We start from the raw sequence: 72089 nt of genomic DNA, 5'->3' as shown, positions 1-72089 counted from the left end.
TTTGAAATGGCTAGAAAAAGGTGTACTAACTGGTTTTGCATTGAGCATGTTAAACCTTTTCAACACCTTTTGCATGTACTCATTCTGAGACAATGTTAATTTACGATTTTTCCTGTCTCTAGTTATTCTCATACCAAGGATTTGTTTTGCAGCTCCCAAATCCTTCATTGCAAATGAATTTGCCAATTTTCTTTTGAGCACATTTATTTCCTACATGTTAGATCCTGCAACAAGCATGTCATCTACATACAATAACAATATAATATAGCTGCCATCATTTTTCTTTTTCAAATAAACACAATGATCAGAGTGACATCTAGTATAACCTTGTTCAGACATAAACTTGTCAAATTTTAGATACCACTGCCTTGGAGCCTGTTTTAAGCCATACAAGCTCTTCTTCAACCTGCACACTAGTTTCTCCTTCCCTTTCACCTCATATCCTTGTGGCTGCTGCATATATATCTCTTCCTCCAAATCCCCATGGAGAAAGGATGTCTTTACATCTAACTGCTCAAGATGCAAATCTTCAGCTGCTACAAGACTTAAAATAGTTCTGATTGAAGTCATTTTAACAACAGGAGAAAATATTTCATCAAAATCAATACTTTTCTTTTGTGCAAACCCCTTCACCACAAGTCTAGCTTTATACCTCTGTTTTCCTCCATCTTCTTCCTTCAACCTGTAAACCCATTTATTCTTCAATGTAGTTTTTCCTGCAGGTAACCTGACTAAGTCCCAAGTCTGGTTATGCATTAAGGAGTCCATCTCTTCTTCCATGGCTACCTCCCACTTCTTCCTGCATTCAACTTGCATTGCTTCTTCATAACATTCGGGTTCACCAGAATCAGTCAGAAATAAATAATATAATGAAGGAGAGTATCGTTCAGGGGGTCTACTTATCCTGGTAGATCTTCTAACACCACTTTCAGGTGTTTGGGGTGCCTGTTGTTGTTGTGGTGGTTGCTGCTGTTGTGGTTGTTCATTATTATTATTTTCAGGCACCTTTACTTTTTTAGTGATTTCATCAAGAACTGCATATTCCTTGTTTTCTTTTTCTTGTTTCTTTTCCTGCAACTGATTCTTATACAAGACCTTTTCATTGAATATTACATCTCTGCTCCTAATGATTTTGTGATTTTCGTAATCATATAAGCGATAACCAAAATCATTAACACCATATCCAATAAAGGTACATTTCTTTGACTTTGCCTGAAGCTTTGTTCTATTTTCTTTATCAATATGGACAAAGGCCTCACAACCAAAAGGCTTTAAACAAGAGTAGTTTACCTTTTTACCTGTCCATGCTTCCTCTGGAACACCACCATCCAAGGAACTTGAAGGCCCTCTGTTTATTAGATAAACAACAGTATCTATAGCATCTGCCCAAAACTGTAAAGGCAATCCTGCATGCAATCTCATGCACCTTGCACGCTCCATGATTGTTCTGTTCATCCTTTCTGACACGCCATTTTCTTGTGGTGTTCTTGGAACTGTCTTCTCTCTGCGAATTCCATGTTCTGAACAGTACCTATCAAACTCTTTGCTGCAATATTCACCTCCATTGTCTGATCTAAGACACTTCACTTTCTTTCCTGTCTCAATCTCAACCAAAGCTTTCCATTTCTTGAAAGTATCAAATACATCAGATTTATTCTTAATACAATAAATCCAAGTTTTTCTAGTTGCATCATCAATAAAAGTAACATAATAACGAAAGCCACCAAGAGATGATACCTGAGCAGGTCCCCATACATCTGTATGCACAAGCTCTAACTTTTCACTCTTCTTTTCTTTCCCAACTCTGAGAAATCTGACTCTCTTCTGTTTTCCATAAATGCAATTCTCACAGAAATCCAAGTCAATATTCTTCAAACCCGGCAACAAATTCCTTGAGTGAAGAATCTTCATCCCCTTTTCACTCATGTGTCCGAGCCTATGATGCCATAATGCTGCATCTGCTCCTTTGGAAGTTAAAGCATTAACAGAGTTAGAAATACCATTGCATAAATACAATGTACCAACCTTTTCACCTTTTGCTATTACCAGGGCTCCTTTGGTGACCTTCCAAGCTTTATCTGTGAAAGTTGTCACACAACCTTCACCGCCTAACTGCCCTGTTGAAATCAGATTTTTCTTTAGATCTGGAACATGCCTTACCTCCTTTAATAGCCATTGGTTTCCATTCTGCTGTTTTACAAGAACCTTACCCATTCCAACGATTTTACAGGGTTTATCATCACCCAGACGAACTTGTCCAAAATCTCCTTGAACATAGTCATGAAAGTATTTCTTATCAGGTGTGGCATGGAATGAAGCCCCTGAATCTACCACCCAGGAATCAGTAATATTTTCGAAAGAAAGAATCAAAGCATCTTGTAACACCTCACCTGTCACATTTGCTTCATGATTGTTTTCTTGCTGTGCATCTCCTTCTTTTCCCTTCCGAGATCTACAGTCTTTCTTTAGGTGTCCTTTCTTTCCACATTTCCAACACACTATCCCCGATTTGGACTTGGATTTGCCTTTCCTTGATTTACTGCGATATCCTGAGCTCTTTCCTCTTTCCATTTTTCTTCCTCTAGACTCTGCACTCAAAGCATTTCCCGATGTCTCACCGGAGCTTTTCCGTCGCATTTCCTCGCTAAGGATAGCACCGACAACATCATCAAACTTTAAAGTACTAGATCCAGAAACGGAGTTACTAATGGCCATTACCAAACCATTCCAACTTTCTGGTAATGAGCACAAGAATAACAGAGCTCTAACTTCATCATCAAAGTTTATCCCTACAGAACTTAACTGACTTGTAACTGTATTAAAATCATTTAAATGGTTTGCAATAGATCCACCTTTCGACATATTCATATTAAATAACCATTTCATAAGAAATACCTTGTTTGAGGCCGAGGGTTTTTCATATAGTTTCGACAACGTCTGCATCAAACCCTCTGTCGTGGTTTCCTTCGAAATGTTGAAGGTTACTGACGCAACAAGGCACAGCCGTATTGTTCCGAGTGTCTTTCTATCGAGAAGGTTCCATTCTTCGTCTTTCATACCCATCGGCATCTTTGTTTTTTCACCCAATGGTAGGTATAGATCTTTCTGATACAGATAATCTTCCATCTGCCTCTTCCACAGCGAGAAGTTTTGGCCGTTAAATTTCTCGACCCTAAACTTACTATCTTCCGCCATTGCTCCCACTCGAACCAGGAACCCTTCTTTCCTGCGAGTTTATCAGCCAAATAGACCTTCGGCTCTGATACCAGTTGTTAGAAAATTATATATTACGGAGCAATGGGACACATAAAATATTGCAGAAATATAAACACAGAAAACGCACAAAACAAGAGAGACACAGATATATGTGGTTCACCCAGTTTGGGCTACGTCCACCCCGAACAGCCAGTCCTTCCTTTCTATTATCCAGCAAAATGAAGAGACACAACCTACAGCAAATCCGCTGTAATATCCTCTGTTTTCTCTCACAGTCTCACCTCTCTGTTTCTCGCTCACTGAATACACATCTATTACACAGCCTCAAATACAATGCCCTCATACAAAGAGAGGGGTTGCCTTCTAGGAAAAAAAAAAACCCTAAACTAAACATAAGATCTACCGTCAGATCATCCGCCTAATGAACAGCTCAGATTGACTAGAAATTACTATACTTTTACAAGGCAATTTTACATCTGTTTTTAGCTTCGGGGGTGCTGCCCCCGAGCCCCCGCCGGGGGACCGCTGGCCCCCGGACCCCCCAGCCGGGGGGGATCGGCCCCCCCGGACCCCCGCGGGGGGGACAAGTCCCCCCCGCACCCCCCTGCGTGGAGGGGTGTACAAACTTCCTGGGGTATACATCCGGCTGAAACAAAGACCTCTGAAATAATCATGCTCCACACACAACAAATGAGGATGCATTTAAAGATTATGTGATCTAGGTTTTTCCCAGAATGAGGCTTATTATGTGAATAGTGAACGATTTTATGAGAACAAGTCTTGGTTAGAGAGATTTGATTGGTTTTCGGAATTGTGTTTTACAACAATGCACGAACAAATTTTTTTTAGTAAGTCAAAAGGTAGAATATTTGTGAACAAAACTAATGAATGATCCAAAGAAATAGTGTGATGTAACTTTTATTTCAATTTGAGTTTATAAATATGTTTTGAATCCACATGCACACTCCCATGTTAAATGTTGTTAAACTTGGAGGGTTTTTTTTTTACCTTTATTAGAGATTGAGATTCCTACCATTGGCTCCCCCCCCCCCACCACATCTAGTCCTCCCCTCTCACCCACCTCTCTCGATTTCGGGTTTCAATGGACCCTACCCTTTTCATTTGGATGATATGTTAAATAGGGGAGCGTTGATCCCTCATCATTTGGGTTTATTGAACCTTTCCGCCCTCTACAAACCATTCTCCTGGCCCACTCCTCCCTTTTTCTCTTTCCCTATGCTTCAAATGACCAAGTCATCTATGTTGCTTATCCCACCTCTAGTATCAGATAAGGGTTTGATCCTGTCCCATTAAATCCCTCTCCCAACTCACCCCTTCCCCCCCGCCCTACCATTCCACAAGTGCCTAGCATGTTGACTCTACTCAAATGATGGAACCCTCTATTCGACCCCAACAAATAAATAATGAAAAAAATCCTTGTATGGATTCACATGCAAGGTATACCAATGATCTTATGGACAAAAATTGCTCTCTTTTCCATAAGCTCGAACCTAGGTGATCTGATGGATGCAAATTTGACCTTCTTGTAGACCAATCAATCATAATGAACTGAACTCAAGTGTCTCCCGCTCGAATTAACTGAGTTAATTAAGTGATAAGTTCAATGTCACCTCAATTAACTACCTCCAATTATTCTGCTGAAATAGAAATTGGAATTTTAATCTAGTTTGACTAAGGTAAAGTCAAAACCAGATTTTCTTGTTGCATTTTTAGCATAAAGAGAAACTATGTAAACTTTGAAACGGGAACTATAAACTTAAAACAGGAACTCTGGCCAAAAAACCCGAAAACACATAAAAAACAATGCTAAAAATGAAAAGTGTGTATACTGGAACGATGATTTTATTTTTTAGGGGTCAATTTTGAACATGTTTTAAAAATGGCAGTGACTACGAAATTTTCGTGCAAAATATAGCTTCAAAATGAAAGTGATGATACTGGAACAATGATTTTTTTTTAGGGTCAATTTTCAAACTTTTTAAAAAATGCTAGTAAAACCAAATTTTTATGTGCCAAACAAAGTTGTTTATGAGGAAAAAACACATTAATGTTTTTGGTAGAATATCATTTTTCTTTCCTAAGTATAAATTCAACATGTTTTCAACCATAACATGCTAGATACAAAAGAAATTGAAATTTTTTCAACTATAAAATTAAAAAACCATGACATTATGAACAAATTACATCACTAAATGAATTCAAAAGTCATTATTTGTATATTGAATAAAACATACATTATATCTCTAATTTAATATTGCATTGTAGATATTTTAAACAATAAAAATTACCATAATTAAGACATATAATCCAACAACATAAAAATGCCTCACAACTTCTCATTTAACACCATATGGAAATCATCAATTTTATTTCAAGATACGATGCATACATTAGTTATATAAACTGTCTTAAACAATTATTCAAAATCACTCATATTTTCTTGCACACCATCAAAATTCACATCTTCAGATGAGTGATTGGATGCTGACGAAGATGTTCCATATTCTTCTCTTTCATCAACTAGTGCCCCATCTGAGTCCACATGCATGCCCAACATTTCAGGTTTCAAAATTCTTCTAGATCTACGACTGGTTTCAACAGACTCCCATCTCAACACTGTTCCTTCTGGTAACAACCTTTTCAGAATCTCTATCGTCTTGAAGCGAAGAGTTCCTCTCTTTGTTAAATTGAAGTCATAAACAAGTATGTCAACATCCTCCAATTTTAATATGTCTGTGTAGAGGCGATTTATATTTGTACCCTTTCATTTTCTCTTTACGCCATTTTTTTTGTCAACTACCATCTCTGGCTTATACACACCATTGAATGGGTGTGTATTTGTGGCATACCAATGTACTTCAACACTTGTAACATCCTCATTTTCTGTAAAGACCTTTATAACCTTAGCAACCCAGAATGGATAGCCATTGGGATCTCCATCTGCTAGCATTGCAATCATGCAACCCTCCTTAATATCCTGTACTGAACCCCTGTAAAGGTCTTCCATGGCTTCACGTTGTGCACGAGATCTTTTGGAACCAATATACATCTCTATTTCCTATGCTTGTGAAGAACTAATAATACCTTGAGATTGTTACTGTTCAACAATGTTTATTTCCTCACGTTCATTCAACACATTTTGTGGCCAAATAAATGGATTTTTCAAAGGTATATCTTCATTTGTTGTTGTTGAAATGATATCACTTTGATTATTGAAAAATGACTCCCGCCAAACTGAATCAGCAATGTCAAAGTACTCATATGTATATCTAATACATTTTTTAATTTCTTCCAGGCAATCAAAATAATTTATATCTCTATTTTGTCTGCGTTCATTCTGAACTTCACCAACTGATTGTAATAACAAAATTTTTGATGCAAATATTGGATGATTTGTAATGAACTTCAAAAATTGCAAACCTGATGATGGTGCCCATTCTGCAGTAGTTGAATACTTCTTGGCCCATATTAGTGTTTTCCCATCAATTTTTTTGATACGAAATTGATGTTGGAAGCTAATGTCATTAAGTTGTTCAATGCATTTCCCCTCACCATATGATCCCAGAATAAACCTTCGCATGTCAACAGTTTCTTCCAACACATCAAAAGTAGGCTCTGGCATGTATGATGTCTTAAGACATTCAATTGGTGATGGCAAGCTCCCAGCTTGCTTCCTCCTCAATATCACTGAAAAATGACAGAACATCTGATCAATATGGTCATGAGTGTGCCCAACAAGAAGGAAACCAACCTTTACCTTTTGAAAAATTCTCAATTCAACAAGCATGTTTAGATATCCAAAAACAACCTGATTTTTGTTTTCACGGCAAGTGTTGTCCAATTGTAGATACAGAACTTGAGGAAGATTACCAGACCAATGAGAAATCACATCATGAATTATGGTTATGGTCAGATTTGCATCGTTATGAATATTTGGAGCTGTGAAGTACACCCTTGGCAACATTTTCCCATTGAAGACCATACAACCGACCAAGTGAAACTGAATAAAATTTTTCTCCTGTAAATTTTTGGGTGTGCGAACAAAATGCGGGAAAAGTGTTTTCTTCTGGTCCATACCATCAATTATCAAACCCAAATATTTATTTGGATTATCATAACACTTCTTTTGATGCTTGTACAACTTCTTCCTTTCGTTTGTTTTTTGTTCGCGATGCTCCTAAAATTCTTTGACAATTAAATCTACACAACATAAAAGAAATTCATTAAGAAATATGTTTTTATAGTTGATGACTTACAATTTTAAAATTTAAAGTTATGAATGCTTACCTCTTTCTGACCCTTCACATTTGTCCCTTTTTTATTTAAGAGAAGCACATGTATTGCAAATCCCCATCCTTGTCTTCTTAGGAATACAGACATTGTTGAATTCTTTCTTCCATACTTTCACAAAATATTGATATGTAATAAACCTGCCATGTCCCTCAGTAGCTTTTGCATATTCTTTGTATAAGTTGTAGATTTCTCGTCTTGAAAAATTATCTGGAATATGTATTGTCTCTCTATTTGGCATACACTCTCCGTGCCTTGAAAAGAAATTTTTCATCCATGACATTGCAGTATTTGATAATGGCCCAAACTGTCTTTTATCTGAAGTTCTGTATTTTGAAAGCTTTTCTACAGATAAATAAAGTCCTAATATGATAATCATAACCTGACAATGTAAATTGCATGCACCGAACTAAATATAATTTTGCATGCTTTTATTCATTGACAAATATCTCTTCCTGCTTTCTAATGCAAATTTGAAATCCATATGTTTCAAGCAATATTTTTGGCAACATTCACTTGAAATGAGAGCGCTGATAGAACTTCTTCTCGTCAGATATTCTGATCTACCCCTTGTATAACTAGAACAACTTGCACTGATACGAAAAGGTCTGCTCCTACTCCTCGATACAATATTTCTTAGCAACATCTCCATCATTGGATCATCATTTGTATAAGGATTTTCATTATCATTAAGAGGAATGTTATCCACACTATGATCAGCTCTGCTTTTCAAATATTGACTTGGAGGATATTCTTCATCTTCCCCTTCTCCAATGCTACAGTCATAGTCCTTAGAATTCGGATTGAATGGAAAATTTGACTCGATGTTTAATGGATATTATTCCTCATGTGCATTGTTAGTGCTACTCTCATAGTCCATAGAATTAGGACTACGTCGAAAATGTGACTGTTTACTTATTGAAGATGCTACGTCCTGTCCTTTGTCACTGATACCTTTATACTCATTAGAATTAGGACTAAGTGCATCATCCTGTCCTTCATCACTACTGCTCTCATAGTCCTTAGAATTAGGACTAAGAGGACATTGTGACACTCCATTCTTTTGAAATTCATCATCACGCTCTTCATGACTGTTGCTCTCATAGTCCTTAGAATTAGGACTAAGTGGACACCGTGACACTCCAATCTTTTGAAATTCATCCCGCTCTTCATCACTGCTGCTCTCATAGTCCTTAGAATTAGGACTAACTGGACACCGTGACACTCCATACTTTTGAAATTCATCATCATGCTCTTCATCACTACTGCTCTCATAGTCCTTAGAATTAGGACTAAGTGGACACTTTGACACTCCATTCTTTTGAAATTCATTATCACGCTCTTCATCACTGCTGCTCTCATAGTCCTTAAAATTAGGACTAAGTGGACACCGTGACACTCCATTCTTTTGAAATTCGCCATCATGCTCTTCAAAACTGCTTCTCTCATAGTCCTCAGAATTAGGACTAAGTGGACACCGTGACACTCCATTCTTTTGAACTTCACCATCATGCTCTTCAAAATTGCTGCTCTCATAGTCCTCAGAATTGGGACTAAGTGGACATCGTGACACTCCATTCTTTTGAACTTCACCATCATGCTCTTCATCATTGTTGCTTTCATAGTCCTTAGAATTAGGACTAAGTGGAATCTATGACTCTTTATTTATTTGAAATTCTCCATCCCCTCTTTCATCAGTGCTGCTCTCATAGTCCTTAGAATCAGGACTAAGTGGAAGAATTGACTTTCTATTCACAGTGGAAGAATTCCCGCTATATTCATCAATATGAAGAGTTGTTACGCGATGAAGATGTTGATGGTGTATAAATCGAAACTTCACTATCAGAACAATCCATCCCTTTCAAGTAGAAGATGTTGAATGATACAAATGGAGAGTCTCCTAAAGATATTATATAGCTTAAAGTATGAAATTTTCCCTACAAAAATTTTCCCTCCAAAAAGATTCGCGAAAATATTTCCCTCCAAAAAGTTTGTCAGATTTATTTACTTTCATTATTTTATTCTACAATTTATTGAAAAAAGTAAACTAATTTTTATTTTTTATTTTTTTTATTTTTTTATGAAATAAATCATTAAAATTAAAATTGTAAACTACAACTTCTACATTAATTATTTTAATAGTTAAAGTATATAATATTTACTAAACAATTGATTTTTTTTTAATATATTCTAAAATAAATTAATCCCACATTCAACCCGTTGTAAAACAATTCTACAATATTCGCTTTATAATATTTTAAAACAAATTATCCCACATTAACCATACGGTAAAACATCTCCGTAATTTCACTTATATATTAAATTTCATTATCACTATTACTCACATCACATCCACATTTTCTGAAGTTCATTGAAAGACTCGTGAATTTGTGGAGCAGCTACATTGCTATCAACAACATATTCAACGAAGAATTCTCGCAATTGAAAGGTAAGTTAAATTTTTTTCCTTGAAAATTTTCATATTAAATTACTTTAATGAAGAAGATTTTTATTTATTTATTTATTTATTTTTTTTAAATTAACAATTTTTCTGAGCCAAAATAACAATTACGTCCATCGTAAGAATGGTGGGCCCGATCAAACTCAATCGCCCAATAGCCGTGGGTGGGCCGCTATGGTGTCGCAGGGTAGGCGGGGAGGTCGGGCGAGCGGGTGGGGTGTGAGGGCGGGGGGCGGTAGGGGGTGTGGGGGCAGCCCGGCGGCTCGCCCGTCTGTCGCGGGGGTTGGGTGATTCTGAGAATTTCCCAACCCCCGCGGTGGGCGGGCGAGCTGCCGGGCTGGGCGCCGCAGCCCGACTCGCCCCCTATCACCTTCCCCCCTTCCCGACACCCTCACCCCCTTCACCCACACCCCGCGCCCCTGCCCCCTTAACCCCCCCTCCACATTCCGCCCCATATCGACCCCTCACGCACCCCCCTGACCCGCACGCTCTCCCCATCCCCTCACCCACTCTCCCCACCCCACCTTCCCCTCACCCACTCTCCCCACCCCACCTTCCCCTCACCCACTCCTCTCCCACTCCCCCTCTCCTCACGCCTCTCCACCCTCCCCTCCCTTTAACCCACTGCCCCCTCCACCCACTCCCTCTCCCCTCCACCTCCCCTTCCCCTCATGCCTCACCCACTCCTCTCCCCCCTCCACCCTCCCCTCCCCCTCACCACCCTCTCCGTCCCTCCCCTTCCCCTCACGCCTCACCCACTCCCCTCCCCCACTCTCCGCGCCCCTCCCCTTACCCTCACGCCTCACCCACTCCCCTCCCCCTCGTCCCACCCTGTCCGCTCCCCCTCACCTCCTCCCCCTTACCACCCTCCCCTCTTCCCCCTACCCGCCACCCTCCCCCTCACGCCTCCCCTCTCCCCCTCCTCACCCGACCCTCTCCCCCCACTCCCCCTCCCCTTCCGCCCCCTACCTGCCCCCTCACCCACTCCCTCCCCTCCTCCCGCCCACGGGCCTCTCCCCCCACCCACGGGCCTCCCCCTACCCACCCCCGCCCACGGGCCTCCCCCTCCACCCCCCGCTCACCGCCCCCACCTACGCCCACGGCCTCTGCCTCTGCCCCCCGCCCGCGCCCTTCCTGCCCACCACTCACCACCCCCGCCTTGCCGACCACTCACCGCCCCCATCCACCGCTCTCCGCCTCCGCCCCTGCCCACGGCCTCCGCTTCCCATCCCCCACCCCCGCCCACGGCCTCCGCCTCCCATCCCCCACCCCTGCCCACGGCCTCCGCCCCTTCCCACATCCTCCGCCCCCGTCGACGGCCTCTGCCTCCGCCCCTCGTCCACGACTCGCCTCCCCAGCTGAGGCCGGCGCCACCCCGGTGGCCCGCCCCCCTCACCCGACTGGTGGCCGGGCGATTCCAAGAATCACCCAGCCACCAGTCGGGCAGGGAGGCGGGCCGTGGACGGGGGGCGAAGCCCGTGGGCGGGGGCGGAGGCGCTGGGTAGTGGGTGGGGCAGGGGCCGTGGGCGGGGTGGGGGCGGTGGGCGGTGGGTGGAGGGGGAGGCCTGTGGGTGGGGGGCAGTGGGAGGCCCGTGGGCGGAGCTGGGTGTGGGAGGCCCATGTGCTGGGGCGGGTGGGGGAGGCTCGTGGGTGGGGGCAGGGTGGGGGCTGTGGGCGGTGGGCGGAGGGGGAGGCCCGTGGGCAGGGGTGGGTGTGGGAGGCCCGTGGGTGGGGGGGGACGCCCGTGGGCGGGGGCGGGTGTGGGAGAGGAGGGTAGGGGAGAGAAGGGGGGGGTTGGCGGGGAGGTTAGGGTAGGGCGGGTAGGGGAGAGGGGGCAGGTTGGGAGGTAGGGAGAGGTGGCGGGTGGGGATGGGGGCGTTAGGGTAGGGCGAGTAGGGGAGGCCTGTGGGACGGTGGGGAAGGGGAGGGGGAGGTTAGGGGTAAGCGGGGGAGGGGGCAGGTGGGGACGTAGGGGAGAGGTGGCTGGTGGGGAAGGGGGCGTTAGGGTAGGGCGGGTAGGGGAGGCCCGTGGGCGGGTGGAGAAGGGGAAGGTAGGGGTAAGAGGGGGGGTGGGTGGGAAGGTAGGGGAGCGGTGGCAGGTGGGGAAGGGGGCATAGGTGAGCGGGGGGAGGGGAGGCATGAGAGGGGGTGGGGGTTAGTGGGGGGGGGTTAGGGGTATGGGGCTGGGGGGGATAGGGTAGCGGAGAGGGGGTGAGTGGGGAAGGAGGCATAGAGGAGGGGGAGGGTAGGGTGGTTGGGATAGGGACGGGAGAAGAGGGTGGGGAAGGGGGCGTGGGTGAGGGGGAGGAGAGGGGTAGGTGAGGGAGGGGAGTGTGGGTTAGGGGGAGGGGGAGGCGGAGGGGTTGGGGAAGGTGGAGAAGGGCGTGGGGAGGGCGAGTGAGGGGGAGGGTTGGTTAGGAGGGGGTGAGGGTGTGAGTGAAGACGATCGGCGTGGGGGTGGAAGGGGGCCGGGTGCGGGTGAGGATGGGGAGGTTGGGGGCCGGCCTCCCTCCGCACGCTCGCCTCCACCCACCGCCCACCCGCCCACACACGCGCACCCCTCTCGTCCACACCCACCCGGCCCGCCCGCCGACTCTTCCCACCCTCACTCGCCCTGCTGCCCACCCCACCCCGCCGTCCCTCACCCGACCTCCCGTCTGCCCACCGACCCGCCCGCTCGCCCGTTAGGGGTGGCTGGGCGATTCTGATTATACAAATAAGAAATTTATGATATATTTTTGTTGTTAATTTAAGTTAATATGTTTTTGTTATTTACTAATTTATGTATTTCTATTTTTTAGGAAAATGGCATCAAAGAAAATTTCTGTGAATCTTTCTGGACCAAAGAATCTTAAAGGTGCATCTTCAAGAAACATTGGTGAACAAACTCCACCTGAGCTCATGACTACAAATCTTTCAAGTGCCTCAAGTGATAAGAAGATGATTTCAGATTGGAAGAATTCAAAAGAGGTGAAATTTCCATCAAGAATCTAGTATGTGAAAGAAAAAGAAAGCACAAATGTGAATATATATCTATATATTGATATACCGAATGATAATGGAATTTTTGAGGTGATGGGAAGAGTCATAGATATGTGTTTGGTACCAGACACTGAAGTTGTTTACATACTTACAAAAGCTCCCAAGTCACATGAAAGGATTAAATACCGACTATCATATTCATTGTATGACATGAGAGAGGTATTTACAAAGTTGTGTAAACAAATCGTAAATGAGATGACACAAAACATCGTAAGTATTGTTATTTATATTTGTATTTTGCGTTCTTGAAAGTGTCTCGCTATGTTTTTTAACTTTGTTTTTATTGACATATGATATTTTGTTTGGCAGAATTTTGTTGAAAGTTGTTCAATTAGGTTGGGAGGCATTCATTTCATAGAGCATGATATCATGAAAGTTGTCATCAGTTTTTACTCACTGTCAGAAAAAGATATGGAAAACAAGCAAAATGTAGTAATTGATGATGCTACAAAACTACATCCAAAGAATCAGAAAAAAAAGCCTCTAGTGGATAAATCTAGCAAGGGTAAACAAGTTACTTTTGGGGACGATGAAGTTGAAACTGACAGTGAAGCATATGTTGCCATTACTGAAGATGACATTGGAACTAAGAAGAGCCGTAAAAGACTAAAAGTAAAAATTCCCAAGAATAAATCTGTTGAGAATGTTATGACGAAGAAAAGTAAAGTAGAAAATTTTGATGTAGTCATTACCAGCAGTCAAGAACCTAGTGAAACTTCAAAAGAAAGCAAAGAAATCATTACACCAGGAGCTGATTTAGATGATGGCATTATCAAAACAAAACAAAATGCCATTCGACAGAATTTGACAAAGAGAAACTTAATTGATGGTGGTCGTACATTTCAACTTAATGTCAGACAAACCTATAAGGCAAGTGAAGGACAATGTCAATATCAAGTCAGAAAGCCACATCATCTGCATGTTCACAACTTGAAGACATTGATGAGGTACAATCCATATGCTCATGTGGTTAGTTATGTGCTTCTTGTTGATCCACTTCAAGTTCCCAACAAAGAAGCATTTGATAAGTCAAAATGTTTTGAATACAATTATTATGTGCTTGGGGGGAACCATTCTGTAGAAGCTCAAAGACAATTGATGGAGGAATATCCTAATAACCCACGTTTTGAAACAATGAAATGTATCATTTATGTTAGTTTATCAGATACAGAAGCAAAGTTAGTGGCATGGAATCATAATTCAGATAATGAATATAGGATGTCTATGACTTTCATCCAAAGGGTTAGATTTATTCATAGTGAATTTCAAGAAAATTGTGGTGGGAATAGGATAAATGTTACTGCAGATTTCCGAAAGGAATGTTGTATGGAAATACGCTATCAAATTGAAGAGAAAACCAATTCAAAAGGTGGAAAAGGCAACAAAAATAGTGATTTATTCAGAGGTGTTGATAACATTTTCCAATTGGCATTTAGAACTGGAGATGTTTGGAAGTTGATTGATGAGATTTTTAGCATGTGGGAAGACATTGCCATTAAAAACCAGAGGGTCAAAAAGTCTAAGCCATTGATATGTAGCAACAATAAATCAGCTCCTGAAATGAAGCAGCTTCCAGACAATATGACTATCACACCTTGGAGGGCGATGCAAGGAGTGAAAGATGAAAAAATTGTCAAAACAATATTATCTCGTGTGAAGTCAGGGGAATTATCATTGGAGGAAATGTCTGAAGAATTTCAAAAGTAAGTTTGTTGAATTATTTTTATTTATTTCTAGATTATATTTATCTTTTAAATAAAACATGTTGTTCTTGGTAGTATTTGTTATACAAATCATTATATTAACTTTTTGTTACTTTATCTATGCAGTCACAAAGTTTACATGAAAATTCAAGAACAAATGGTTAGATTGTTGAATGAAGATAGTTGGGATTATGTTGTACACAACTATCCAGATTCATGTTCTACATCAACATTAAAAGATTTTTATCTTGCATTTGAAAAGGTATCTTGATTTATACATTCATTTTTATTCATCTGTGTACTATGTTTAATTTATAACTTACACATATATTTGTTTATTTTATAAAAGATGAGGAAGGATGATAATGGAGCACCAGATAGTTTCAAAACCTTTATTGAAAAAATAAAGATTGAAATACTGAGGAAGCAATGTGTTAAGAATGTTGAACTTGATCCAACTCTTAATCATTTCATTTGGAATGGGCTAGACACCATTCAATATCAAGTAATACAAGGCGACTGTGAAGACATTGCTAAAATCATACCTAAAACGGATTATGCCCTAGTCATTGCAGATATTCCCCATCGTTTCAATATTCTAAATATTGACTATGATAGTGACCCTTATACTTATCAAGCTCTTAGTAAAGTGGTTGCGGGATTTGTAGAAGTCACGTCGTCACTATTATGGAGATTTGTGACATTTCATTCAGACACACAATTGGCAATGATATTTTCAAGCTTCAAAGGGAAAACAAATTCAAGGATGCAACTTACATGGTAAGACATTTAAAATGTATATTTGATTAATGTTGAAAAATTCATTTATGTACAAGTTAATTGAACTTTTACTATTTCATGTTACAGGCAAAAGTCAAATCTTCTTAACAATGAAGATCAACAATTCATAAATGATTGTGAGTTCATTCATATTGATAGTTGGGAAAAAGATTATAGCCATATGTCTATAATTTTTAATCGGGTAGACGGAAAGAGTCATAGCCAAATACTAACTTATGATGCTATTGTGAGAAAACTAACATATGAAGACAAAGAAGCAAAATGAGAGATAGTTAACATTTATCAAAAACCACAATTATTGATTAACTATCTTATAGACATATGTTCAAATGAAGGAGATTGGGTTCTGGATTTATTTTATGGCTTAGGTAAGTTTTATTATATGGAATTGAATTTCAATATGTTAGTTTTCAATTAATATGTCATTGTACTAGTTTAATTCATTATTTCTTTTGTGCTTGATAATTATGTACAACACTAGCATGTTCCCTTCAAAAAGGAAGAAATTACATTGCAATTGAAAAAGATCCAGTACAATGCAATTTCATTCAGCAAAGAATTAATGCTCTTCAATTTCTTCCAGATGCAATGCAAGAAATTGGGTTGAAGAAAGGGGACTTTAGTGAATCACGTGTGGCAAAAAAGGCAAAGGAACCCCAACCACCATTACATGGAATGTTTGGAAAGACATACAATGGGAGATTCGCAGACATCAAGGATCCATTAGAAGAGGAAGATGAGCAAAAGGAAACAGAAAATATTGTGGAAGAAGACAATGATGAAACTCTAGAGGACGAAGAGTTTGGATTACGTGACATTAATGATTAAATTTAAGCTATGTTTGGAAATCAAGCTTTGCAATGTTTTGACTTTGACATTTTATGGGAAGAATAAACACTCAACTAGGGTTGTTATGCGTTCAATATTTGTAATATATGATTTTCGCATTGATTTTTAAGTTAATCATTATTTTTTGAAAAAAAAAAGTGATTATTATTTTTTTTTGACATGAAATTCATAAAAAAAAAAACTATTATTTAACCATTTTTAGTTAAAATTTTCGTATAAAAATTGTGATTTTGATATGTCAATTCTAGCAAAAAATTATCAAAACGTGTAGTTTTTTTGTTATATTTATGTTAAAAATGGTTATTTTTATGTCCATTGTTAAAAAATATTGTTTTTTAGAAACAATTATTTCATGTGGATTGAAAAATTAATTAAGGATGTATAAATATGTAGAATATCGAAAATTCAAAATATCGACCTTCTAATTTAAAAATGCAAAACAATAAAAACCTCACTAAAAAAAAAAAAAAAATTAAAATAAAAAACAAGAAAATATGAAGAAAACGACCACTTCAAAAATTATCAAATTTACAAAATAATTATTTACATTTTATACATTAGAAAATTTAAAGCCAAAAAACAGGTCTTTTAAAAAAAAGGTCTGATGCAGAATACCCACTTTTTCAAATCAGCATGAAAATCACTACCATTCTAAAACGTAATGTACATAAAAAAAATTAAAGTGCCAAAAACTATGCTCTAAAAAAACGTGTGTTCAGCATCACCCCTTTTCAAAATCAGGTCATTTTTTTGCTATCTCTACGAAACGGATAACAGTATCAGTTCACATTTCAAAGTTTACATTGATGAGATTCAAAATGGAAAAATGTAAATCAACAATGACATCTATTTCAATAGGAACAAAATTGAGAAAACAAGATGATGGACAAGTAGTGGATTTAACATTGTATAAGAGGCTTATAGGTAGCCTTATGTACCTCATTATAACTAGACCTGAATTTATGTATGTAGTTAGTATCATTTCCAAATTGATGGAGTCTCCCAAGGACCCTCACTCGAAAGTTGGAAAAATAATATTGAGGTATATTGTAGGTAAAATTGATTATGAATTACAGTACAAAAATTATGAACACACATAGAGATAGTGATTTTTCTAGTGATATTGTTAATAGGGAAAACACATTAGGATATGCTTTGCATTTGAGTAGAAATTTGATGTCATGGGGAGCTTGAAAAAATTCATTCTTTATATCTTCCATAGAAGCAGAATATAGAACAACTGCTACATTGTTATGCGATGTAGTATGGCTATGAATACCTTTGAAAGATCTTGCACATGTGAAGTGGAGAGCTTCTATTTTTTAGACCAATAGCATCTTGCACATGTGAAGTGGCCAACTTCTATTTTTTAGGGCAATAGCTTAGTGACTGCATTTTCAAAAAATCATGTGTTCTAGAGGAAAAACATGCACATTAACACTCATTATCACTTCATTTGTGATTTTTTCAATAATAATAACATAATTCTTCTATTTTATGAATCTGAAAACACAACTCATAAATATATTCATTACATTATATATTTTACCTAATAAATAAAATTATACAATAAAAAATAATAAACTTAATTAATTAATATTATGTTAGAATAACTATATCTCAGAAATATTACTTATTTCAATCTACAATCTACATGGTGTGGTACATAACACTCTCAACCACTTAAATATGTAACAAATTTGTTGGAGTTAATGCTTACATCCTATATTTGAGATGTTTGTTTGAGATGGTTGAGAAATTCTCTCAACCTCTCCTTCTAAGTTAGGAATAAGTTAGATCTGAGAAACTCTATATATTAGAGTAATCTTTGAATGTAATGTGTGTGTGTTGAGCGCATACACCTTTGTGTGCAATATATGAGTTCTTTCAGCCATCTTTAACATGGTATTAAACCTATGTAGTGTGGTGAGTGATTGCAAAAGATTATGCTTCAGATTTCGTAGCGAGAGATATCACAATCGAGAATTCATATGGTCCCGGTGGTATGACTCCGGATGATCAAGCTGTGGCGTTGAGAATTTCAGCATATTGTTGTGTGTTTACAGTTGCAGATTTCTAGCATATCAGGACACCGTGTTAGACGAAAGTGGGAAGCTTAGCTCTGTGTGTGTCTGTGTGTTTTTTTTTGTTTTTGTTTGTTTGTTTGTTTGTTTGTTTTTGTTTTTGTTTTTGTTTTTGTTTTTTTCCAGTGCTAGAGTGTGTGTTGACCGGAGCTGTGGAGTTGTATGACTTGTCGAGATGTCTGAACATTGATGTTTGCGATGGGAGCGCGACAGTAATGTGAGGTGTAGGTGTGAGTTGGACACACAAACCTTCTCTCTACGGTGTGCATGACGAAGGGGAGACTATGCTGAGCATGAAATGAGCATCGTTGTCATCATGAGTTTGATTTTCCACCATTCTTCATACCAGTAGTTCTCCAGTCAAGAATGCATCTGCTTATCATACAAAATTTGAAGCAAACTTACCTGTAAGTCGTGGAGCATAGATGAGTTTTTCAGAGGTCACTGTTCATAAATTATAAAAGAAAAATGCTCCTTCACTGCACATTTCAACACATTCCTATGTGAGACTGTTTTGTTCGAACTTCAAGGTCTATTCGAGGCATGCCACTTTCACAAAGCAACCGAAGAGTTTTTTTTAATTGCAGAAGGGTACATCAGTGCTGAAGTTTAAAAGGTATTTCGTTTTTTTTTTTTCATCATGGAGTTTATGGTTTTAGAAAAATTCAGTGGTGCAAATTTCCCTTCATGGAAAGTAAAAATTCAAATGCAATTAATGAAGAAAATGTGTGGGGTATAGTGAATGGTTCAAAAGTAGCACCTACAGATGCTAAACAGTTAATTGAATGGAAAAATAGAGATGACAAAGCTAATTCCATTATTGGACTTGCTCTTTCAAATTCACAATTACATCTTGTAGATCTCACTAAACCATCTAACGAAATATGGGAACATTTGACTCAGCTATTTGGTGTAAAAGCTACAAATGCAAAATTTTCCATAAAATTGCAATTATTTAGACTGAAAATGAATGAAGAGACATCTATGTCCACTCATGTAAACAATTTAATGTCTCTTATAAGACAATTATCTAAAGCAAGTGCCAAGGTGGAGGATGAAGATGCTAAAGAAATATTACTAAATAGTCTTCCTTCAAGTTATAGTAATGTTGTCTTCACTTTGAGTCAAATGTCTTCACAAAAATTGCATGAGACAATTGCAGCACTTCTCGCAGAAGAAAAGAGACTAAAACTGGAGGATACAAAAGAGAACTCTCCAATAGAAAACACATTGTTTACAAAGACAACGATGAAAAAGGAAAATGCAAACAAAAGTGAAATTGAATGCTACTATTATAGGAAAACTCGTCATACAGCGTGGAATTGCAAAAATCGTGCCAGCGATTTGTTAAAAGGGAAAGAATCAGCGAATATAGCCACAGATGAATATCCATTGAATTCTGATGATGAATTCTATGAAGAATTTGAACCTCTTAAACTTTTTTAGAACAACGCAATGAAAAGGCTCAACATGGATGGTTGTCTAGATAGTACGGTACTTGCGGATCTTCGGAAGAATCCATCATTCGTTGAAGGCGTTGGAGTGGTCTTCTAATGAGGTTATGCGACGGCTTGGGATGTTGTTCAGTAATTGACTTCGGGAGGGCCTTGATTCGGGAGTTCGGGAGTAGAACTTGGGAATCCAACTTGTCGACTACACTTTTACGAGGGTTATGAGGCAACTTGATGGAGTCTATACTGATAAGTTGTAAACCAGTTAAAGAATGACTTTGTATTTTGTTGTTTGTGGATGATTTGAATAAATTTATGTAATGTAGGAATTAAGATGGGATGTCGGAGTTAATGCTTACATCCTATATTTGAGATGGTTGATAAATTCTCTCAACCTCTCATTCTAAGTTAGGAATAAGTTAGATATGAGAAACTCTATATATTATAGTAATATTTGAATGTAATGTGTGTGTTGAACGGATACACGTTTGTGTGCAATATATGAGTGTTTTCGACCATCATCTTTAACAGAATTAACATAATCGCCAATTATTAAGTTTAATATTATGTAACATATTCAATGATTAAATTTAATATCATTTTACATAATCAATATCTAAGTAAAATATGAATAATTGGAATTATAAATGAGTGAATTGAATTATCAAAGTGTGACCTTTAAGCTACGTCCAAATTCGAGTTTTGAATGCCATGTTATCGTTTTTAAATTTTGTTATTCTTTAAAAATGTGAAAGTGAAATTTGTGAAAGTATATTTTTTTTTAAAATCGCCATGTTAAATAGAAACTTGTCCATATATGTGACTAAAATAAAATATCGAAATTGTGTAAATAAAATATTGTCATTAAAATTATGGAAAATTTTAGTAATTTTTTATTATTTATTTTTTTAACTAAATAATTCAGGCTCTCTACACCATTTAAATTTCAAATTTGATACCAACTAGACTCCAAAAAACGAACCGATAACACTCACGTATTTACACACACCGCAAACAAAAATATCTTACATCTCGATGTTAAAGGGAAGTAAATAGTTCCTGAACTTCATATATAATTGTGGAACCGGAAGTGCAGCGGCCATGGAAGTTTTTCGTTGATGGGAAAGTGCTATCGTGATCCGAGGAATGAGGGCTCATGTTGCTGTGGATTCTGTCAGCAGAAAAAACAAGCTTTATATTGAAAATATAAGAGGTTGTTGCATATTCGGGTTGTCACATATAATGTATCATATATCATAGACATCATGTATGTAGAAATCATGTATCACGCTCGGTAAACCCTTTATCAAGTTATGAGCAGAAACATTCAAAGAAATGAATTAAATGAATAATCAATATGTGCACCGAATATATTCAAGATGTGCACATAGTATATAGAACAAAACAATGCATATATCTATGTGAAAGTTTTGTCCATGCTTGATCTTATTCAAAGACCAGAAGAAAAATTTAGAAAGTGAGATAAAATGATTCTCCAGCTACAACACTCTCACAGTTGACTAGTACCATAATGAAATATCTTTACAAACATTAATGTATTTCAATTTCAGCATTACAATATACATTTCTCAAATAAATGAATACCTGCGAACTATATCGTATTTTAACCACACAATAAGAAAATGCTTAGTATAGCGTGCAATCTCTTCACCCAGATGTTAATAAATCTCCAAGCGGGTTGTCGGTTTCAGCGATGGTATCCAGACTTGGCTTCCATGGAGATTTCCAAGAGGAACCCTGGATTGAGGGAGGTAGCACTAGAGTTTCCTTCACTATGTTGACGTTATTGGCCAAAGAAATGAAGTGAGGTCTTCTTTCTTTTTAATTCAAAGCTTTACACACAAGGTGGATCCGTCGGTGGAGTGAGAAGAAAAAACAATCGTGGCTTTGGGGTGCACTACGTTGAAGGGCTAAGAGTAAGCGCCAGGCGTGCAAGTGTTGGGATTCCCATAGACGATTAAGTCAGGAACATATTTTTGAAATTTCTGCATAGGTTTTTTCCATACTGCATTCCCTCCGCATTTCAATTTTTTTAATTTGTTGCTCGATCTTACTGTGATTTCTCACGTTTCATTTCAATTTTTAAAATTTCTCAGTGACTGACCGAGTTTGAAATATAATGGGAAGCGACACTGTCATTCAATGCATGTTTCACCAATTTTCTATTCACATTAACAAAAGGGAGTTGTCTTTAGTGTGATTTTTTGAACTTTCCGGTGCCAAAATTTGGTAGAAAAAATTGAAGTTAAATCTTGATTTGTGTTATTTAAAATGGGTTTTTAACTGCATATTTGGATTCAGCACCCTGGAAAACCTAGAATGTTTTGATTATGCAGGGATTACCCATCAAACTTATGATTTCAATAAATTGCTGCCAGATTTTAGATAAATTTGACTAGAAAAACCCACCTGAAAAACTTCCAAAAAATCGCACTAAAAACAACTCCTAACGAAAATTGCAGAGTGTCGGATCAGTTTAAGTCAGAGAAAGTGAATGCTAATGAAATATGGTGGGAAGGTGGCACTAAATTTAATTAAAAAAAAACCATTCTCGACTTTGGCGTGTGAGAATCTCCATGGGTATCAGATATTGTTGCTATGTTATGGAACCAACAGTCCAACACAAAGCTCCACTATCATAAAAAAAAAACGAAGTCAAGTATTCTGCCACCAAAACTCTATATACAAGCCCAAACTTTAAGTGGCATTGAAAGTTGTTCCCAACCAAGGACTCCTCGTCTTTCTCTCCATCCTCCATGGGCTGGTAGCCATACGCTTCAAAATGCCTTCATATACAGATCCGAACCGAATCAGAGCTCTCTGCTAAAGTTATCAGTGACTTTCTGCTGAAGTTAATCTTGGCAGAAGCCTCAGAAGCGTCTTCAATTTTGAGCACATCTGAGCAATTCCGTTGCATGAACAACTCCTCCGCTTACTCTCTCAGTGCTCAGTGGTAGTAATTACATTAATTACATTTGCGAGTGAAAGTGTACCTGCGAGTGAAAGTGTACCTGCGTTAATTGCATTTGCACTAAAAGAGTCAGGGCAGTCTTGTCTCCAACCTATATTAATTGCATCAAGTACAACAAGTTGTTACCCTGCGGGAATAGGAAGGTGGTCAATTCGTCAGGAATTAGCCGGGGAATCGGGACTATACACATGGTGCATGTTATGGGCATGGTATGGTGGATCCGCTATTGGGTGCATTAAATGGTCGATAGCAGGCTAGTTAGCTCTTGCCTACAGTAGAGCACCTACGATCCACAGCCTCTAACGATCTCGGAGCGAGACATCCAATTCAATTGTAACTACAGACAGGGCAAGCTACAAAAAGGGAGATTTATTCATTGCTGCGTGGGGTTTCCTAAGGCAACAACAAGCTTTGCCACCACCATCAACAGTAGTAGCAACATCATCATAGATTCTGAAAATGACCTGCCCTGTAGCAGGGAATTCCCCCTCGCTCATGGGGTCCTGCAAGTCCCCCTTTATACGCGATTCTGACATTAGAGTATGGGCAAGTTCCCATTGGAATCGTAGTTTCCAAACGCCTAGTACCAGTAAGATCGAGGATAGTTTTGTGCGCAATGGGCTGAGTCCTGTGCTGACTAACAGAAGCAAGAATATGCTGTCGAGCGACAGCCGGAAGAGTCCGGTCATGAGGGCGGTCTCTCTCAGTGTCAATGTCCTGGAGGAGAATGGTTCGATTTCCTGCAAGTGCCCTTCCCCTTCACTAAAGAGGAAACGCCTGCAGAGGCTGGATATTCCACCCCAGTTGCTGGGCACAGGTTCGGTGTTCTCAGCAATAGAGCAGGCGACGAAGGTCAATGTGGAGGGTCTTCATTATGCAGTTTCAAGCAAAAAGGGTCGGCGATAATTGATGTAGGACAACCACAAGGCCATTCTCAATGTTCATGGTGATTCCAAATGGGCCTTCTTCGATGTCTTCGATGGTCATAGCGGTCAGAAAGCCTCAGATTTCGTTGCCGAAAATATTGGGCACAATATTGTGGATGCTATGCTGGCCATGAAAGATGAAACAGAGAACCTTCTCGAAGAAGCTGTTAGAGTTGGGTAACTTACAACAGATGCAGAGTTTTTGAAGCAGAATGTCAGTGGTGGTACTGCTTGTGCAACTGCTCTGATTATAGATGGTAACTTAGTGGTTTCCAATGTTGGAGATTATCGTGCAGTTATTAACAGAAACAGATCTTCTGAAGCCCCTACATGTGATCATTATGCTGGAAGGGAGGATGAGCGACAACAGATAGAGAGTTTGGGTGGAATTGTGGACCTCTGCCATGGGGTTTGGTGAGTTCAGGGGTCTCTAGCTGTATCTAGGGCCATAGGTGACTCACACATGAAACAATCGATAATTGTTGAACCAGAGACTAGAAAGATTGAAATAACTTCTGATTGCGAGTTTTTAATTTTGGCATCAGATGGGTTGTGGAATATGGTCAGTAATCAAGAAGCAGTGGATATTGCTAGGCCTTTCTGCGTTGAGAAACAATCTAATTTGACACCATTAGGAGGTGGCCCTATAGCTGCTTGCAAAAAGCTTGTAGAAGTAGCAATAATCAGAAAATCAGGAGATGATATTAGTGTGATGATAGTACAAATCAGACAATTTCGCAAGACATAACCAGAAAATCAGGGGATGTTATTAGTGTCATGATAGTACAACAACATTGTCAACTTTGAAACGGGAACTATAAACTCAAAACGGGAACTCTGGCCAAAAAACCCCAAAAAAACATCAAAAACAGTGCTAAAAACGAAAAGTGTGTATACTGGAACGATGATTTTATTTTTTAGGGGTCAATTTTGAACATGTTTTAAAAATGGCAGTGACTGCGAAATTTACTATGACATTTACGTGCAAAATATAGCTTCAAAACGAAAGTAATGATACTGGAACAATGATATATTTTTTTTAGGGTCAATTTTCAAACTTTTTAAAAAATGCTAGTAAAACCAAATTTTTATGTGCCAAACAAAGTTGTTTATGAGGAAAAAACACATTAATGTTTTTGGTAGAATATTATTTTTCTTTCCTAAGTATAAATTCAACATGTTTGCCGGGTGGGCGAGCAGGCTTGGGCGGTTCTTAGAATCACTCAACCCCCGCGGCAGGCGAGGGGCCACCGGCCCTCCCCCCTCACACCCACCTCACCCTGGCCCCCTCCCCCCTCACACCCACCTCACCCCCTCACACACATTGTCCCCCCTCACACCCACCTCCCCCACACATGCACCCAGCTGACATGCAACCACCCCCACCCGCACACCTCCCACACAAACACACACACCCCCTGCCCCGCTCTCGCCCACCCCATCACACACGCAACCCCGCCCACCCCCCCACCTCTCACTCGTCCCCACCCCCTCACACCCACCCTCCCCGCCCCCCCATCACACGCACCCTACCCCCCCTCTCGCTCACCCTCCCCACATCCACCCTCCCCTCCCTCCCCTCGCACCCCCCCTCACATGCACCCCCCCCTCACAGCCATCCTCCCCCCCCCCCCTCACATGCACCTGCCCCTCTCGCCCACCCCTCACACGCACCCGTACTCCCCACCCCTCACACGTACCCGTCCTCCCTTCTTTCCCACCCCCCCTCTCACCCACCCCCCACACACCCAACCACCACCTCACCCGCCCTCGCCCTCGTCCACCCCCTTTCCCCCTCACCCACCCTCTCCCTCGCCCACGCCTGCCCCAACCCCTCACTCGCCCTCGCACATGCACCTGCCCCGCCCCCTGACGCACCCTCGTCCGCCCCACTCCCTCACCTGCCCTCGCCCATGCCCACACCCGCCCCAACTCCTCACCTGCCCCCTCACCCGCGCATGCCCACGGCTGGGGCGCGCCACCCCAGCGGCCCGCCCAGCTGGTGGCTGGACGATTTTGGGAGATGAGCGGGCAAGCAGGCGGGCCGCTAGGGTCCCCTCACACACCCATCCCCCCTCACCCACCCCCTCACACACCCAACCACCACCTCACCTGCCCTCGCCCTCGCCAACCCCCTTGCCCCCTCACCCACCCTCTCCCTCGCCCACGCCTGCCCCAACCCCTCACTCGCCCTCACACATGCACCTACCCCGCCCCCTGACCCACCCTCGCCCGCCCCACCCCCTCACCTACCCTCGCCCATGCCCACACCCGCCCCAATTCCTCACCTGCCCCCTCACCCGCGCATGCCCACGGCTGGGGCGCGCCACCCCAGCGGCCCGCCCGCCCGCCCGGCTGGTGGCTGGACGATTTTGGGAGCTGAGTGAGCAGGCAGGCGGGCCACTAGGGTGGCGCCTGCCCTGGCCGCACCACCCCGAGTGTTGTTGGGAAAAGTATCCAATTCGGAATGCCCCTATCCCACTCTAAGGTGTGATAGTGACTTAGCAACAAACGAGGTAAACTAATTGAGTATTCTTCTTTATGAAATGTAAATGAGGAAGAAGGATCTAACTAACCTGTGTCTTCCGCTAGTTTATCGATCCAAATCACTCCTCTCTTTAGTAGCTCCCAGCTTCCTGCTCCTTCACGGGCCCAGCTTCACCGAATTCCTGCAAGATCACAAGAGAGAGAAACTACACGAAGATACAGATATACATTCATAAAAAGCTCAAGATCAGATTAAGCTAAACATGTAAGCATAACAAAACATCATTGGTACACAGCATGTAGAAGAAACTCAAATAGTTTATTGATATGATAATAAAGTCCAAGAGGAGATACAACCAAGTGAGTTCCAATCCAGCATCTACCTCCCAGCAAAGGAATCCCTTCCTCTCCTCCAACAAAGCATAAATCACCCAATGTACTAATCTCAATCTCAAACCAACAGCAATTCTCTGCAAAGTACAAAATTCCAGCCTCCTGAACCTCTGGGTGAGAGATCCATATATAGATGTAAGTAGAGAGGATGAGTCAGCTTATGTTTTGACTTGTGGCTTCTCTCTGTCAGTTCTTGCTTCCACTTGGAGGTTGAGAACCTCTTACTCATCACTAGTCGAATTCATTGAGGCAAGTGTCATTGGAGAAGATTCTGGAAGCTTCCAGGGTCTTTCCACCTCGTTGAATGAGCTTTCCATTTGTCATTTCCCGCTCAGCGCACCCTGGTAGTGCTTCCACCTGCGTTGCAGTGCACCTAGCCAGTGTAGACTCTGCATTTCAACGCAGGCAGCTAGTGGAGCCTCTGAATTGATCCTGAATTGACTATTTCTGAGTGGTTTTTGGTGGAGAACTTCTGGGAGAAGCTGTCATTGGTTGACATTGTTCCTTTAGGAGCTGTAACAACATCTTTAGGGACTTTGGATCCCTTGAATTATGGACATTTCATGATTATCGCTGTAAGGCACAAAAATGTCTATAACAGTTGCCCCCTAAAGTATGAGGCCGTTTATCGGGTGAAATGCTTTATTAGGAGGATCCGAAGTTCATTCAATGCTGGGAGGAGACCTGTAATAAGATACAATACAATACATTATTTTTCATATTGTTTTCATGATCTAGCTGAGGCGGGCATTCCCATGCTCAGCTTTATAAATTCATTTTTATGTACATAGGACAGACAATTGTCTGATGATAGACTGATGATCTTGCTGAAATCATCATCCTTTGGTAGGATGATTGTCTGTGCTGCAATGCTGTACATGTCAATGTCTTTATTTTTCCTGAATATATATCGCAGCCCGGATGGATGAAACTAGATCCGAGGTCTTCAAACTCGTTCGATCTTCACTCTAAGTACAAGTCGATCCATGTGAGAAATGTTCTGAAGTCGAACATGGAAAGACATCGCTTGATTACTGGTCAATGATGTAAACCGTTAACAAGCGCGAGAGGAATCACCGATAATGATAATGACCCTCAAGGTACTGCAGTACAATTCACGTGGTGTGAATAAAGGACTTGGCGTCGAACACCACGCAAAATATTTCGGTCGAAGGTCATTGATGTATACTTGTCGCCGGAAGTGAGAAACTTGCCATTGAGGCATGCAAGCTTCAAAGCACTGAAGGGGGTGTCCCTAGATCAACTTCTTGGATAATGAGCTGATGTCGACAAGAAGCAATCTGTCAAAGGAGGGCCTTAATGTATCCCACATCAGTGACACGGAACGGAGCAAATGATTTTGATGGAGGTGAAAACGATCTGATGATATATGGTTCAGGGTGGCGGTCATGAAAGAATGAAGGATAATGTATGGTAGTGGATGGGACACGGTTGACTTCTCTGGATGACTTCTCTTGAACATATCGGCGACACTTATGTGATGGATTGGTAGCATTTACCCCAAAGGTGGATGGTATGGCGAGACCATGGTGATGTGACCGGTGAATGAAACAACCCAACCCGACTCTGGCATGGAGTGAAAGTGTCATGTTTAAGAGCGACTTGCTACCAATAAAGTTCTTTGAGTTTCTTCCCAAAATTTTCCCCAGTCATTGCTGACCAGTACCTCTTTATTTTTGTCAAGCTTGAGGAGGATAACATATGCTTGTTCTATAATTTGCCCTTCGGGAAAACCCATCGCTATGTTTTAACGAGCCTAGCGATAGTGAAACTCGTTCTTGTCTAAAGACAAGTTTGTCGCTATTTAATGTTTTTAACGAGTCTAACGACAAAGATAACTCGGTCCTTTTCATTTTTAGAGAGTCTGAAAAGGTACGTAAAGTCAACTCCGAAAGTTCTTTTTCGTCATCTAATCCCTTAAGTCCTAAAAAGTATAAAACAATACAGAAGGGATGAGTTTTCGATAGTTTTAACGAGCCGAACAAAACAAGCGCTCGATCTTTTTGTGCAATAATCCCTCAGGTCCAAAAAAGATTAAAATCTAGAGGAGGGATAGCACTTCCGGTCGCTTTAACGAGCTGGAAGGCCAAAACTCGGCAATCTTTTCATATTTTACGAGTCAGATGAAAAGAGCTTAAAGAAGACTCGTCTTTTGAGGAACGAGTGATAAAACGGGTTAGCAACTGATTCCAGGTAAGGGTTGGAATTTTCCAATCACGGCAGTGTCACAAGGATGGCTAGTGAAATCACTCTTCGCAGCTGTTCCTCAAAATGGGTAAATAATCAATATGGAGGTGAATGATCGGCCAATGGAAAAGTGGAGGTGACGGTGCAAACACGACCAAGGCTTTAATGGCTGATAATGTTACATTCACGATGGTTATTTACCGGAGGGTAGTTCATTTTTTAACGAGCTTAAACGCGGAAAAAAACTGCTCAGTCTTATGTTTATTTTTTAACGAGCATGAACTATGTGCTAAAACTGCTCGATCTTATGTTTATTTTTTAACGAGCATGAACTATGTGCTAAAATTGCTCGATAATCCAGTCATATGATAAGAATGTCTCATGTAAGATGCCATTTTTTATGGAGCTTGCGCCTTACCAAAGCTATGCCCCGCATCCTTTCGTTATGCAAGTTCGGAAACGACTAATCCTACGAGTTTAAAGGGTTAGACCTACGGGTTTAAAGGGAGGACCTAAAAATTTAAAAAATAAATAGCCGCTCCTTGCTTGCACTCCAAAAGGTTTGCATGCCCCCAGGTATAAAGTATGGTTTCAAGGTTACCCCTCAATTTGCAGATAAAACATTTGTTCTACCAGGAAAGGCCTACCTCTTTCAGGTTACCCAAAGATTGTTCTATTAATCTTTCAAACAAAACATTTCTTCGGCGGTGTCTACCGAGATAGACAAAGGTGAGTGACAACGAGCGCCAAACACATAACTTTGACAAAAGAATCTTATTCTAGAATAACCCCTCTTCCAAGACGGACGGGGTACAGACTAGTCATATTCTCCCGCAGAAACCTACCCTATACCCAAAGTTTTCCTGCCGAAGCAGACCAGGACGCATGCCCCCTGGGTTCCAGTCATATCCCTCCGAATTACTCGCGCTCATCGGGAGGACGGATCGTGGGTTGAGACATTTCTTGCGTGAAGAGACCATTTAGGGATGGTATATGACTATTTGCGATGCGTGATCCGGGAAATGAAAGCTGGTCCACGAGCTTGACCACTCTTCCTTCGTGCGGAAAACACACTACTCTAAAGAGTGAGGAGACGATGGCTCCCATGAAATATATATAGTCTCGTCCAAGGAGTAGGTTATAATCCAAGGGTCCTTGAACGACCATCACGTTCATTTGAATGGTCTTTTCTTTCAATGTGATAGGCACATTGGGGAGGATCCCTAAAGGTCGACTGGTTCCTTTATCAAAGCCTGTCAGATTTCTCATTTCAGGCAAAAGCACTGGCGAACCAAGCGCTTTCCAAGCAGTGGAGGAAAGGATACTCACAGATGCCCCTTCATCAATGATGGTGCCAGCCATGACCATTCTGTATATTTGGATGATAATTCTGAATGGTATGCTTGCTGGCAAACGGGGTCTGCCTAGTTGGTTCCAGTCGAAGGAGACAACTAGGTTGCTTGATGGTGGGACCGAGTAAACGGCCGGGTATCGCTCTGACGAACTTCCTTCCTGCGATAAAGGAATGGGGGGAGTGCCCTCGTGCTCGTCGGAGTCTGTGTTGATGAAGAGAATTTGGATGGTGTCATCTTTATCCTCTTCAGTGACTGTATCATTCGAAGATAGATCCTCTGAAGGCAAGACCGGGTCAACTGCCGCCTCGACCTTTTGACTTTCGTCGGGTATGGATTCAGCTGGTTCATCTTCAATGACCGACGCTTCAGCTGACCACTTGAGCGGGCCAGCTGGATTTTCAACTAACGAAGGACTCGGCAAGAGTTTTTTATATCCAGGAGGAAGTCGTAACGGTGAAACCGGACGATCATCCAAAACTCTTTTCGCTTCGTCTAAGAAGGGACAACGGTGGATGGCATGGTTGCCTTCGCACAGTCTACAGGGAGATCTAGTTCTCCCTTTTTGTCCAAGGACTTCACTTTCGCTAGTTGACGGTATGCATTCAACATGGCTATCAGAGGTTGATGCCACCGGATTGTGCAAACGGGGAGACCAGTCCCTTAGTATCCGAGGGATGCAGGGACAATCTCTGTGGAAGTGGTCTCCCTTGCATATGACACATGGCGATTTAGGCCTAGTCAGTGCTGTGTGTGGATTTTTGTCAGACGACACTTATTTTCCCCTAGTCGCTTTTGGCTCCTTCTTCTTCTTCTCTTTCTTCTTCTTTTCCTTCTTCTCCTTAGGAACTTGGTTTTTTGTTTTACCAGTTCCGTCAAGCGAAGAGGAAGGAGGAGAGGAAGAATTAGAGGAAGTAGAAGGCTGGTGGGCAACTCTGGACTGGTCTAACTGTTGATTCGACTGTTCAGGAATAGTGGTGTTCTGAACGACATTGGTTGAGAAGAGCCAGACCGGCAAGCCAATTGTCAGTCCTGGAAGCGACAATGTGGCCATATGGGGCGCACCAACATCTCCCCAAGAGGAGAAGGGACTAGGATTTCCACCAAGGGGAATTCCTTGGTTGGTGGGTTCCATTTTCTCAACCTAAAGATCAACGCAGGAAAAAGGGGTGATTGTTCCGTTTAAAATAAATTTTAACGACGCTTAGACACAACTTGCTTTTTCAATTTTAAAGAGTCGAGAAAAAGCTAAAGATGACTCTAGTCTCCTTCGATGTTTTAACGAGCCCGAAGTGACAAATGCTCGGATGGACTTTTTCCGTTATAGAGTCTGAAAAAGGCCAAAAGGAACTGCTCTGGAGTTCTAGGTAGAGGGTGTGCTAAACTTTTCGCAAAATCGCAGAATACTTTTTAAGGTACGGGCGGTCAATCTTCTCGAATGCTGTGTTCAGTGCATTGCGATCAGTAGGGCGGCCGACATGGCTTCCTAAGGATAAAGGCTTTATTCCTATAGGGGTCTCCCAATATATACTCGACGGTACGTGGGAGCACAATCCGTACTGGCGCTATCGTCTCTCAGGAGGAATCACCCAACCATCAGCGAGATCGACAGTCACCAGGTTTTACGACGCCGGAACACGTCTCTAGCCTAGACCTCTATGTTGTGCGTTAAGTTACAAAGCGTTGTTAAGTTCATTCAATTTATTTTAGGTTGATCTTTCTTAGAAGTTTGCCTTTTTGGATCACCACGAGATGTATGATACAATTCCTAAATGCAGTCTAAAGATGATAAGCAAGTTTTTATATCTTTTCAACAATGAAAATCCTAGCTACAAGGGGAAAAGAAAGACACAATCTTTTCTCAAAGAGCATAGAGCACACTGTAAATGCACTTTTCCTAAATCAAAGCATGCAAACTATCAAAATGCAAATGCACATATGCATGTATTTGTTTTCGCTTTCTTAATATTGATGCCTAAAAAGAAAGCTGTTGTACAAATTTGAATTCGATTTCAAGTGAAAACATAAACAAGTTCCTTTTTCAAAATAAAAAAGACGATTACGACGCTTTATGATTTACTTGTTTCGACACTAGAAATGCATAAATTCAAATCAAACGACAAAAGTAAAAGCTCAATCAACTGTGAACAGCAAACAAACTCACTCCTAAGACCAAAACGACACTTATGACAGGTCTAGATCTAAGGGCGACAGTATGACTAGTTTACTTTTGTAATGGGAAACTGCAAATGATGTAACAAATACACAAAGAACAAATACAGTTTATTTATACAACTGAGGTGGAATTGAGGCAAAGAAAAGGGGTTTCAGATAGGTACACTGACTGATAACAGGGTGCAAAAAACAGAGATAAAACCGAGCAAAAGGAAGAAGGGAACCACAACTGCACAAGGCAAAGGCTGATCAGCGCACCCTCAGCACAGAGAAACTGAACTTCATCGCAGGTATCCTTCACGGGACTGCGTTGAAATGCAGAACCTCTTCACAGAGTCTGCGCTGAAGCAGAAACGAGAGTTGTTTCTGGGTTCTGGGTCACGGTTTGCAGTTAAATCTACAGTTTTTGGCCGGATCAAAGCTATCAATTAGGTACAATTAGGAGGATGATTTAAAGGAGGACTAAGATCTATCACAAAGGGCTGTTAGAGCACTTGTGGATCAGTTTGTTCAGATCATAAAAACAGGCCCAGTGAGTGGACTAGAGTGGCAGATCTCTACTTTGCATTTGAAAATGGCAAATGCATTTCGATTCGACACTCCTGAGTTTATGAGAAGAACAACAATAGAAACACAAATAAACTAACAAGATACTTTCCCCAGCGGAGTCGCCAATTTGTTGTTGGGAAAAGTATCCAATTCGGAATGCCCCTATCCCACTCTAAGGTGTGATAGTGCCTTAGCAACAAACGAGGTAAACTAATTGAGTATTCTTCTTTATGAAATGTAAATGAGGAAGAAGGATCTAACTAACCTGTGTCTTCCGCTAGTTTATCGATCCAAATCACTCCTCTCTTCAGTAGCTCCCAGCTTCCTGCTCCTTCACCGGCCCAGCTTCACCGAATTCCTGCAAGATCACAAGAGAGAGAAACTACACGAAGATACAGATATACATTCATAAAAAGCTCAAGATCAGATTAAGCTAAACATGTAAGCATAACAAAACATCATTGGTACACAGCATGTAGAAGAAACTCAAATAGTTTATTGATATGATAATAAAGTCCAAGAGGAGATACAACCAAGTGAGTTCCGATCCAGCATCTACCTCCCAGCAAAGGAATCCCTTCCTCTCCTCCAACAAAGCATAAATCACCCAATGTACTAATCTCTATCTCAAACCAACAGCAATTCTCTGCAAAGTACAAAATTCCAGCCTCCTGAACCTCTGGGTGAGAGATCCATATATAGATGTAAGCAGAGAGGATGAGTCAGCTTATGTTTTGACTTGTGGCTTCTCTCTGTCAGTTCTTGCTTCCACTTGGAGGTTGAGAACCTCTTACTCATCACTAGTCGAATTCATTGAGGCAAGTGTCATTGGAGAAGATTCTGGAAGCTTCCAGGGTCTTTCCACCTCGTTGAATGAGCTTGCCATTTGTCATTTCCCGCTCAGCGCACCTTGGTATTGCTTCCACCTGCGTTGCAGTGCACCTAGCCAGTGTAGACTCTGCATTTCAACGCAGGCAGCTAGTGGAGCCTCTGAATTGATCCTGAATTGACTATTTCTGAGTGGTTTTTGGTGGAGAACTTCTGGGAGAAGCTGTCATTGGTTGACCTTGTTCCTTTAGGAGCTGTAACAACATCTTTAGGGACTTTGGATCCCTTGAATTATGGACATTTCATGCTTATAGCTGTAAGGCACAAAAATGTCTATAACACCGAGGCCCGCACGCCTGCCCGCTCGCCCAGCTGGAGGTTGGGAGATTCTCGGAATCGTCTAGCCACCAGCGGGGCTGGGCAATTCCGGCCACTAGGGTGGCGCTGGCTTGTGCGGTGACATATCAGCGGCCTGCCTGCCCACCCGGCTGGTGGTTGGGCGACTCCTGGAATCGCCCAGCCACTAACCGTGCGGGCGAACGGGCTGCCAGGGTGGCACGGACTGCGCTGGAGCCACCCCGGCGGCCTGCTCCCCCGCTCGATAAGTGGCTGGGCGATTCCAGGAATTGCCCAACCACCAACCAGGCGGGCCACTAGGGTGGCGCCACCCTAGTGGCCAGAATTGCCCAACCCAGCTGGTGGCTGGGAAATTCTAGGAATTGCCCAGCCACCCGCCAGGCGGCCAGGCGGGCCACCAGGGTGGCGCGGCCAGGGCTGACGCCACCATGCCGGCCAGCCCACTCGCCCGGCTGGTGGCTGGGCGATTCACTAGCCGGGCGATTCCCGGAATCGCCCAGCCACCAGTCGGGCGGGCGGGCCGCCAGGTTGGCACGGCCTGGACTGGCGCCACCCCGGCGGCCAGCCAGGCAGGCAAGCTGACGACCGTAGTGGCGCGGCCTGGGCTGGCGTCACCCCGGTGGCCCGCCTGCTTGCCCGGTTGGTGGCCGAGTGGGCTAGGCGATTCTGGCCGTCGAGGTGGCGTCGGCCTGTGTTGTGCCACCCCGGCGGCCATCCCACCCACCCTGCCGCTGGCTGGGCGATTCCGGGAATCTCCCAACCACCAGCCGAGAGGGCGGGCAGGCCGCCGGGGTGGCACCAGCCCAGGCAGCGCCACCTCGGTGGCCTGCCCTCTCGCCCGGCTGGTGGGTGGGTGATTCCAGGAATTGCCCAACCACCAGCGGGCGGAGCGATTCCAGGAATTACCCAAATACTTGCCGGGCGAGCGAGCTGGCCGCCGTGGTGGCACCAGCCCTGGCCGCGCCACCTGGGCGACCTGCCCGCCTGCCTGACTGGTGGCTGGGTGATTCTTGGAATCGCCCAGCCACTAGCCGAGCTAGGCGATTCCGGTCGCCAGGATGGCGCCAGCCCTAGCGGCCCACCCGACCGCCCGGCTGGTGGCTGGGCGATTCCTGGAATCACCCAACCACCAACCGAGCGGGCAGGCGGGCCGCTTGGGTGGCGCCAGCCTAGGTCGCACCACTCCGGCAGCTCGCTCACTCACGCAGCTGGTGGCTGGGCGATTCCAGGAATCACCCGACCACCAGCCTAGTCGGCCGACAGGGTGGCGCTGCATAGGCCGGCGCCACCCTTGCGGCCGAAATTGCCCAGCCCGGCTAGTGGCTGGGCGATTCTGAGAATCGCCTAACCACCAGTTGGGTCGACGGGCGGGCCGTCGGGGTGGCGCGGCCAGTGCTGGTGCCACCACGGCAACTGGCTCGCTAGCCTGGCTGGTGGTTGGGCGATTCCCAGAATCGCCCAGCCACCAGCCGGTCGAGCGGGCGGGCTGTCGGGGTGGCACAACCTGGGCTAGTGCCAACCCGGCAGCCCGCCTGCCTGCCCAGCTGGTGGCTGCGTGATTCCCGGAATCGCCTAGTCACCAGTTGGGTGAGCAGGCAGGCCGTCGGGGTGGCGCAGCACAGGCCGGCGCCACCCCGACGGCTAGAATCGCCCAGCCCGATTGGTGGCTGGGCGATTTCGGGAATCACCCAGCCACCAGCCAAGCGGGCCGCCAAGGTGTCGCTAGCCCTGGCCGCCCACCCCGCCGGCCCACCCGCCCGCTCGCCCGGTGGCTGGGCGATTCCGGGAATTGCCTAGCCACCAGTCGGGTGGGTGGGCGAGCCACCAGGGTGGCGCGAGCCCCGGCGGCCCGCACGCCCGCCCCGCTGGTAGCTGGGCGATTCCCGGAATCACCCAGCCACCCGACGGGTTGGGCGATTCCAGCCGCGGATGCCGTGACACCTCGGCGATCCGCCCCACCCACTCGGCTGGTGGCTGGGCGATTCGCAAAATCGCCCAGCCACCAGTCGCACGGGCCGCCGGGGTGGCATGGACTGGGCTGGCACCTATGTTACCAAATTCGGCGAACAAAATCGTTGAAGTTCGAAATTCACCGAATTTCAAAGGAAAACGAATTTAATCGTTCGAGTTCGCCGAATTTTATGGCGAACTCGAATTTTTTGGCGAACTTAATCACGAACTCGAATTTAATCAACACTTGGTATTAAAGTTGACTGCTGTCATAAATGATAATGGTTCTTGGCATTGGTTAATGTTCAATTTAGTTGTTTTATGATTTCATAAGAAGAATACTATTATACTACATTACTGTCGTATGAAAATTCTAAACTGTTATGCCAACAATCCTTTTGAAAATGCTCAACTTTTTAACAAAACGAAACAATGTTTTGCATGTAAAATAGAGTTACCTTTATGGCAACTGTTTGGTTTTTTTTCTGCTTCTGATTTTGCTGCTATTCCCCATTTACCATAGGAGGCTTTGTCAGATGTGCTTTCCTCTTGGCACAAGTCATACTCTTTCTTCATTAGCAAATAAAAAGCTCTTCTCAGCTTTCTCACTTTCCCAATTAATTTCAAAAGGGTTTTGAAGGGTTTATAAGACGATGGTAAGGCTCTTAGTGTTAAAGTTACGGACTCCTTATCTTTTATGTGAACACCAACCACTTCAAATTCATTACTGACCAATCTAGTCATGGTTAATTATTGTACTTTAGTGTCCATTTTCTGTGGCATAAACTACATGCTTTAAATACATTATACAAGCCTCATCAACAATCTCAAAAATAATTTTCAGCTTATTCCATTTGATTTTGCATCATGTACATTTGTAAATTGTTTTATCATAAATTCAGTGATTGACAAAGCTAAAAATCAACAGAGCTCCTCTTTTTTGTTTTCAAATTTAGTGATGGCGAGAGAGATCTTGGTTTTTCATGAGTAGAAACCTTATTAAAATAGCCTCTCTATATTCAACCACTCTATGAGTGGTGGGATATTAAAGGCAATATTCCTGAAAAGTTTCGTTTTCACCAATTAAAGTGTACTAGGAGTCTAGAGATGCTGATGGGTTTTGTCTATCATTAGGAGCATAAGCCCATGCAGCAGATCCAGAAATTTTGAAATGTGAAATAGGATGTTTGCTGCCATACCATTTCTCATATGGAGTCATATTTGTGAGAGGACGAGTAGATGTTCTATTGATGACATGGATTGTGGAAACAACAATCTATTCCCAAAATGGAAGTTTCATTTTCTTGGAGTGAAGCAAGCCACCAACCATCTCCATGATAGCCCTATTCTTCCGTGCTGTTACTACATTTTACTGTGGAGTGTAAGGAATAGTTCTTTAGCAAGATATGCCTTGAGATATGAGAAATTATTGGAAAGCATTGCCAATATATTCACCTGTAGATTCTGAAGCATATAATTTGGAGGATAATTACAATAAAGATTAACATTAAAAGGCTTGAAAATGACCAAAATTGATCACACATAATTTATAAAATTTAATAAATTTTCTAGCCTCTGTTCTCTTGCTAAGCCAAAAATTTATTTGAATTTGACTTTAAATTGATTATATATATATATATATATATATATATATAAACATTTTTTTTTTCGAATTTCTATATGTCAAACTTTATCGACAAAATTTTGGTTACCGAACTTTATTCGAATTTCATGGTCGCCGAACTCGAACTCGAACACGAACCTGGTGACTTAGGCTGGCACCACCCCGGCGGCCCGTCCGCCCTCCTGCTTGGTCCCGGCTGGAATCGCCCAGCGACCAGGCGGGCGGGCTGCCGGGGTGGCGCGACCCAGGTTGCGCCACCCCGGCGACCAGCCCGCCCTCGCAGCTGTTGGCTGGGCAATTCCGGGAATCACCCAACTGGCGCTACCTCGGCGACCCGCCTGCCTGCCCAGCTGGTGGTCGGGCAATTCCCGGAATCACCCAGCCACCAGTCGGCCGGGTGGGCGTGGCCAGGGCTAGCACCACCCTGACGGTCGTCCCGCCCCCCCGGCTGGTGGTTGGGCGATTCCAGGAATCGCCCAGCCACCACCCGGACGGGCGGGCAGGCCACCGAGGTGGCGCGGCCTGGGCTGGCGCCACCTCGGTGGCCCGCTCGCCCACCCGACTAGTAGCTGGGTGATTCTTGGAATCGCTCAGCCACCAGATGGGCTGGGCAATTCAAGCCGTCGGGGTGGCATCGTCATGTGCTGCGCCACCCCTGCGGCCTGCCTGCCCGCCCGGCTGGTGGCTGGGCGATTCCGGGAATCGCCCAGCGACCAACCAAGAGGGTGGGCGGGCCGCTAGGGCGGTGCGGCCAAGGCTGATGCCACCCCGGCGGCCTGCACGCTCGCCCGGCTGGTGGCTGGGCGATTCCCAGAATCGCCTAGCCACTAGTCAGGCGGGTGGGCGGGCTGCCGGGGTGGCGCGTGTTGGCGGCCCGCCCGGCTGGTGGCTGGGCGATTCTGGGAATCACCCAGCCACCAGCTGGGTGAGCATGCGGGCCACCGAGGTGGCGCCAGCCCTAGCCGCTTCACCTTGGCGGCCCGCCCACCTACCCCGCTTGTGGCTAGGCGATTCCCAGAATCACCCAGCCATTAGCCGGGCGGGCGGGCGAGCCACCGGGGTGGTGTAGCATAGGCCGGCGCCACCCCAACGGCCGGAATCGCCCAGCCACCAGCTGGCGCCACCCCTGTGGCCCGCACGCCTACTCGGCTGGTGGCTGGAATCGCCCAGCCACCAACCGAGTGGGCGGGCGGGCCGCCATGGTGGCGTGGCTAGGGCTGGTGCCACCCAGGCGGCCTGCCCGCCTAGCCACACCACCGTGGCGACCCGCCCGCCCACCCGGCTAGTGGCTGGGCCGGCCGCCAGGCTGGTGCGACCCAGGCTGGCGCCACCATGGCAGTAAGCCCGGGAATCGCCCAGCCACCAGCCGGGTGGGCGGGCGAGCCGCCATGGTGGCGTGGCCAGGGTTGGTGCCACCCAGGCGGCCTGCCCGCCTAGCCACGCCACCGTGGCGACCCGCATGCCCACCCGGCTGGTGGCTGGGCGATTCCCAGAATCGCCCAGCCACCAGCTGGGCGGGCGGGCTTACTGCCGTGGTGGCGCCAGCCTGGGTCGCACCACCCCTGCTCACATGCAGGGGCAACAACAATGAAGGGAAATAATGGCGGGTAACTTAAATGGATAAAAAAGTCGTGGAAACATAGGGAAAAGAGAGATACAACGATTGGAGCTTCTTTCTTCAATGATTTGTTAGGTTTCACAATTTTTTGAAGTCCAAAGGAATTTTAGCTTTAAGAAAACAATCAGTTTGCAGGTTAAGTTTGATCATAAATTTTCGCTAGTTTCTATTTTATAAACCATCAGCTTGCAGTTCAATTTTGATCATAAATTTTGTCCAGTTTCTATTTTTATTTTTATGTTGATGATAGATTTTGTGATCCAATAACCCTAGAGTTGCAAACCTAATTCTATGATCTACATAGACCGTAAGCTCAAGGTAATTAATTAAATCGATTGTAAATTTTCAACTAAAAGCAATGAAAAACTCAAAGCGCTACGCTAAGTGTAAGTTTGAGTTTGAAGATTTTAATAAAGAAGTAAATGTTAAAAAGGTTGGAGAGACAAACCATTTCCAGAGATGTCCCTTGATGTAAATATACCAATTGACATTTTTCCAAAGAAAATATGAAAATGTATTTTAATATATAAGTGTACATGCTCATCATAACAAATTAATATGGTAACAAAATGAATTTTTTTTTCAAAAAGATAAGTTTGGGAAGTATTTAACAATGAGGTGAGATATAATAAATTAATATCTTAGATAAATGTTTTTCAGATTAATCACAACATTAATCTATTAATCACAACATTAATCTTGAGTAGAACGTGAGAAAGTCGTAATAAAAAATTCTAAAAAGTTAGAAAGGAATTATATAATATTTAAAATCTAGTTTTAGATTATTGTGCCCAGAGGCCATCTAGGGGAGGGTCGCCATTACATGTGCGCCCTCCCCGCCACGTCAGATAAACACGCGTAAAAGCACATGGAGCCGGTACGACACCTGTCCACCGTGGAGCTCCATGTGTTGGCTACCTTATCAACCCATAAATCTTTGTGTTCGCGCCATTTCACAGGTTCGTTTGGGGTTTTTGCTGCGATGTATGAGTTTCCCTGTGTGTTTCTGCTCGGGGCCGGTCGTTGGGCGAAGCCCCCCGCCGATTATGGCACGGGACGGCCCCGGAACCTGCGCACTTCGTCGTTTATAGCTGTGCTGTTTGAGGCGTTTGTTCGGTTGACAGGGTTTGTGGACCTGCGCGCTTCGCCTGGTATGCAGGTGCTGGTGCGAATGTTTGCTGGAGTTTCAGGGTTTGTGGTTGGCACAGCGCTTCTCCTTTTCTTGTGCTTTTCCGCCTGGAGTTCTTGGTCGTTCTGGAATGTCAGTTGTTTAGCATTTCTCTGTTGCTGGTCTTATTCGACGATTTTGTTGTTTGGGGAGGAGTCGGTCGCTGTTTTACTGAGCTCGAGGTCAAATGGTGTTTTGCTGTCAATTTGCTGTTTTGTGGTGGTGTTTTTGTGGTTTTCAGTTCCCTAATATATATTTTTCTTCTCGTTGCAGGTGTGCAGAACGTCGTTGCAGGTGTGGAGAAGGTCTGGCAAGCTCCAGGGAAGGTGGGGGAGGTCGGCGACCATGTACCCGGTAGGATTTTAATCCTACCAGCATTCTCTGTGTTTTTCAACACAACATCTCTATTTTTGGATATTTTGTAAACTTTTATGGCATTTTATGGCATTTTTTGGAGGATTTTTTTCCGAGGGTTTAGGGTTTATGGGATATTTTGAGCTGTTTGTTGTTGAAGGTTTAGGGTTTATGGGATATTTTGAGCTGTTTGTTGTTGAAGGTTTAGGGTTTATGGGATATTTTGAGCTGTTTGTTGTTGAAGGTTTAGGGTTTATCTGAAATTTCGTTGTTTTCGTTGTTTTCGCTGTTTGGTTGCGCTGAAAATAACAAATTCTTTAATGGCCATATGTATGGGGCAGTGTAAGTCTACCATTGCAGTTATTTAACTATGGAGGAAGAGAAGTCCTGTTCGTTTTTGGAATTTGTTGGAATTTGTTACTCCTAGTTATTAATTTTGGTGCTTTTTGCTATGTTTTGCAATATGGATATCCTGTATACACAGTCCTTTTTGTTTCCATGCTGACGTTGCTCTCAATTGACTGATTTGAGTATATTTATAGTTTAAGCAAATATGGGGTTTTTTTTTGTTGCGCTGAAAATAACAAATTCTTTAATGGCCTTATGTATGGGCTACCATTGCAGTTATTTAACTATGGAGGAAGAGAAGTCCTGTTCGTCTCTGGAATTTGTTACTCCTGCTTATTAATTTTGGTGTTTTTGCTATTTTCCTGAACCTGATGTATATGTTTTGCAATATGGATATCCTGTATACATAGTCCTTTTTGTTTCCATGTTGACGCTGCTCACAATTGACTAATTTGAGTATATTTACAGTTTAAGCAAATTTGGGGTTTTTTTTGGTTGCGCTGAAAATAACAAATTCTTTAATGGCCATATGTATGGGGCAGTATAAGTCTACCATTGCAGTTATTTAACTATGGAGGAAGAGAAGTCTTGTTCGTTTTTGGAATTTGTTACTCCTGGTTATTAATTTTGATGCTTTTTGCTATTTTCCTGAACCTGATGTATATGTTTTCGGACCTCTGACATTTTCCTTTCCTCGAGATGTCTCGGACAGTGGCTGTCATATGCCACCCTTTTGTATCTTATGATGTTTTTTATATTGTCAATATAATATGTGATGCTTTTTTCTCTGAAAAAAAAGTTCACACATTTTACAGTCGATTCCAAAACCGGTTACTGATGGTTACAGAGATAAGAGAATAAATATTTTTAGTAATGAATTATGTTCTCATACATAAAATGCATTTCAATAACTAACCCTTCTCGGGCTCCAACGATAAAACCTTACTGTATCAGTGACTTTTCATTTTAATTTAATTAAGGACGTGGATCATGTAAATGAGCAAATATGACTTATTCCTAGGTCCCGCTGATTCAGTTGTTCACTTCAAAGTTCTAATGTAAATTAGTATATGATATAATAGTTTACTCATTGTGTGAATATCTGAAGTAGTCTCTGTTTCCAGCCCGTCTTAGGGTTCACTGAATAGCTATTACAGAATACAATGGGTAGAAATTGCTTTGTAAGCATTATGGTTGAAGCATGAGCTATCAAGTTGAATGATGTTCCTTTTGATAACGGTCCACTTATTGGAGCCATAAGTGAGTTTAGAGCTTTGTACAGTGCTGCAAATTTGATGCCTTCAATGTTGAGATCGAAGGCATAAAAAATACAATGTATAAAATGCTCTTAGAGAAAAGATCATCCAAAGATTAATGGGTTGAGTGTCAAACCCATCTCTCCTAACATCTGATGTCAAAATTTATTGACCACATGAAAAGCCATTGAGCCATTGAGGTGCGAACTGTCTAGCCATTGAGCCATTGAGGTGTGAACTGTCCACTAAGTAGAAGAACCGAGACATATTAATATGGAACCACATATAGAAATCGAAAGAATGTTCAATACGGGATGATCAAGAGTATCTGTCTCAGGGTTTCCATCTGATTGTGAGGGAGTTGAGTGGACAAAGCTATACTTCTCCCTCCTTCACTTCCAGCGAACAAGGTCATCCCTCCAATTGCTCCCAAGAATGGGGCTTGCACATTCAGTGGCCTTACTGTTCATTTTAATTTAATTAAGGATGTGGATCATGTAAATGAGCAAATATGACTTATTCCTAGGTCCCTCTGATTCAGATGTTCACTTCAAAGTTCTAATGTAAATTAATATATGATATAATAGTTTACTCATTGTGTGAATATCTGAAGTAGTCTCTGTTTCCAACCCGTCTTGGGGTTCACTGACTAGCTATTACAGAATACAATGGATAGAAATTGCTTTGTAAGCATTATGGTTGAAGCATGAGCTATCAAGTTGAATGATGTTCCTTTAGATAACGGTCCACTTATTGGAGCCATAAGTGAGTTTAGAGCTTTGTACAGTGCTGCAAATTTGATGCCTTCAATGTTGAGATCGAAGGCATAAAAAATACAATGTATAAAATGCTCTTAGAGAAAAGATCATCCAAAGATTAATGGGTTGAGTGTCAAACCCATCTCTCCTAACATCTGATGTCAAAATTTATTGACCACATGAAAAGCCATTGAGCCATTGAGGTGCGAACTGTCTAGCCATTGAGCCATTGAGGTGTGAACTGTCCACTAAGTAGAAGAACCGAGACATATTAATATGGAACCACATATAGAAATCGAAAGAATGTTCAATACGGGATGATCAAGAGTATCTGTCTCAGGGTTTCCATCTGATTGTGAGGGAGTTGAGTGGACAAAGCTATACTTCTCCCTCCTTCACTTCCAGCGAACAAGGTCGTCCCTCCAATTGCTCCCAAGAATGGGGCTTGCACATTCAGTGGCCTTACTGTTCATTTTAATTTAATTAAGGATGTGGATCATGTAAATGAGCAAATATGACTTATTCCTAGGTCCCTCTGATTCAGATGTTCACTTCAAAGTTCTAATGTAAATTAGTATATGATATAATAGTTTACTCATTGTGTGAATATCTGAAGTAGTCTCTGTTTCCAGCCCGTCTTAGGGTTCACTGACTAGCTATTACAGAATACAATGGGTAGAAATTGCTTTGTAAGCATTATGGTTGAAGCATGAGCTATCAAGTTGAATGATGTTCCTTTTGATAACGGTCCACTTATTGGAGCCATAAGTGAGTTTAGAGCTTTGTACAGTGCTGCAAATTTGATGCCTTCAATGTTGAGATCGAAGGCATAAAAAATACAATGTATAAAATGCTCTTAGAGAAAAGATCATCCAAAGATTAATGGGTTGAGTGTCAAACCCATCTCTCCTAACATCTGATGTCAAAATTAATTGACCACATGAAAAGCCATTGAGCCATTGAGGTGCGAACTGTCTGGCCATTGAGCCATTGAGGTGTGAACTGTCCACTAAGTAGAAGAACCGAGACATATTAATATGGAACCACATATAGAAATCGAAAGAATGTTCAATACGGGATGATCAAGAGTATCTGTCTCAGGGTTTCCATCTGATTGTGAGGGAGTTGAGTGGACAAAGCTATACTTCTCCCTCCTTCACTTCCAGCGAACAAGGTCATCCCTCCAATTGCTCCCAAGAATGGGGCTTGCACATTCAGTGGCCTTACTGTTCATTTTAATTTAATTAAGGATGTGGATCATGTAAATGAGCAAATATGACTTATTCCTAGGTCCCTCTGATTCAGATGTTCACTTCAAAGTTCTAATGTAAATTAGTATATGATATAATAGTTTACTCATTGTGTGAATATCTGAAGTAGTCTCTGTTTCCAACCCGTCTTGGGGTTCACTGACTAGCTATTACAGAATACAATGGATAGAAATTGCTTTGTAAGCATTATGGTTGAAGCATGAGCTATCAAGTTGAATGATGTTCCTTTAGATAACGGTCCACTTATTTAGCCTTTTTCATGCTCAACTTGATAATGAGAGCAACTTGATAATGAGTGCTCTCAATTTCTCAAGTGTCCCCTCAATGAATAAAATTGTTAGTGGCTTTTTCACATTTAATAAAACTTATTATGAGGTACATTGCCTCCTCATTGATTTCTGTATTTAGCCTTTTTCATACTCAACTTGATATTGAGTGCTCTCAATCATAATAAGATTGTCTGGTCATTTGATTTCTATATTTAGCCTTTTTCATATGCAACTTGATAATGAGTGCTCTCAATTTCTCAAGTGTCCCCTCAATCAATAAAATTATTAGTGGCTTTTTCACATTTAATAAAACTTATTGTGAGGTAGATTGCCTCCTCATTGATCCCTGTATTTAGCCTTTTTCATACTCAACTTGATAATGAGTGCTCTCAATCATAATAAGATTGTCTGGTCATTTGATTTCTATATTTAGCCTTTTTCATATGCAACTTGAAATGTTATTATTGAATCCCCAAACATCGCAGCAATGACCCCGAACAAACCTGTGAAATGGCGCGAACACAAAGTTTTATGCAATGATATGATGGCCAACACATGAGCTCCATGGTGGACAGGTGTTGTATCGGCTCCATGTGCTTTTACGCGTGGTTTTCTGACGTGGCGGGGAGGGTGCACAGAATAACTTATAGAAATAGTTTTATCATAATTAATATTTTACAGAAAGACATATTCCATTGAAAATTTCTTATCAACACACAGTTAGGTTGCCACAAGAAATCACTACTAGGTTGTTAGCCAAAATGTTTCTTAGGACAAGAAAAAGATACAATCTAGTGTTCTAAGCCAAAATATTTTTGTGACAAGAAAAAGATACAATCTAGTGTTGTAAGCCAAAATGTTTCTGTGCCAAGAAAAAGATACAATCTATCCAAAATCCACATCATAATGTGGTTAGAACCAAAAACATATGGCACCCCTATTCTTTATGGCCCTGAGAATCTTGAGTGCCAAAACTCCCCGAGTTACCTTCTTGAGCCAGGTAGGTTGGCCTACCAGTCAAGGGCTGATTAGGAAATGGTTTATTGATGCCATATGATTGATTCCAATTTGCAGCTTCCAACCATGGAGGTACTGAGTACCCATACCTCACATTTTCCCTACTGACCCCTGCATTAAGTGGAGGTGTGTAATGAGCATACAGAGAATTGACACCAGCTCTGGTAGGAACAAGGCAAGTGGGTAAACCCTCAGTTTGATAGTGGGGCACTTGAATGTTTATGAGATCTTGGAATAATGGTGTATTGTCTGCAATGGAGTCCAATGAGTTTGAAATAATCCTGGTTTCATCAGCTATTCTTGTATCGTTGATCATCCCTTGTTCCTTTTCAAGCATTTGTTGTGCCTTTCGTTTTTCCTTTTCCTGTCTTGCCATTTGCTTTTGTTGGTCTTTAACTTGCCTTGCTTTATCTCTTTCAATCCGTTCTTCTGCTCGACGTTGTGCTGCAACAATCCTTGCTGCCTTCTTCTCCTTGACTATATCCTTCTTTTTCTGTTTTAATTCTTGCATTTCAAATTTCTTTTTTTCTGACTCAACTAACAGGTTTATATAGTCCTCTGAGGTGAGTAACTGTGAGCTTCGGCCCAGACGAAGACTACCTGGTGCACCTTGATTTTTTTTCATTGATACTCTCTCTACTGGTAGCTTTAGGAACCGTCCAAGTGTCTTCTCCACCCCTCCCACCTGCATGTCATTGCTTGGTACTTCCCTTTCAGTATCTGTTGGAACTGATTGAACCATATCATTATCTTCATTTGATGCCTCATTATGTCCTTCATCTTCTTCCATTGATCTATTGTCCACAAAAAAATGAACAATTTCACTGTTCAATTCTACTGGTTGTGAGGGCATGTTCATGCTTTCTTCATTGGTTGCTGAGACACTATGTGCATTCATATTGATCATTGCTCTGCTAGCCATGAAGGTGGGGTTACTTGGCTTGGCAATGTCAATTGGTCATTGTCAACTGCATGTTCAACAATATCATTAGCAATATCAGCAACAGGAATTTCATTTTCTTGAGTTGGTGGAACAATCTCCATGTTACTAGGAATTTGTTCATTGTTATATTGTGTTTCACATACAGTTTCATCATCTTCAGCATATAAGTGTCCTTGAGACAGGGAAATCATATTGCCAGCTGCAACAACATCATCTTGGTCATCTACTTCTTGTACTTCAACACTTGTTTGGACATTCCCTTCTTCCTGACCATCCACATGAAACGCTTGGCTACAACCAGTATCATGCATAAGAGCATCATAGTTCAGTGGCCAGATTCCTGTCCTCCTAAAGCCAGCCTTGATATTTGATGGTGTCAAAGCCCTTTTAAAAGCTTTACTTGCAAGCTCTGCTAGCTCAAACCTTTTCACCTCAACCCCTGGATTCTTTGCCATCCATGCAGCACGCTCCGACCTGAAATAGTTCTTGAAAGGGCCAAACACACTAACATCAAGGGGTTGCAGCCTATGAGTGGTATGAGCGGGCAATGTCAACAGGTCGATGCCTAAATTGTTTGCTTCCTCAATTGTTTGTACAGCCATGTGGCTCCCATGGCCATCTAATATCAAAAGGTGTCTGTTATTAGGCGAGACGCCACCTGGTACCGATGCAGCAAAGTGAAAAAGCCAACTTAGAAACAGTTCTTTAGTCATCCATGCATGGGGATGTGCAGCCATGCATGCACCTGGTTCACAGTTCTGTATATAGTTTTTCAGTTGATTTTTACCTTTGAATAGATAAAATCCTGGGATTGAAGTACCAATTGCATTAACACAACATAAAATAGTTATCCACTCCCTGCTCTTGGGCAAAATCTTTGGCACATTTCGGCTCCCTCTCTTGGCAATTACCCGCATGCCACAATTCCTCCCTGCCTGTAAACCTGTTTCATCACAGTTCCATATGGTCTGCTCCATAAGAATGTTTATCGTAAGCACTAGAAAGTGTGTCATAGAATTTTTGCACAACTGCAGGGCGCAAATTTAATGCTCTGTCTCTGTCAAGGCCCTCAGCAGTACGCAATACAAGTTCTGGATGCCTTTTTTTAAACCCAAACCACCATGATTTACCAGGAAACCCATCTTTGAATGGGTTTGGCCTCCCTTGACAGATTTGAGCAACTGTTGATTTGAGTTGTATCAACTCTAGCCCATGTCCCAGTTGGGCCATCTCTTTACACCACTCAACCACCTCGGCCTCCTCCTCCTCAGTCATAACTGTAAGAGGCCCTCTACGTTTTGTATGAGTCAGTCCATTTATCCAATAATGTATTGATGAGGGAGGAATACCATGTTTTTTTGCAGATGCCCGAACTGAGTATCCATTAAACTCTATGTCGTCAATTGCAACTAACATTTGTTCTTTTGTCCATCCTCTTATAGCACTGATCTTTTTAGTTGAGCTTGCCCCTTGGACTGTTGTTGATGGTGGTTCTGTGGCTGATGCTGTGTTAACATCAGCGGCTGTCACATGGTCATTTTCAACAATGTTCCCTGGTGCATTGCCGGCATTGACATCAGCTGGCCTGTCATCATCGGACGATGTGCATCGCAGCTGCGCACCCCTTGTCACTCTCCTACCACTTCTCCTTGTACGAGCAGAGTAACTTCCTTTTGCCATAGATGCAACAACCTGTAAAATTATTGCATGCATTTAGACATTAGAATATATGTCAAATTATGCTTTATTACTTCTGCAAAAATTACTTTTTCTCTATTACAGGAAATTATCAACATGTATGTTGCATTTAGACATTAGAATATATGTCAAATTATGCTTTATTACTTCTGCAAAAATACTTTTCCTCTATTACAGGAAATTATCAACATGTATGTCACTGTTTTCATATATCATTTTCCATTTACTTTCAACAGCTTTATACAGCTAAACCAATGAGGTATGTAAACATGTATGAATTACGTCATTCTCCTTATATCTGTTAAAGATTAGGGAATACAGGTAATAAGTAGGTCTATTCAATATGTACTTACCTTATAGAGTAGAGTGTAATCATTACTAATGGTTGAATCAGTGCCATAAGTAGAACCATGGAAATCAAAGTAATGAGGAAACAGAGCTTGTTACATTAGGATATGCGTATACAGTGATTACAGTCTATCCATATGTATTACATTAGGATATACATATACAGTGATTACAGTGTATCCATATGTATTGATTATGTATTAGAACACAGTAGTTATGCAATTAGAACACAGTAGTTACATATGACTCTTTCTAACCATGCTTGTTTACCTAATTGTGTTTTCTCATTATCTCAAATCTTACAGTCATCTTACATTAGGATATGCGTATACAGTGATTACAGTCTATCCATATGTATTACATTAGGATATACATATACAGTGATTACAGTGTATCCATATGTATTGATTATGTATTAGAACACAGTAGTTATGCAATTAGAACACAGTAGTTACATATGACTCTTTCTAACCATGCTTGTTTACCTAATTGTGTTTTCTCATTATCTCAAATCTTACAGTCATCTAATCCGCTCGGGCTTCCATTCTAAGAAACCATTCCTCAGTTCTATGGTCCATTCATCAGTAGTAGAAATTCACTTATTTGCATTCTTTCGACTCAATATCAAAATTTTTGCTTTCTCAATAGCTTCATGCTTCTGAAAATACATGTCTTTCGATTATGTTTCAATGTCTTTCGATTATGTTTCAATGTGATGTTTCAATGATGATTGTCAAGGTCTGAAAATATGTGAAAAATTACTAAGTTTATCAGAGTCATTAAAGTTACAATTCGTTTTTGTTCTATGTTTTAACTCATTCTGCATAGAACCCAAGCCATAATAATCGCTCAATTCCTGTAAGCTAAGCTTCAATTCCTGTAAGCTAAACAAGCTATGACTACAGTGCTAACTGCCTTTTTACTACCTACCTTTTTTTGCATTGCATCAATCTTGGGCTGGAAATGGTTCGAATGCTGGCTTTGATTCTGATGCTATTCAAGGTTAGACTCGGTCTCCGATTGGATATGGCTAGGGAGATGAAACTATATAAGGAACGGGAAGGGATGTGGGGATTGCTTGCTTGGAAGGATAGCGAGTCATGTTTCTTCTTCCAGTGATTAGCTATTGGCTATGACTACAGTACTAACACGACATACGTAACCTCTGTGATATGTAAGCTGTAATCACTATTACATTTGATTCTATGGTCTCCTAGGTGTCATAGACAATCGGTTTTACTTCAGTTTAATCGAGTTTCATTGCAGTCATTTATTTTTTATATTTTTCATATAATTTATTTAGTTATTTTGAATATTGTGAAGAACAATCTCTGCTCCAAGATTTCTCTCCATTATCTGTGACTTAATTTACAGAGCTGAGTTATGTAAATCCCCATTCCTTTGGTCCAACTTTTACAACTTCGTATGGCTCGGGCTCTCCATACCCTAAGGTCTCGAGCTCAACGAGGTGAAAAGATATGAAGGCCAATAAGATGGTCATCTGCTATGTTACTTATAATTGTGTTTTCTCATTATCTAAAATCTTACAGTTCTATGGTCCATTCACCAGTAGTAGAAATTCACTTATTTGCTCTATGTTTTAACTCATTCTGCATAGAACCCAAGCCATAATAATCGCTCGCTCAATTCCTGTAAGCTAAGGTGTAAGCTAAGGTTCAATTCCTGCAGAACCCAAGCCATAATAATCGCTCGCTCAATTCCTGTAAGCTAAGGTGTAAGCTAAGGTTCAATTCCTGTAAAGTAAACAAGCTATGACTACAGTACTAACACGACATACGTAACCTCTGTGATATGTAAGCTGTAATCACTATGAAGCTGATGATATAATAAGCTAGAACACATACATAAACTCTGTATAAAAAAGGTTAACTGTAACTGTATAGGTTAACTGTCACCCTATGGACAGAACTGTAATGTAAGAAATCTGATAAATGAAAACAATGAAAACAGAACTGTAAGAAGAATGAGTTGTAATTCATATAACTAACTTGAATATATTGGCCACTGTTTTGTGATGTTGTCTTCAAGTTTGCTGAATAGTTTGAAAGCATAAGATGAACTTCAACAGTGGGTGGACTTCTTTTATAGTTTTGGGGACTTGATTTTAATTGGTGGACATGGATGCACATGGATTGCAATGGCTTCATTTTGAATGTGTGGTATGGATTTAATTTGATGTGATCTAATGGTTGGGAATTGTTTATTTGTTGATCCATGTGCTTTGATCTGTTTTAATGAGAAATAGAGTGAGATGGGTGTCATTTATTGCAGTTATTGGGTCTGGGTATCATTTATTGAACAAAGTGGATTTAATTGTTATTGGGTTGGGTGTCATTTATTGAACAAAGTGGATTTAATTGTTATTGGGTTGGGTGTCATTTATTGAACATAGGGTGTTTAGCTGTTGAACAACACAGCAGTTATGCTGACATACATTCCTTTTGTTATGTGCAGGTAGGCATATTTATTTGGGATGCAAAGTTGCAGTTCTGATGAGTGGGGGTTGAAGTGACTGCTGTTTTGTACTTCTGGAATAGACCAGTTTGGAAGCCTTTATGGCTCTAGCTGTTTTCTACTTGGGTCAATATGTTTTGCAATATTAAGTAGTAAAATACTATTTATGGACACTTGTGGGCCCAGTCAATGTATGGGTGATTTTTGGACATAATTTAATACTTATTTATACATAATGTTATTTATTTCTGTCTAAATTTTGGTTTCAAAAGTCTTAATCACTGGTGGTTTGGTGGGACCAGTATTATATCAACTACTGGTCCCTGCACAACATTAGGAATCTCTCCCCTATAGCGCAGTATGGGGTAGATCTCACATAAAAAAGTAAATGTAAATGTAAATGTAAACAACCCAGTATGGGGTAGATCTCACATTTAAAAATCAATCTAATTATTAGTATGTATAAACACCATAAATTTGAAATATAAAGAGGTTTACGAACACTAAAAAAAATGTATGGTAAATAAAGAAAAATATAAATAAACTAGAGGTATGATAAATAAATAGAACTTTTTTTTATCTTTACTCTAGAGGTACAGTAAATAAATAAAAATATAAATAAACTAGAGGTACGGTAAATAAATAAAACCTCTTTTTATATTTATTCCATAAACCTCTTTATATTTAAGAAAACTCAGAAAATATGTTTTATTAATACCATGGGACAAATAATTATCAATACCATGGGCCAAATACCATATTTATAAAAGATGTATGGTAAACAAATAAATATAAAAGAGGTATAAAGACGTATCATAAATAAATAAAAATATATTAAAAAGGATTAGAAATCAACATCTAATTATATACCAAGCTTATGGGCCAAATACCATGGTAAATAAAAGAGACATGATAAATAAATATAAATATAAATAAACCAGAGATATGGTAAATAAATAAAACCCCTTTTTATAAACCAGAGATATGGTAAATAAATAAAACCCCTTTTTATATTTACTCCATAAACCTCTTTATACTTACTAACACTAAAAAAAATAAGTTTTATTTTGGTGACACTTATGGGCCAAATTATTATTAATATTGTACAAAAAAAAACATTATTAACTCTAAAATTGATATTAAAAGATTAATATTATTATTATTTAGGTAAAGTCTTATGTAGAAATCACATAGGAAAAAATTTTGGCCGACGCTTTTCGAATCAAAAAGTGTAGTTTTTGCTTAATTCATTATGGATCATAGAAGCCTGACAAAAACTATTATTATTATTAAATATAATATTCATATTAATATATTATAATATTTATTTTATTAAATTTAATAACTTTGGATTAATACAATATTAAATTTGTTATATTATAATATATATTAATATATCATGATATATATTAACTCTAGATATATATGGGAGGGAAGAACAAATACATAGAGTGATAGAGGTGGAGAGATAGGGGGAGTGATAAGGGAGAGATCGAGATAAACTTAAGGATAGGGGAGAGGAGGAATGAAGAGAGAGAGGGGGAGATGAGTGAGAGATGTAGAGAAGGGTAAGAGAGGGAGAGGGAGACACAAAGATGGAGGGGTAGAGAGAGAAGGAGAGAGGGAGGGAGATAGTGAGAGGATTGGAGGGCGGAGAGAGAGAGAGAGAGATGGGGGAAGAGAGAGGAAGGATGAGAGAGAGGAATTGCAAGAGAGGAGGAGAGAGGGAGGGAAGAAGAAAGACATAGAGAGTGAGAAGTGGAGAGAGAGGGAGTGACAAGGGAGAGATGGAGAGAGAGAGAAAGTATGTTTAGGGGTGAGATAAAGAGACAAAGAAAGAGAGATAGAGAGAAGTGGGTGGGGATGGGGGGCAGAAGGAGAGGGGGGGATATAGTAACATAGTTGGAGAGAGAGAGAAAGAGAGAGAGAGAGAGAGAGGAGGAGGGTGATGGGGAAGAGAAAGAGAGCTAGGAGAGAAAGGGAGAGGGAGGAAATACAAGAGAGCGGATTTGAGAGAGAGGAGGAGGGAGGGAGGGAAGAAGGAATACATAGAGTGAGAAGTGGAGAGAGAGAGAGGGAGGGAAGAAGGAATACATAGAGAGTGAGAAGTGGAGAGAGAGAGAGGGAGTGACAAGGGAGATATGGAGAGAGAGTGTGTATGTTTGGGGGTGGGATAAAGAGACAAAGAAGGAGAGATGGAGAGAATGGGGGAAAGAAAGAGAGAGGAGAGGGAAGGATATAGTAACAGAATTGGAGAGAGAGAGAGAGGGAGTGATAAGAAAGATGGAGAGAGAGGGAGAGAGGATAACAAGAGGGAAGAGAGATAGAAGTGGGGGAGAGGGAGAGAAGGGGAAGAGAGAGAGGGGGAGGGAGAGGAGGAAGGAGGGATAGATAGATAGATTGTAGAAAGAGAGTGTATGTTTTGGGGGTGATATAGAGAGACAAAGGGAGATACATATATAGATGGAAAGTGAAGAGAGGGAAGAAGAGAGAGATGGAGAGAGAGAGAGAGGGAGGGACAAAGAGATTGATAGATATGGAGTGAGAGAGCATGTATGTTTGGGGGGTTGAGATAGAGAGACAAATATGGAGAGATGGAGGGAGATATATATATATATATATATATATATATATATAGATGGAGGGGGGAGAGAGGGAAGAATATTTATTGCACTAGATGCATTGATTTTAGTGTAGATGTTGATTTCTATTGATATTTGATTGTTTGCACTAGATGCATTGATTTCGATGTAGATGATTTATAATCCTACTTGATTGCATTCACTAAATGCATTGATTTCACTGTAGATGGTGATTTATAATCATATTTGATTGCTTGCACTAGATGCATTGATTTCAATGTAGATGTTGATTTCTAAAAATATTTGGTTGCCTTCTTTAGATGCATTGATTTCAACGTAGATGATTTCTAATCCTATTTTATTGCTTGCACTAAATGCATTGATTTCAGCGTAGATGGTGATTTCTAATCCTATTTGATTGCTTGCACTAGATACATTTATTTCAGTGTAGATGTTGGTTTATAATTCAATTTGCTTACTTGCATAGATGCATCGATTTCAATGTAGATGTTGGTTTATAAACCTATTCACTTACTTGCACTAGATGCATTGCTTTCAGTGTAAATGTTGATTTCTAATTGTATATCACTTGCATTAGATGCATTGATTTCAGTGTAAATGTTTTTTTCTGATCTTATTTGATTTCTTGCATTAGATGCATTGATTTCAGTGTAGATGTTGATTTCTTATTTGATGTAATTAAATGTATGATGGTACATTAATTTTAAAGTGACTGGATTAATATTGTACATTGATTTCAGTGTAAGCATAAAAAAGTATTGACAATGTACATTGATTTTTGTGTTATAGTAATTCAACCTATTAATATTGGAGAAAAAGAGAGACAATGTATGATGTTTACTACAATATCTTGAGCTAAAGATTTAAATGGTTTATGATTTAACCTGTCCTTTTCATATAATCGATATGAAAATACGACAAAAGTAACAAGGGTGACAATAAGAATAGTAGAAGAAAATAGTTTGAGATTAATCACAATGAAAGACTATTTGTAATTTACTATATTCTTATTATTCACATTTTCTATCATTCAACACTATTACATTGTCACTTTACATTCAAAATTTTTATTTCATCATTAAAGTTATTTACAATATTTATCATCTCAAAAAACTGAGGTAAATAAGAAAATTTAAAATTAAAATGACCATATCAATCTGATACATATTTATCATATCTAATATTAGATGATTTTACATATTATTGATAAAATCAATAATATGTTCGTTAGATTTTATTTCACCGCACATGAATGAAACCAACCTAGATCTATCTTAACTTCGAATATATCAACTGTCGAGATGGATCAAATCTCTCGAGGTGAAAACCTTTCCTCAAGTTTTGCACTCAAAAAAAAGGTTTGTACCTCAAGAGATTTGATCCCTCTCGGCGCTTGATAGATATGGAGTTAAGATGGATCTAAGCTGGTTTAATATTATAAAGTTATATTGTATAATATTCTAAATTTAGTTATAAAATAATAATAGATTGTTAAGAAATTTAATAAGGGGGATAAGAATAAGTTTTTAATAAATAGTTATTTGGATATTATATATTATATTGATTCATTTTTTACCCTATCTTTAACTTAATTAAAATAAATTAGTGAGCTAATAATTACTTCATTAACTTATAAGATTTTGAATCCTACTCTTAACATCTCTTTACATTATACGTTATAGTATATAATATTTTAGATATAAACCTTATTAGTATTTAATACTATTTATAAACTCCTAACAACCATTTTTATTAATATGTATAACTTATTCTTAACCCTCTTATTAATGTATGGAGGATTCTTAGCGATATATTACTCGTTCTCCTATTTATTAATTTATAACTAAATTTATTTTATTAAATAATTCCCCCCATTTTAGAATATTTGGAAGCTTTCTCTCAACCTCTCTTAACCTTACTAATTATATAGCAACTATTTTTAATAATTATAGCTTATTAAAATTTATTATTATTTAATAATATATAATATCCAAATAAATATTATATTAAAAAACTTATTCTTATCCCCCTTATTAAATTTCTTAATAATCTATTACTATTTATAACTAAATTTAGATTATTATATAATATAACTTTATATATTAAATAATCTAAAACTAGATTTAAAATATTATATAATTCCTTTCTAACTTTTTAGAATTTCTAATTTCCAACGACTAGTTTTCACCGGCTGACCTTGGCGCAATGATGCATCCCTGCTATTTATTCATGAAGATTGTATGATTTTTTCATCTTGTCCTGAGGATGAACCAAATTAGTTGATTTGAAACGTCGACCAAATCCTAATGATGTGAATAATCCGAAAGACATTTATCTACAATATGGATCACAAAAGTCTCAGATCTAAAATTAATATCCTAACAAATTGATTTTTTGTTCAAAGATAAGTTTGAGAAGTATTTAACAGAAATTTGAAATATAATCAAATTTTGTGTATGATTGAAAAATGCTCCAAAGGACATTTCCCTATTTTGAATAGACTTATATTTTCAAAAAATTGATTAGATTTCTAGATTGACTAAAAGCCCAACTTCCTTTCTCTTTAGATTTCAACAAATGGAAGAAGTTTGCTACAAGTTTAAACAATGCCATGTTTCACTGCTCCTTTCAAATTTTCAAAAATAAGCAAATAAATATCTCTTATGATTGTAAAAAAGGTCATCATTCCTCACAATTAATATAAATATTTCAAAAGTATATGTGTGTTTTTTATAGACTTTAGAACCTATAAATCATTTAAATGTGATGTACATTGAAGCTTTGAACTTGCCACTTAAGTTAAAAATTATGCTCTCAAAAAAATTAGATATAAGATCATTGTGTCGAAATTAACTCAAAATTATCTAATGGGTCCATCAAATTTGAGCTTGAGTTGTAATTGGTAGGACTTCCGTAGAGTCAGGGAAAATGGATATCCCAAAAACATTGTTAAAATGGTTTTTTGTTATTCTTATTTTCAAGGATTTTAAAATATGGTGGTTTTCCTACAAAACTTAACAATAAAAAATCATTCCACTTGGGGAAAATGTGAAGTTGGGTTACACTTTCTGCTCTTTTTTGAGAAAAAAATATCATTTTTAGAAGTTCTTCAACTTTTGGTAAGCCAAAGCAATTTTTTTTGTTTAGAATTTCATTTTATAATAAAAAGAAAACTTGTGAGATATTTTATTAGCTTTCTATTACTTATTTTTTGGAATCTTTTTATTCACATTTGATATGTCAACTTAACAATTGTTTGACTGTGTGTTCTTTAAAAATCAAGGGATTCATAAAACATCATGTTTTTTAGTGATGATGATGATGATGATGATTATGATGATGGTTAACGTCCCCTGAGACCAAACATGTGTCTATCGGACCTAAAAACAAATTATTTAATTTGATTTAAGATTTTATTCCTATGCTCAAAAAGCTTGGAGAGAAGCCTTCCGAGCTCACTATAATTTTGACGTTGTAAAAGTCTAGGAAGGTCAGTATTGTAACAAAGATTGTGAAATTGAGATCTAATGTGGTTGTACACGGGGCACTCTAAGAGGAAGTGGTTTTCATCCTTGATGTTCCTATTCTCACATATATGGCAAATCCTTTCCATCCATGGTGTTTTAAGAATTGCCCAACGACCTGTTTCACTATGGAGCTCATGAGAATTTGTTCTAATCTTTTCTATATTAATTTTCTTCTTTGAGCTAGTTAAAATAGAGAGATACTTTTGATCTTCTAGGGTGGGGTTGATGACCTTCTTATAATAACTTAATTTTCTTTTAGCTGCTAAACCTTTCTCACACCACAATTTTTCTTTGAACTTAGAAATAACAATATCTTTAATATTATTTATGTCTTGCAATGCATCATTCTCGTTGATCTCCCAATAGTTTAACCAGGCCCTTGTGTCTTTATGCCACCCTCGATTGAGCCTTAGGTGGTTTTGGCTGGAATTTAAAGCTAGCTTAGGAAGTCTATGATTGTCTATGTTATTGAGTTTGTGCTTGTACAACAGAAACCTAATCATAGCTAGGCTCTCAATAGGGGAAAGACCTGCTTCTATAAGGAGAATAGGATAGGGTGTATTACTTTTAATTTTTAGGTTATAAGTTATAAAACGCTTCTGGATTTGCTCAATCTTTCTCCATGATTCTCTGGAGATGTTGCAACCCCAAACCTTACAGCCATATAAGATAACAGGAGTGACTAAAGTTTCAAAGAGGAACTTCTTTTTATCCCACATTACGAGGTTTGCTATTTTACAATTATTTTCAAGACCAAAATAAGCTTTCCACCCCCCATTAATCCTTTTCCCAATGCTATGGTTCCAGTTGAGCTTGTGATGAATATCAATTCCTAGGTACTTGTAAGAATACACTTCCTCCAAGTTATTATTGTCATACATAAAATTACCGTAAGTGTCCTTCTTGGATTTGATAATAATAACTTTTGTTTTGTCAGTGTTAACAGTCATACCCATGGTAGAGCAGAAATCCTTAAGAAGCCTGAGTTGCTTATCAAGATCAGATGGGCACCCTGCCAAAAGAACAATATCGTCAGCATAGAGAAGAAGGATGACAACTATCCCAGCTAAGATCGTGCCATCACATCTTGCTTCCTCTAAGTAGCCTTCAAGCTTATCGATGTAAATGCAAAATAGGGTAGGGGAGAGGGGGCAACCTTGTTTAACTCCGATGTTACACTTAATATCTTTCGACCACCCCTCATTGCTCTTTAGCTTGGCAATTACATTCTCGTATAACCTTATAGCGGCAGCTCTTAACTCAAGAGGAACCTTTAGCTCTTCTAATCTATTCCAAAGGTTGTATCTAGGAACCATATCGAAAGCCTTTCTAAAGTCCACAAAGCAACAAAATAAATTGGATTTATCATTACAACATTCCTCCGCAATGATACTAAGCGTAACGAGGTGGTCTGTTGTTGAGTGATGCCTTCTGAAACCTGCTTGGCCTTTAGCCCGCTTACCTTCACTTTCAAGCCATATGCTTAACTTCTTTTCCAAAATACTACCATATAACTTGGCTAAGAGAGGACTGATCATAATTGTCCGATAATTAGAGGGGTTATTTGTATCCCCACTTTTAAAAATAGGGATAATGAGGCTCTCAGTCCATGGTTTAGGGAACCCTTGCTTGACTGCTTGATTGAAAAGTTTGTGAATGTGGGGGATGAGGACAGGACCTCCAATTTTTAAGATTTCCACCTGGTAACTTTCAATGTCCTTAGCTTTCCCATTAGCGAGGTGATTAACCCCAAACTTAATGTCTTCTAAAGAGAAAACTTCTTTTGTTGTAAGCAGGGTTTCCAAATTATCCATGACATTTGGAGATTCATAAAGCTTTTTAAGATAGGAATTCCAATCGTGAAGAGTAATTTTATTATTATCTTTAGTCTTCCTAGTCAGAATCTGCCTCCAAAATTTCTTAGGAACTACCTTAGAGAGGTGTAAGAGATTCTCCTGTCTTTGACGAATGTACTGCCTCTTTTTCCTTTTAGTTAGGACTTTGTATATTTTTATCTTGTCCATTTTAAGAGATTCATCAACAGCTTCCTTAATTGCTCTCCTCACACTTTTACAATCTTTGTCATACCATGGATTGGTTTTGCTATTTCTTTTATTATTTGAAACTTCAATTGAGAACTTGTTAATAGAATATGAGAAGGTTGTAGTAAAATTATGATAGAGGTCTTCTATGTTGTCTATACTAGATAAAGGAAGCAAATTAGTTTTTAATTCATTTAGAAAGAGATCATTTTTATTTCTATCAAATATTAAGTTCTTTTGGCTGTAAGTATTATTTTTTGTGGGAACTCTATCCATGACAAAATTGAGAGTTATAAGTAAAGGCCTATGATCAGAGTCAGGTTCATGGTCGTTTAAGATGTCAAAATTTATTATTTCGTTGTATAATGGGAGATCGGAAATAACGTAGTCTACCACGCTGCTACCAAGTCCATGGATGCAGGTCATCTTGCTGGAATTGGGCCACTTCTTTAGATCGTTGCAAATTATGAGATCCTGAGCATTACAGAGCTTGACAAGCTCCGACCCAAACAAATTTTCCCCGAGGTCTTTAGAGCTCCTTTTGTACCTACTAGCCAGAGTAGGGTCTTCATCTAACCAAAGAGGATTAGGGTTGGAAAGATTGCTTAGAATAATAGCTTGGTTGTTTGAAAAAAAATGTGTTGCAACAATCTAGACAAACTCTACTTCGATATCGTTATATGTATGAAGCCAAGTGATGCACATCATAATTACTAGAATTTTTTGAATTGAACCAATATGAAAAAACTGCAGATTTTGAAGATGTTTAAGTGTCGAGTTTCTCAACATATTACTTAGAAACTAAAAATCTAAAAACTACCCATTACAGAAGATGGACCAATGTAATGAACCATAACTTTTTTTTTATATATTTTTATAGTGTATTTTGAAAGATACAAAATTTTTATTTCATTGAATCATAATGAAATAAGATAAAAAAAAGCACACATTTTAAAATAACAATTTTCTATAAAATTCCGTAAAATTTATATCTACTAAGAGTAGATTCGATTATGCAAATGCTGGTATTTCTTCCGAAAGTAAATTCACCAAATTTGATGGAGTTTAACCATTCCGAAGTTGGAAAAAAGTGACCAGAGTCAAGTTGTTGCAAAGTTGCAGTTTAAAGTAGTTTGGCTGAACTAAATCCATATTTGGCCAAATTTGTGTTTGTCGTCGACGCCCGTTAAAATAAATGGAAAAATATTTCAATCGAATTAATTTAAAATTTCAGCTGAAAATTTGTCAATATTTTCCGTCGGCCACAAAAACGAAAAGATGCGACCCTCCAAAAAGCGTTTCACTCGAACGATATAAATAAATGGAGCTGAAACATTATTTTCACATTCTTTCCTCATTTGGAGTGAACTTTTAAACTAAATTTTCTGGGCTGAATTTTTAAAGGAAAATTTTTGGACTTAATTTTTAAAGTAAGTCTTTTGGGCTGAATTTTTAAAGTGAGTTTTTTGGGCTTAATTTTTAAAATGAATTTTTATGTTGAATTTTTAAAGTGAGTTTTTTTTCAAATTAAATTTTTTTGACTGAAATTTTAAAGTGGGTTTTTTTTTAAAGTAAGTCTTTTGTACTGAATTTTTAAAGTGAGTCTTTTTGTCTAAATTTTGAAAGTGAGTTTTTTTTGCAGGATTTTTAAATTGATTTTTTTTGAGTTGGATTTTAAAAATCTACATAGATTGAATTATCATGGGAAATCAAATAAATTACAATAGAAAATATGATCGAACAATAGACATTGAGTCTCGTAGAGAATACAAAAGAAACTATTACAAAAGAAAGAAGGAAGAGCGCTTAAATATTGAAAAGGAAAATCAATCTCAACTAAAAGTTGGAGCAGGTATGTAAATGTAAATATTATAAATGATATTTAAAATTTAACTAGTGTATTGTGAAATTTAATTTTTATTTGAAGAACTAATTTGAAAAATATGTTGCAATGTGAACAGAGAGAGATATTCATCATAACATTGATGATGAGATTTAAAATGTTGAAAGACAAAGTGAAAAAGATAATGAACCAACGATTGATGGTGTTGTTGAATATGTTGAAAGAGATTCAAGTGAAGAAGTTGAATCACCATCAAGTATGTATATATGTGCTGACATGTGTATTATTGAAATTATACATATTTAATAATTTCAATTTCATTCAAACTCTATTTTTTAATTTAATTATTTAATTAATATTAACACCCATTTACATTTAATTTTCATATGTACAGATTGTTGATCTAAAGATGATCTGAGGTTGTCATTGATGTTAACCCAAGTAGCACCAAGAGCTACCCTGATCTTTCAAGGGAATTTTTAGTTGAAAAATTACTCTATCTTAAGTCAAGGATCTTCTGGATGGATTCTTCTTGTCGAGATGTTTCCGCTGATATATGGCTCGCCAAGTAATTCTTCACGGTTTGAAAGATATTCATGTTTGAAGTTAGTAACCCCAGTTAGTGGGCTAAAACCCTATGGGGTTGTGGCACAACACTCATAATTGGTTTTGGTCATTGAATAGTCAATAATTAATAATTTTTTAAGCTCCTAAAATCCCTCCAACATTCTCTATAGAAGCCCCTCTCAACTCTATAAAAATAAATCTCATATATCCTCCAAATGAAGTGATCGTGGCATTTTCACTATAACATCATTTCTACAAAGTCTTAGATTCTGAAATGAAAACTCATTTGATTCGCAATCCTGATGAAAATCGTGACCAAATTTCAGATCTTGGTTTGCTCTATTTTCGGAGATATGATTTGTGGACGCTAAGGTTTTTGCAGGCTCCCGAATTTCATCTCAAAGAATTGACCTTGGGAAAATCGTCATAACTCTCTCTCTGAGAAGAGGATTGGAATTATGTAAAAAGTGGTGGATAGTGCACGGAATGTAGTTTTTTGTATATCAATTTTAAAGCCGAAGAGGAAATAGTGACATGTGGCACGCTGTATAAGTTCGATCTACTGAACTAGTCCATAATTAGGTCATTGTGAGAGATTGGGCATAACTTTGTCTTGAAGAGTCCAAATCGGGTCAGACCTATGGCATTAGAAAGAAGACTCAGAGGGATACTATAGGACTGAATATCACATATTCAGGATCTGAAATCACAAAGATACATCAGAATAAATATCGTGCTCCTAGAAGGCGAGAAAAACTAGATCAAGTGCTGTCAAGGGGTGAAAAGGACCAGACTTTTTAGGGCAGCAAAGAGTAAGGTGCAAAAAAATGATGCAGCAGAGGTAAGCTACAGGTAAGTTCTTCTATATATGCATGTTCATTTCTTAATTGCATTAGGTTCTTTGTATTCTAATTTGTTGTTTTTACTTAACACTGACATATGCTCTGCGGGATGAGGTAAGTTTTGCTATTATCATGTCATAGGTATTTCCTTGAAGACTTGTTGCAGGTATTAGATATTCATTAAGAGAAGACTCAATGCATAATCTAATGTTTTGAAGAGTGAGAAAGGGTAGCATGACAAGAGCAGCAATCAAGGTGCAGAACAATGGCATGAAGTTCACCATATAAGGTCTTCAAGTGGGAAGCACTACATACAATCATTGTAAAAGTATCATTGTACAGGGTCATTGTAAAAGCATCATTGTAAAAGTTGTACAATTGTCTATCTGCCAAGAGTTGAAGAGGGAGTGTTGGGAGGTCTAGGATCATCATTAGGTGGTTGTGTCATAGTTGGGGTTATGGTCTAATGTGTCTTCTTCTTCTACATCATTTTATATCATTGTAAAGTGGACCATTTTCCCTGATACGGGAGTCCATTCCTCTTTTATTCTTTTATAGGGTGGTAGGCTGGTGCATTAAGTCACCAACAGGTTCAAGCCTGTGAAAAATTTAGGGTGGTAGGGTGGTGCTAGGGTGAGTTGTAACTCATTGGGTTTTGGGGCATCCATTCAGTTGACTACTGAAGAATCTCGAGTGTTGGAGCGTCCATCCAGTGGGAGCTAGAGAAAAATGCTTTTCTAGATTCTAGGAAGTTGGAGCTTTCTTTTCAATTGGAGTTGAAGATTAAAGAATTATTATAAAAGCGTTCGGTGGTTTTTGACCTAGAGGGGGTTTTCCACCTAAAATTTTTGTGTCTCCTGTGTTCTTTTATTCACTGTTGTTACTACATAAACATTAATGATAATTGAATATTAACTAATGCTCTAAAAAGATTTAAAAGTGCTAATTGATAAGGAATATTGATTCCGCCCCCCCCCCCCCCCTCTCAGTATTTTCCAACAATTTGTATCAAAGCTTGGTTCCTTTGGTAACAGCTTAACCGCTAGAAGTCAGTTTTCAGAGCATAGAGATGGGAAAGTCCAAGAAGCGGGTTACAAGGATTTCAAAGGAAGGTATAGGTACAACAAAATCTCAAGAAAGTGAGTATTGTGTACCAACCTCTGATTTTGATGAAGATAATTACTGGATATGGGAATCCAGGATTGAAGTATCTTTGCAGGCACATGGAATATGGGAATCAATTGTTTCTAGAGACACATCTACCGATGAAGCTAAAAGGTACAATTCAAAGGCCATGAATGTAATTTTGAATGTTTTTCCAAATTTTGTGAAAACAAAAGTTGGTCAATGTTCAACAGCTAAAGCTCTTTGGGAAAAGCTTCATAATCTCTATTCAACAAAGAAATCAGGTCAAGATGTTATTGAAAACTCGGATCCTTCTGAGTATGATGAAGAAGGGTTGACCATAGAAGAATTTTCTAAGGAGGCAATCAAGCTTATAAAAGAGCTCAAGGCTGAGAAGATCTATTCCAATACTCTTGAAGAACAAGTTCAAGGTCTCAAAATTGAAGTTGAAGAACACAAATGTATTGAAGAGTCACTTCAAAAGAAGTTGGAAGAAATCAATCATACAATGACATGAAATGTCAAGAGAGAAGTCCAACAGAAGCAACAAGAACTCAACACAACATTTGCAGAGATTAGCAGGATCACACAACAGATGCAGGAAGCAGAAATTGAAAGGAAGGAATCTGATCAAAGATACATATCCGACGTTGACTAAAAGAAAAAGGAAATAGAAACATCTTAAATAGAAATAAGCAGACTCAGGATTGAAAATGAGAAGTAGAAGGAACAGATACAGGTTCTCAACAGAGAAGTAGAGAAGACCACTCTTCTAAAGTTATAGGTTGAGGAGGCAGAAAAAAGAAGGAAGATCTTGAAAAGATGGTTTCAGGAAGATCTTGCTCAAAAGCAAGAAGAACTTGATGCAACTCACGATCAGATCAAAAAACTCAAGGGAATTCAAAAAGAATACTTACAAGATAAGACAAATGAAGAAGCGAAAATGAAGGCAATTAAAGATGGTAAAGCTCCAATTGATGAAGGTACAAGCTCCACAGCTTCACAGGATGATTCTAAGAAGGAAGTTGATCAAAGTGAAAAGCCAAAGAAGAATGTTGCAACTCCAAAGAACAAGACCAAAGCAATCAAGAACAAAGGACCACAAGAAACTACAACACCGCCTCCAAAGAAGAATGAAAAATCTTCCAGGTATGTTCGTTTATTTAATGGTTATTGCTTTTTATGTGCTAACTATGGATATATGGCTAGGGATTGTGAAGTTTTTGACAGGTACAATCATTATCTGCAAAACCCTAGAAGCAAGTTTGCAGGATCACGAGACAGGTTCCATGATGATTTTGTCAGAAGAGAATACATGCTAGATGGGCCAAATATTGAATGTTTCAAATTCCATAACTATGGCCATAGCACTCGTGGTTGCAGATATCAGATGGAATCGCCTATGGACAACATTGAATGCTTCAAGTGTCATAACTATGGGCACATGGCTCGAGATTGCAAGAATAAGAAGGTCTGGAAAAGGAAATAGGTACATGAAGACAAAGCAGATAATAAGGTTTCAGCAGTTATGCTTTCTAGATTTGTAAAAGAAAAAGGTCATGAGGAATTAGTAGTTTCCTCATATAATGACTCAAGTCAAGATGGCCCGTTAGGTGACTCACTATTTTGAATAATTTGGCTTGTTGACTCCTTAATGTTTGTACTAGAGGAGTCTATGCAGCAGTATATGGCACAAGTCTATGATTGACAAGAAGGTAGTTTGAACAAGATGGTAGTTTCATTAAAGGTTCATGGGGAGCAAAACAGTTGAAGGATTATAGGTTACCAGGAACAAGACAAGATTAGTCTGCAAAGGATATGCACAAGTGGAAGGAATTGATTTTGACGAAACATTTGCACCAGTTGCCAGAATGGAAGCCATCCAGATGTTTCTTGCCTATGCATGTTCAAGAAAAATAAAAGTCTACCAAATGGATGTTAAGTCAACATTTTTGAATGGAGAATTAGAAGAAGAAGTTTACATCGAACAACCTGAAGGTTTTCTACTATCAGAAAAAGAAGACCATGTTTGTAAGTTAAAGAAAGCTTTGTATGGTCTCAAGCAGGCTCCCAGAGCATGGTATGTTGGTCTTGATGGATATCTACGTCAACAAGGGTACTTGTGTTGCCATTAATGCCAAAGGGGGAGATTGTTGATCTAAAGATGATCTGAGGTTGTCATTGATGTCAACCCAAGCAGCACTAGGGGCTACCATGATCTTGCAAGGTAATTTTTACTTGACCACTTACTCTATTTTGAGTCAAGGATCTTCTAGATGGATTCTACTCGTTGAGATGTTTCCGTTGATATATGGCACGCCAGATAATTCTTCACGGTTTGATAAATATTCATGTTTGAAGTTAGTAACCCCAGTTAGTGGGATAAAACCCTATGGGGTTGTGGAATGGCACTCATAATTGGTTTTGATCATTGAATAGTCAATAATTAATAATTGTTTAAGCTCCTAAAATCCCTCCAACATTCTCTATAGAAGCCCCTCTCAACTCTATAAAATAAATCTCATATATCCTCTAAATGAAGTGATCGTGGCATTTTCACTATAACTTCATTTCTGCGAAGTCTTAGATTCTGAAATGAAAACCCATTTGATTCGCAATCCTGATGAATGTCATGACCAAATTTCAGATCTTGGTTCGCTATATTTTCGGAGACATGATCTGTGGAAGTTAGGGTTTTTGCAGGCTCTCGAATTTCATCTCAAAGACATGACCTTAGGAAAATTGTCATAACTCTCTCTCTGACAAGAGGATTGGAATTCTGTAAAAATTGGCAGATAGGGAATAGGTTGTAGTTTTCGTTGTATCAATTTCATAGCCGAAGGAGGAAATAGTGACACGTGGCACGTCGTATAAGTTCGCTCTACTAAACTAGTCCATAATTAGGTCATTGTGAGAGATTGGGCATAACTTTGCCTTGAAGAGTCCAAATCGGGTCAGACCTGTGGCATTGGAAAGAAGACTCAGAGGGATACTACAGGACCGAAGATCACATATTGGGGATATGAAATCACAGAGATACATCAGATTAAATATCGTGCTCCTAGAAGGTGAGAAAAACTAGATCAAGTGTTGTCAAGGGGTGCAAAGGACCAGACTTTCTAGGGCAGCAAAGAGCAAGGTGTAGAAAAATGATGCAGTAGAGGTAAGCTATAGGTAAGTATCTTCTATATATGCATGTTCATTTCTTAATTGCATTAGGTTCTTTGTATTCTAATTTGTTGTTTTTGTTTAGCACTGACATATGCTCTGCAGGATGAGGTAAGTTTTGCTATTATCATGTCATGGGTATTTCCTTGAAGACTTTTTGCAGGTATTATATATTCATCAAGAGAAGACTCAATGCATAATCTAATGTTTTGAAGAGTGAGAAAGGGTAGCATGACAAGAGCAGCAATCAAGGTGCAGAACAACAGCAAGAAGTTCACCATATGAAGTCTTCAAGTGGGAAGCACTGCATACAATCATTGTAAAAGTATCATTGTACAGAGTCATTGTAAAAGCATCATTGTAAAAGTTGTACAAGTGTCTATCTACCAAGAGTTGAAGAGGCAGTGTTGGGAGGTCTAGGATCATCATTAGGTGGTTGTGTCATAGTTGGGGTTATGGTCTAGTGTGTCTTCTTCTACATCATTCTATATCATTGTAAAGTGGACCATTTTCCCTGGTACGGGAGTCCATTCTTCTTTTATTCTTCTATAGGGTGGTAGGGTGGTGCTAGGCTGGTGCATGAAGTCACCAACAAGTTCAAGCCTGTGAAAACTTCAGGGTGGTAGGGTGGTGCTAGGGTGAGTTGTAGCTCATTGGGTGTTGGGGCATCCGTTCAGTTGACTACTGAAGAATCTCAGGCGTTGGAGTGTCCATCCAGTGGGAGATGGAGAAGAATGCTTTTCTAGATTATAGGAAGTTGGAGCTTTCTTTTCAATTGGAGTTGAATATTAAAGAATTATTAGAAAAGTGTTCGGTGGTCTTTGCCCGATCTCTTTTAATTTCCATGCCCAAAATATAGTTTGCAGCACCAAGATATTTCATGTCGAATTTGGAGGACAATTGGATCTTCAAATCCTAGATAATTTCTTTGTCATTTCCAACCAGCAACATATCATCCACATACAAGACCAAATAAATAACACGGTCACCAATTAATTTAAAATACACACAGTGATCTGCTTTGCTTCTGGTGAAGCCAAGTCCCCGTATAAATGTATCAATTTTCTGATACCACATCCTTGGTGACTGTTTTAACCCATACAGAGACTTCTTTAACTTGCATACTAGTTCTTTCTTACCCTTCATTGCAAAGCCTTCAAGTTGCTTCATGTAGATTTCCTCTTCCAGATCCCTGTGAAGAAATGCTATCTTCACATCCATCTGTTCTACCTCAAAATCAAAAGAAGAAGCATCAGATAAAAGTAATCTAATAGAAGTTACCTTGGCAACAGGAGAAAAAATATCACCAAAATCAATTTTCGGCACCTGGGAATAACCTTTTTCTACCAACTGAGCTTTGTATTTCTCCACCTTTCCTTCTGCATTTGTCTTCTTATTGAACACCCATTTGCTGCCAATGGGTTTTCTTCCAGCCGACAACGCCACCAAATCCCAAGCCTCATTTTTATGCAAAGATGCCATTTCATCAACCATGGCCGCTTTCCAGACTTTTCCATCCTCTGAATCTATTGTTTCCTTCACAGTTCTGGGATCATCATCAATAATAGATAAAGCAAAATTTGAATAGAAAGCAGATGGACTATACCTTTTTGGTTTCCTTCTTTCTTGAACTGATCTTCTCACACCCGGAGTTTGTGGCTCTTCATATTCTGATTCCTCCTCTGCTACAGAGTCTGATTCTTCCTCCTTTAGCTCAAACTCTATCTTCTCAGATTCCTTTGGTTGGAATTCGTGTTTAATAACATCTTTCACATCTCTGAACACCACATCTCGGTTGTACACAACCTTCCTTGTTACTGGGTTCCAAAGCTTATAACCCTTTAAACCATCCTTATACCCAATAAAGATGCACTTTTCAGATTTACTATCCAACTTGGTTTGTTTCTCTTTTGGAACATGTACATATGCATCACATCCAAATACCCTCAAATGTGAAAGAGAGGGTTTCTTACCAGTCCATACCTCTTGTGGAGTTTTATCATCTAACGCTGATGAAGGTGATCTGTTGACTAGGTAACATACTGTCTCCACCGCCTCTGCCCAGAATTCCTATCCTAACCAAGCACCACTGAGCATGCTTCTTGCCCTTTCCATCAACGTCTAGTTCATTCTTTCTGCAACTCCATTTTGCTGAGGTGTATATGGAGTAGTCTTCTGCCGTGCTATACCACACTTCTTACAGAATTATTCAAATTCCTTACTGCAAAACTCTCCACCGTTATTTGTCCTCAACACCTTTATCTTCTTCTCTGTTTGGTTTTCCACCAGAGCCTTGAATTCTTTAAACCTGTCAAAGAATTCAGATTTCTTCTTAAGGAAATATATCCATGTATTCCTTGAGAAGTCATCTATAAATGATACATAGTACATAGACTTACCCAGTGATGGAACCTTCACAAGTCCAAACACATCACTATGCACAATCTCTAATATATGTTTCGCCCTCTTACCACCAGAGGGGAAACTCACCCGATTCTGCTTCCCATATACACAATTTTCACAGAAATCAAAATCTAGAGAGCTATTACTGATACCCTCTACCATACCTTTACCATGAAGTATTCAAAGGCCCTTCTCTCCAATATGTCCAAGCCTTTGATGCCACAACATGGCCTTCTCTCCAGAGACCACTAGATTTTCTACTCCACTTTCAGGAACCACAGAACTGTTGCACCCATCAACAACAGTGCTACCTTGCAGCTTGTATAGAGTTCCAGTCCGAACTCCCCACATCAATACCAGTGCTCCCCAAAGCACCTTGCAGGTATCCTTCTCGAACACTGTTTTTACACTTGCATCATCCAACTTGCTTACAGAAATCAAATTTCTGGCCAATGCAAGAATATGCAGAACACCCGGAAGTGTTCTAACCCTTCCACCGTGCAAATTCAAATTTACTTTTCCATGACCAACGATTCTATCCTTCCTATCATCCCCTAAGAAGAAATCACCACCATCGTATTTCTCATATTCGCAGAACCACTCTCTATGGGGAGTGAAGTGAAAGGATGCACCTGAGTCAATCAACCATGCCTCATGATCTACATGTGTACTTGAAGAAGCCAAGTACACATCCCCACCTTCATCTGAGGTGGTTTTCGCTTCTGCAGAAGGAGCATCATTAGATCCCTTTCCTTTATCAGGAGCTTTAGATTTACACTCCCTTTTGTAGTGCCCTTCCTTTCCGCATTTTCAACACACCACCTTTACAGGTTTTCCTGGAGATTTAGATCTCCCACTTGATGGCTTATTTTTGTTTCTATTCTGGGACTGTCCTCATACAGACAAGGCATCACCATTCTGGCTCTCCATATTTTTCTGCCTCATCTCCTCCGTCAGCAAGGATGAGACTATTTCATCAAACTGCAAGCACTTGCATTGCTACCTATTGCAATAACTAGACTATCCCACGAATCTGGTAGAGAACACAACAAACCGATGCACTTATATTCATCTGAAATTTTAATATCAACAGATGCTAACTGACTTAACACAGTATTAAATGCGTTCAGATGCTCTGTCACCGAGTCTCCATCTTTCATCCTCAGGTTATAAAGATTTTTCCGTAGGAACACTTTATTCACCAGAGACTTAGATTGGTACAAAGTCCCTAACTTGTCCCACAAAGCCTTCGTCGTAGCTTGCCCTGATACATTCAGCAATATTGAATTTGAGACACACAATTGTATTGTGCTCTTTGCCTTCCGATCCAACTTCTTCCATTCTTCATCGGACACTCCCGTTGGTTTAGTACCCAGATCTACTGTGATCCACTGATCTTTATCCACCAACAAATCCTCCATCTTGAGTTTCCAAAACTCAAAACTCTGACCATTAAATTTCTCGATCTCTATCTTTCCACTATTCGCCATCTTCTTTCAACACCAGAATCAATCTCGTAGATCTCCCACTGAACAGGGTCTACCACAGGCCCGAGTAAAACCCCTCAGCAACAAAGGCGTCCCCTTAAGGCCAAAACAACTCTGATACCAAATGTAGGTTTTAACCCCGTACAGAAATTACTTGCATATGAATTCTAAAACACATAAAATAAACAATGCGAGAGCATAACACATAAAACACATATACACAGAGATTTTCCCTTAGATCCCAAAACCGGGACTACCAGCTTGATTTTTCATTATGTTCCTTTCAATGTTACAATACATATTTATACATGCCGAAGCATCCAATACCATGGACCGAAAACCATCGCATCCAAAACCATGGACCGAAGACCTTTGCTTCCAAAAACATGTGCAAAAATCATGCACAAAACCATAGGTGGGTCCGCCCAACCTAACATAGGTTCCAAAACCAAAATTTTCCGGGGCGCTACCCAGACCCCATACAATGGGGTTAATTGCACCCCTCAAACCCCTTGTGACCCCCCCACTGTGCAATCCGCGCAACGAAGGGGGGGGATCCGCCCCCCCTCTAACCCCCCGGTTAACTACGTGGGCTAGTCATGGAAAGAATATAACACAACCCAATAGTGCACTCCAACAACGAGCTTCCAAACCCTCACATCTATCAACTCGGCCTCAGGAATGCCCAACTCCGGGACAGTCCTACATGCCTCAGCCAAGACTATGGCAACGTGCTGGTTCTTGTCGTTAATGTCTTTTACAAGGTCAAGAGTGGAGTCTCTCTGCACAGTTATCTAGGCATTGTTGACCTTTTGTTTGTCGAACACCTGCAACGTGTGTTGTTCACGGGCTCAAAGTTCCGCGATCACGCCATCCTGCAAAAGGTGAAGCGCCTCATTGGGAAGCGCGACCAGGTTGAGTCCAACTCTCTTGAGGGCACTGACAATGGGTCTGTTAACTTCAGCCTCTGTTGTCAGTTCTCCATTCGACAACACTATTGCTCGAGGATCCCTTGAGTGCAGCATCCCTGCGGCTTCTAAGGTGTCAAACATCAAACTAGTTGATGCTACATTGGTTTGTATCTGTGATGCGTGGATCTACAGCTCGTGGAGACCCGTCTGTATAACACCCAACACCTGTTGTTGTTGCTTCTCGAACTGCTATAGCAGTTTCGTGGTGGCATCCCGCACCGTATCACCT

At 40.3% G+C, this 72089-nt stretch overlaps 1 long non-coding RNA gene and 1 pseudogene across 1 annotated transcript; both read left to right on the top strand.

Moving 5' to 3' along the window:
• Positions 1 to 23369: 23369 nt before the first annotated feature.
• On the top strand, positions 23370 to 24254 carry LOC149203038 (putative protein phosphatase 2C 25; annotated as a pseudogene).
• Positions 24255 to 40860: 16606 nt separating this feature from the next.
• LOC149203037 (uncharacterized) lies at positions 40861 to 51518 on the top strand. The gene is made up of 2 exons (XR_016253595.1): positions 40861 to 40899; positions 51283 to 51518. It is a non-coding gene; the product is annotated as an uncharacterized LOC149203037 (long non-coding RNA).
• Positions 51519 to 72089: the final 20571 nt, after the last annotated feature.

This window comes from Pinus tabuliformis, chromosome 2_1 (assembly GCF_031772625.1).
Source record: "Pinus tabuliformis cultivar Carrire ecotype Pingquan chromosome 2_1, CPIR1, whole genome shotgun sequence".
NCBI lineage: Eukaryota > Viridiplantae > Streptophyta > Pinopsida > Pinales > Pinaceae > Pinus > Pinus tabuliformis.
The sequence above is the reverse complement of the archived record's forward strand: the minus strand, read 5'-3'. Positions and strand labels throughout refer to the sequence as shown.